This window comes from Arachis ipaensis, chromosome B9 (assembly GCF_059453495.1).
Source record: "Arachis ipaensis isolate K30076 ecotype BB chromosome B9, ASM5945349v1, whole genome shotgun sequence".
NCBI lineage: Eukaryota > Viridiplantae > Streptophyta > Magnoliopsida > Fabales > Fabaceae > Arachis > Arachis ipaensis.
In genome coordinates, this window is record NC_142444.1 from 21,571,617 (window position 1) to 21,643,705 (window position 72,089).

General features: G+C 31.5%; 2 protein-coding genes across 5 annotated transcripts; one reads left to right on the top strand and one right to left on the bottom strand.

Moving 5' to 3' along the window:
- Positions 1–5,739: 5,739 nt before the first annotated feature.
- On the bottom strand, positions 5,740–16,089 carry LOC107615163 (phosphoinositide phosphatase SAC2). Of its 4 annotated transcripts, none has more exons than XM_021112299.2 (17): positions 15,460–16,077; positions 13,666–13,870; positions 13,380–13,545; positions 12,439–12,664; positions 11,998–12,074; positions 11,525–11,712; positions 11,333–11,430; positions 11,091–11,224; positions 10,880–11,008; positions 10,307–10,670; positions 8,999–9,120; positions 8,498–8,611; positions 8,066–8,230; positions 7,590–7,733; positions 7,235–7,333; positions 6,838–6,925; positions 5,740–6,213 (listed from the first exon to the last, which is right to left on the bottom strand). In XM_021112299.2, the coding sequence occupies exons 1-17, from the start codon at positions 15,565–15,567 to the stop codon at positions 6,121–6,123; spliced, it is 2,520 nt and encodes an 839-aa protein (XP_020967958.2). In that variant the 5' UTR covers positions 15,568–16,077; the 3' UTR covers positions 5,740–6,120. The 4 variants fall into 4 exon arrangements, with proteins under 4 accessions (XP_020967958.2, XP_020967957.2, XP_088354438.1 ...); XM_021112298.2 differs by having other exon boundaries at positions 10,880–11,011; XM_088498312.1 differs by lacking the exon at positions 7,235–7,333 and having other exon boundaries at positions 10,880–11,011; positions 15,460–16,089.
- A 15,896-nt stretch (positions 16,090–31,985) lies between these two features.
- Positions 31,986–32,800, top strand: LOC107615162 (uncharacterized). The gene is made up of 3 exons (XM_016317267.1): positions 31,986–32,211; positions 32,263–32,519; positions 32,582–32,800. The coding sequence occupies exons 1-3, from the start codon at positions 31,986–31,988 to the stop codon at positions 32,798–32,800; spliced, it is 702 nt and encodes a 233-aa protein (XP_016172753.1).
- Positions 32,801–72,089: the final 39,289 nt, after the last annotated feature.

Genomic DNA, 72,089 nt, shown 5'->3' on the forward strand with positions numbered 1-72,089 from the left:
ATGAGAGAGTGACGTGTGACACATTTTAACTGTAAAATTAGTAGAAAAAAAGGTAAAATTTTTTAATTTAAAAAAAAATAATTTTAATTATAATAAAAAAAATAATATAAGATATATTTTGGTTATAAAATTAATAATATATAATATAGATAATAATAGATTTCTATCTGACACTGCATCTTGGCCGCCGTAAGAAACTCAACAATCGCTAAGCTCATCCTGGATGTGGTATACTGATAAATTGTATTTGTGATTTTGGATGCATATACAAAACTAATGAAGTTGGACGTTGGAAATTAAGTAGTCAAAAATAGAGATTTAAATGTTCAAATCAAATCATCCACCATCAACTCCTTCTTTCTGAATACCGAGCTCTAACATTTGCGCAGAAAGAGATTATGTGAATTCAGCAATGGTTGAAAGAGTTACAAGTTCCTCAAAATATTCCGCTAACGACTTATTGTGATAATCTGAGCACATGCCACTTGGCTGCCATTCCAGTGCTTCACAGTCGCTGCAAACACTTGGAAACGGACTTATATTTCTTTTTTTTTTTTTGTGACTAGACTTATATTTCATTTGGAACTAACTACACCACTTTCCATCACTTTATTTGATAAAAAATATTATTTGTATATTAAAATTAGTTACTAAAATTAGTCACTAATATATTTGTGTATAAATATTAGTATTTATTTATTTTAATATATATTTATAATTTAATATATATTTTATATTAGTAACTAATTTTAGTAATTAATTTTAATATACACCTAGTTATTATTTGATAGATTTACATCCAAGTTTAGGTCGGGAATAAAAACCCACCAACGCGAGGGGGTATTTAGGACAATGAGCAAAGCAGTGTTTAGGATGGTTAGTTAGGAAGTGAAAGTGTGAAACTATAAGGCACGGACTCAGTAACAACAATGAGAGACTACTTGTTCCCAATGTGTTTTTAACCTTTTCTTTTTTTTTAAATATATATAATATGTCTTTATTTTAAATTTTAAATGACTCTATTATAAATAAATTAAATTTAATTGACCAAAATTTTAAATTTATTTTTTTTTATTTTTTTATTGTTTTAACTATTATTTAAGATAATCAAATTTAGTTTTTGTTCTATCACTCTTTTATTCTTTTAAATTCTCTTTTTATTTTTATATTTTCAACATTCTTTTGGCATTTCTTTTTCTAATAGTCATCTTATCTTCATTAAAAGATAAATTTTAAATTCTCCATATTTTTTTTTATATAATTCTCTATAACTCTATTTATCTTTTAATTTTATTATTTTTCTTTTTGATATTTTTAATTACAAATTTTAACAATTATAATTTAAGTATTAATCTAATATTTTATTCTCTTCATTTATGATTTTATATATTTTATTTTATTCTTAATTTATTCATCTTTATTACTTTATTTTTTATCTTTTGTTCTATTATATATACCTATGTTGTGTATAAAATTTTTAAATAAATTAATTAATTTACTAATTTAAAATATTTTTTATTTTTAAAAGTAATAATAAAAAATATTTTAATTTCAATACATAATTAAACAAATATATAAAATTTCTTATCTAATATTATATCAAAATTAAATTTAAAAATATATAACAAATTTAATTATTTAAAAAAATTATAAATTAAGTTTTATTATTTTATATAAATATATTTTTTATATACAAATTTAAATTTTTTAATATTTATATATAATTTTAATTTTAAATTATAAATATTAATATATCATTAGACATTAATATATCAACTATTTAATTTTTTATTATTAAATATATATAAAAAAATAATAAAATAATAAATTATTTATAATTTAATTAAAATATTTTAAATTTAAATTTTAAAAATAAAAAAATAATTTTTTTATAAATTATATATAATAAATAATATATTTTAAGAATAAAAGTATTCATTAAGTCGAGCTCTAGTCTTGAGTCACTGTGTGGATGTATATTGGCGTGTGGCTCTGGTCTGGATACTGTGATTTCATTCAGTCAAGGATAAGTGTTTTTTCATCAATTCATACTTTCTAGTCTCCGTTTTGTACTTACCTTGCTGCGACTCTGTCCAAGAGCTTTGAGCTCTTTCTAGCTTTGTTCAGTAAACCTCACAAACAGAAAGATCTCATCGTAGGAAAAAAATATTGCTAAGTTCAATCCAACGACCCACATTTTTAAATTTTGAATTCTTTTTAAATTATAAAAGTTATAAAAGTTATAAAAGTTATAAATTATTTTAAATTATTCAATTTTTCTGACCAATCTCGTCAACAGCAATAGATTAATTTTTTTATTTTTTCAACAAAATTGTTTTGAACTTTTCTTTTTTGGATATACACACTCAGAGATTTTTTATTTTAATAAATAAAATAAATGTAATATTTACCGAAATAAATATTTTTACGAGAATTTATCGATTTAAATTTTTTTGTCATATCTCGTTTACAGATGAATTTTCAAACGAGATACGTAAAAAATCATTTCATTTACAGATATGACAAAAAAAAATTAAATTGACAAATTCAAGTTGAAAGTTGAAACCCATTTTAGCTCTTAAAATTTTTGATGGGCTTCAATTTCGACCCCTAAATTTATAGTTACTCAATTAACACCCTCAAATATTAGATTGTGTCCCACGTTTGCCCTTGTAACTAGGGGTGTGCATGGCTCGGTCTGGCCCGAAGACCCGACCCGACCCCGAACACTTTAGGAACTATTTTGGTGTGATTTCACCGGGTCTAGGGTCGGGTAAGGGTCTTAAAAATAGACCCTATCATTATTTCGGGTCGGGTCCGGACCATGGCTCGGGTCACCCGAAATCGGCCCAGTGGCCCGGTCATCATACACAATTAATATCTTGTGTTATTAGTTGATGAATGATGGCTATTTTTACGTGGAATTTAAGTATAGTAAACCTTAATATTTTGTGTTATTAGTTATTATAAGACTATAAGTTAATGTTTTATGTTTAAAATGCATAAGATTTTAGACTAATGCATAATATTGTGTTATTTGTATTGATTTAAATATTTGGAGTTATTAGACAATATTAATATTGATTATGGTTATGCTTTAATTTTAGAGAAGAGTTGGTTCTTGTTATATTTTTCTAAGTGAATTTTACCATGTCAAATAATGGTTGGAGTTTTGGAAATTTGGATATTTTCACATGCTAGCTTATAAGAAGGTATCAAGGTAATGTAATGTTAACAACTCGACTTTCACCCGGTTTTCACCCGATTTTTACCCGGTATAATTGTGGCCCGAAAGTGTATAGGTTTCATCGGGTCTAGGGCCGGGTTCGGGTCTAATAAATAGGCCCCGTATATATTTCGGACCGGGTCTGGGTCACATCAAATCCAGTTTCACCCGGCCCATGCACACCCCTTACCTGTAACTATCTCCGTTAATGGAAATCTGATGTGACATGTTAAATTGATAGAGTGTGTATCCACGTGGCACCCAACTTGCCAGAATGGATGTGTGATGAATGAATGATGTGGCAAAAGTTGAATGAACTCAAGTCTCGAACATATTAGAAAAAGAGAGCTGCAAATTGAGTTGGGTGCCACGTGGATACACACTGTCTAACGTGCTTCATCAGATCTCCATTAACAGAGATAGCTACAGGGACAAGCGTGAGACACAATCAAATATTTGGAGGTGTTAATTAGGTAATTATAAATTTAGGGGTCGAAATTGAAGCCGGTCAAAAATTTCAAGAGTTAAAATGAATTTCAACTCAATAAATTCTCATAAAAATATTTATTTCGGTAAATATTACATTTATTTTATTTATTAAAATAAAAAATTCACACACTCAAACACACTAAGGCTTGGTTTGGTAAAGCTTTTACTTTTCAAAAGTAGCTTATAAAAGTTAACTTTTAAAAGATGGCTTTTTAAAAGTTGTAGCATTTATGTTTGGTAAATTAAATTAAAAATAGCTTTTAATAAATACAAGCAACAACAATTGCGTTTGGTAAAATAGCTTTTAAAATTTAAAAATACTATAATAGACATAAATGCAAACATTAAATTTGAAAATTAGTTAACATATGAGGTTATATTAGACTTTTAAATTTTCAAAAGCACAAGCCAACTTTGAAAAGCTCTACCTTAGGTGCTTTCAAAAGTACCCCGATCTTTTAAAAACTGTAAGCACAAGTACATGATCTTTTTAATTTACCAAAAACAAAACGAGGAGTTTGAACTTTTAAAAAATACAAACACCTTTTCAAAAAGTTTTACCAAACCAAACCTAAATCAGCTAGTGCTAGGCTAGGAGTGGGAATCGCAAACTAATTTGCCACTCCTGCCTCAGCCACGTTTCAGTTATTTTATTATCAAAAAAATCATGTAATGAGTTCATTTTTTTTGTACTGGGCCAAAGAAAAATGTACCAATTGTAAACTTGGGCTAAAACTATAAAAGAAACATATGAAATATCTAGTATTAAAAATCCAAAACTCCAATACGAAACATTCCCATAAAACTATAAAAGAAACATATGAAATATCTAGTATAAAAAATCTAAAACTCCAATAAATGAAACATTCTGATAAAACTATAAAAGAAACATTCGAAAGTCATGCAAGCAGTCTTTTAACGTGATCCAAAAGCTCTACCTTAGGTGCTTTCAAAAGTACCCCGATCTTTTAAAAACTGTAAGCACAAGTACATGATCTTTTTAATTTACCAAAAACAAAACGAGGAGTTTGAACTTTTAAAAAATACAAACACCTTTTCAAAAAGTTTTACCAAACCAAACCTAAATCAGCTAGTGCTAGGCTAGGAGTGGGAATCGCAAACTAATTTGCCACTCCTGCCTCAGCCACGTTTCAGTTATTTTATTATCAAAAAAATCATGTAATGAGTTCATTTTTTTTTGTACTGGGCCAAAGAAAAATGTACCAATTGTAAACTTGGGCTAAAACTATAAAAGAAACATATGAAATATCTAGTATTAAAAATCCAAAACTCCAATACGAAACATTCCCATAAAACTATAAAAGAAACATATGAAATATCTAGTATAAAAAATCTAAAACTCCAATAAATGAAACATTCTGATAAAACTATAAAAGAAACATTCGAAAGTCATGCAAGCAGTCTTTTAACGTGATGATCATAGTGAAATGGTTATGTGAATAATAATTGATTATTTTAATTTAAGAAATGATCCAAATTCAATTGGTTTGATTATTGATACCGTTGAAATGATTCATGAAGAGTGTTTTTTGTTTTTATTTTATAATTTACATTACTAGGAAAAAAAAATCTGAAAAACAAAATTCAAAGAAAGACATGTATTTCAAAATTATTGAGCAAGCACAAAAATTTTATAACTAATTGATTGAGATCCCATATGAAAATTTGGCTGATGTTTGATATCAAAATATTGTTCCTATAGTGGGATTATAATTTTGTTAAAAAAGAGTCTAGGAAGCAAACTACATCATTAACAAACTCAAGCTAATCTTTTGAATTTTTAATTTTAAAATTCGAATTGAAGGAAAATAGTATCCTTTGAGGACATGTTACGCTGCAAGAGTCGCCAGTGCATCTACTAATATTTCTGAAAGTACTTTAAAGATTTAATGATTTTATTTCTACAAATATTCAGAAAATTAGTTAGTTCACCAAAAATATTTTCTTATAATCATCTTGTTTCTACTGAAATAAAGAAAATTCACCCGTAAAACCACTGATAATAATCCGAGCATAATCTATCATGTTTCTCTCTTTAATTTTGAAAAATGAAAATTTATATACACGGTTCCATGATTATCCCAGGAATAATGCACCTAACAGGACTTAATGGAAGGTAGAAAAATGAATTTACCTATTGACATCTACATTTACCTCCCACATAGACGCTCCATTTTAGGTAAAAAACTAAAAATTATAGAAATTGCTACCAAAGTGCCCTTTCAAAAAAATCAGCTTCTCTCAGCTGTTGTCACTTCTATATTATATATTATTCTTTAGGATGATATCTTACCCTTTATTTTTTTTTTTCTGTACAGCAAAGTCAAGAACCCACATCCTTCGGATGGGGATGATGGAGGTCATGACTAATGACATCAATGGTCTCAAACAAAAAGCATCTCTCCATAATTTACCCATCGTTCAAAGCTTTCAGAATATTTGCCTTGTTTATGGAGCTCTTCCACACTCTGCCTCCCCTGAAACACGTTAAAAACATAATTTAATTCCCATTTTCAGTGTCAACTTTATGCACATGAATCAGGTTCTCACATCGTTAGAAGAATTTTACTTTGATATTAATAACAAAATACTTCATAGGTTACAGTCCAAGAAAAAAAAAAAACCGAGAGGTCAAACTTGGGTTGGTGGTTAAAATGGGGTGAAACTTTTTATAGATGAGCTTGGTTGGTGTATATTTTACACATAAAAACCTGTCAATGAAATTTTTTTTCTCTATTATCATCCCCAGCAAACCCTTGATGTTATAAACCATGGCTAGATTATGAGAAGCGAGTTTAACACAGATGGTGGATGAAGATCAAATAAAGCTAGCAAAAAAGATGAATATACAACAAAACAAAGACCTTGAACTTTCTTAGTCCAGCACAAACTGTGATAATAAATGTGCACTATCTAGTTAATGTTCGAACTACAATTTTAGGAAAAACTCATTGGTGAGTATTAATAACTAGGGAATGAAATGCTATGAAAATTATTTCTTCTTCTTTTAATCGACAACAACTCGTTAATATAAATATTTCATAAATTAAAGGAAATTATGATATTGTGTGATAAATCTCGACATAACAATGCATGCTAACCTTCATGCTGGATCCAGAGTCACTAGCAGATGTATTTATCTCAGTTCTTAGCTCATTAACAATATTCTCTGATGAGATGCTGGTTGACCTGTAGTCATAATAAAAAAAAATGTAGTTGGTCAATCATCACAATCAAACAAATTATTATTCGAAGATAGGGTCAAATTTAATGACGATCCACTATAACCGCGTCAATTGACACTAGACATGGAAAGTCCAAACCAATCCCCAAATTCAGTTATAGAAAAATAAATAAATAAATCAATATCCTCCTGAGAATTCCTCCAGCATAAAGCTGAAAGATAATAAACTAGAATTCAGTAACTTTCTCATGACAAATAAATTTGTTTCATTAAAATGCTAATAGCAGGAGATGAGTGAAGTTTTCTATATATACCACTGGCTGGAAACCTTAACGTTTGCTAATAAATGTCTTCCCTCCCTCTTTATTTTCTCTTCCAAAGTCAAAATATTCCTCCCCATAATTGCATGAGATCTGAGTATTGCATAAACAAAAAGCTGACAGGACTTTAGTTCCTCACTGGTTATTTATTTTATTTTCAATTCATAGATGAACCTCCCAAAGGAATTGAAATTTAGTTATGCTATGACAAAAGTATCTCCTCGTTCTCAGAACCCCTCTATGATCGATCAAGATTTGATGACCACATTTTGAATCGTTAAGTGAAAGAAAAGTGGCAAGAATATGACATATGTATATCAGCAAGCACTGATCAAAGTTTTAGAACTACCTTTCAAGTAATTCCTCTTCACAAGAGTTTCCAGAAGATGAAAGCCAGTCCAAATCTACGAAGTTGGAGCAGTCTCCGTGTTCATCATAACAAATGTGATCAGTGTCGCAATACTGGTCCTTGACCATTCCCCCATATATAAGCCTGTATAATATTGATAAACACAACAGTTAGAAGATTTTGATGTCTTGCATAAATCACAATAGGATCAATCAATGACTGCATTAGACAACCTTATCAATATTATATGGGAAATCCTGAAAAGCTTCTCAATAATTTTCAGTTTTTCACCAAACAATCAAGAAGGAAGATAATTGTTTAAATGCAATTTGAACTAAAGAAGTTACAAATGGAAACTTCTATTAGAATTTAGAAACTCAAATATTTGGCAAACAGACAGCTATTCAGTATAAACCCCCAGTGTCTAAACATGGCTATGAGATTTTTTGCATTATGAAAAAGGTCAATTATGATACCTGCAATGACATATAGCACTTCCACAGGTAAAGATGTCTGGGGTGGACTCTGAATGCCGATGCTTGTCAGGTATGTTAGACGACTGCTGACAATTTGTGACATTCAAGTCCCTAATTGTGCTGTCCTTAATGTTACCATCGGAAAGTGATCGTCTAATAGTTGGCCTACCATAATAAAAGAATAGCATTATAGACCCCCTGCCAAGGCAAGGTTTAATATATTTTTATTTAATAAATCCGTGAGGGACAGATAAAGTGTATTCTCATGTACTTGGGTAACTTCTTTGGAATGAAATATTTACAAGGTCATGTGAAATCCTTCACCTCTAATGGGATGAAAAAAATACAGATGAAACACACTTCTCCTTCAGATGCTTCCCTAATCATGATAACACCAAAAAAAATCGTGTAACTAAACAACCCATTATATACCTGACATTTTCATCTTCCGGGAATGCACCACGCTTTCCAACAGTGAGATGTTGATCTGAATCTAACTCCCACAATGCCGGTTTTCCCTGGTGTGGCTGAAAATGCCCCAAAAATCTGACAAGAAAAACAGTATCAAATACAACATAAGTTAATTCATCCCAATGAAAATAGCATGCATATCGATATAACAATCAATTTGGTCCTGTAGTTTTCGCCTGCTAATCAATTTGATCGCAAAGTTTGAAAACTTATCAATTTGTTTCCAAGTTTTATAACTGAGAATCAAGTTAGCGGGATTGACCATCAAGTTCCGTGTGGCATATTGACGTGGTATACTAACGATTATAAAACTCATGAATCAAATTGATTAGCAGGTGAAAACTTAAGGACCAAATTGATTGTTTTCTCCATAAATATATAAATAACTAATGTTACACCAAATTTATTAAGGAAATGGTTATGTAAATATACTTTTAAAAAATGGGCTCTAATTTGACTCACATGTTGATTGCTTTTTGTTTATCACCATCGGCATATGTGTTGTTGTAATAGCGCTGCAGAGTTCGAAGAAATTCTTGGGATTGTGTTGCCGCCTTCCATTGACCTCTTCTCTCAGAAAATATCTGTACAGAAAGATCAAGAGAAAATAGGAAGAGTAAGAGGCAAGTTCATTACATAAGGTGCAGATCGCTACAACTGTCATGCATTGCATCAAGCGCTAGGAACAATCCTAGAGTCAAGCTAATGAGGTCATTTTCCACCTAACCCCCTCCTACACAATTCGAGACAGTGCGAATACGAATAGGTCGTTTAGATGTAGTGGAAACCTTGCAGAAATACCAATAATTAAGATCTCCACTTCTTGAATCAGAGAAATGCTAAGAAGAAAGGCCATACATTGAGAAGACAGGATGTACTATGCACAACATTAGTGGCTACTTAAGAGTGAAGCACCAAATACCATGCACCACTATGCATTGCATCGACTAAAAGGTGGCCCCAACCAAATGCTACAAGGCCCACAACAATCAAATGACAATTAAACAGGACCCATGACCATCACCAACTCTACTCGAAAGTTATTATTATTATTAGGGGTCTTATTGCCAATAACTCATTTTCCTAAGATATGAAATAAGATTTTGACACTGAATACTTGCATTTTCAAATTTATTATGGTAAAAAAAGGGTTAGGGATATATGTTTTTATATCTTGATGAAAAAGATGCATGAGAAATTCTACTAATTGTGAGAGCAATAACTACATCCATAAACTACCAAGACATGCAACAAATAAAACCCTACATCAGAAGCTTGTGAATGAAATACATGCCCTAGTAAGATAAGGCATGCTTTCATCAGAACATGGACCCTGCCTAGGAACATAATAAAAGCAACATGCTTTCAACAATAGGTTAACATATGTCATTTTAAATTTATGTAAAAAGTAAGATGTAGATGTTAGATAGAGAAGTCATTCATGAACCTTCACCTAAAAACTTAAGCCTTTGGAAAGTTGGTCTTTATGAACAGATGGTCGTGACTCATGAATTTGGTTGTCCTCACCCCTATATAAAAGTTAGATTTCAGCACAAGGAAGGTGATCCTGTGCATTGTCCATGCTTCAGGGCCATTTGGCTCTTGCATGAAGCAGAATGTTAGATTTAAGAATCATTCGCAGGTCTTCACTTAACAGCTTAAGCTTTTCGAATAGTTGATCCTTGACAGTAGATCCTGTCATCATGCACACGACTTTTGATCCCATACTGGACTTCATAATTCATGAAGCCCAAAGGTTGGAAAGGTTACCTTATTATGCGCTGCAGAGCCCCCATATTGAAAAGCTAATGTGTCACCCATGGACTCATAGACTGCCATTAATTCCTTCGCCAAAGAGTTATCAAGATCAATATATGGGGATTCACTGAATTCTAAAACTTGCAGCTGGCGTCCAAGTGCAGTTAGTCCATAAGCATATTGAGCAACATTAGTACGATCCAAGCAGTCTATGCAATTCGTTCTTAAGACCCCAGCTTGAAGCATCTCGGGTCTGACACTGTACTCTTTGTTCTCATCACCACTATAGTAACAATTATTAACTTCTGCTTCCCTATCAACATCCTTGTCCATGCTAGCTTGTTTTGTCAGAGAGTTACCAATGGAATTCTTATTCCTGCATTATATTAAATAAAATCACCAATAAAATTATTAACTAGTACTTCAAACAAAAAGCAATTATTAACTGCTGCAGAGACAAGCAGAAAAATTCCTGGTTATTGCTTAATATAAAAATCATCTAATAAATCATCAAAATATATAAAAAGTAATTCAATGGGAAAATACATCAGCAAACAGCATTCAAAGTGCTGTTATAGAACATACCCTGTGAAGGAATATTGGAACAGTCCCTCTGGTGTCAAGTTTGGTGTCAGGGAACAGTAGAAGACGCCAGTCAGCTTCAACGCATATGCAGCCACTTTCCCCAGTTGGGTCAACACATTAGTAGCTTTGCTGCTGAAGTAATTGATCCAATAAAGTCAAAATAACACCCAAGAATAAAAAACTGAAACGGTTGGAGGGAAGAGCAAGTTACCGTCTCGAGTGTCGATGCAAATCCCAATGGAGGAACCTCAGTCGATTTTCCCCTTTCATATTTTTGTTGATAGACCTAACAGCATTAGCAAACTCGGCTCGCAGAATAGTTTCTCGTGGCTTCTTCTCATGTGTCTTGAACAAAAAAAAAATGAAAATCAGAAAACATTCTAGTTTAGAGGTTAGACACAACCGAGAAATTCAATATTCCTAACTGTTCATTAGAAATGGGAAGCTGCCTACCTTAATCAAGTTCAATATGATAATTGGATTTCCATATCTCTTAACAAGATTTTCAAAATGAAGCCTTGTGGCTTCAAAGGTGTTGTCCTTCTTTGATACTAGAAAAAGAAAAAAGAAGCAAAAAAGCTCTCAGAAAAAATTACACAACAAGCAAGCCATAACAAGCAGAGAATAGTTGCTTCCATATCATACATATAATGTCAGGTTTTATGTTCAATGGAGAGGCTTCCTGAGACCAGAACAGAGGGATTGAACCCCGGATCTGCACCACAGAACTTATTTTCATCGGGCTTCCATCACGAGCATCTGCAAAGACTATCTGCTCTGTCTCAACATCATTAGCTACTCTTCCCTTTTCATTCACTCCTCGTTTCAGATATCTGCATCACAAGATACAGCAAGCAAGGAATATGTCAAGAAATAAGTAAGATAAAAATGCCAAAATTTGCAGGAAAATGCCAAGTTTCTGGGTGATAAATCACCCGTTTACATGAATTTCATGGATTGAAGTACTTGGCAGAAACCAGTAAAAAACCTCAATTAGAAAAATTAAAATGAAAACAAAAGCAGATGTATATCTTCAAGGACTGCAAGTGTAAGGAATTGAAACAGAATGTAGCTTTATCATGTGACAAACTCATATAAAGGATTGGAAAAGTACAAACCTTGTCCCAGCATAGTGCCGCGAGCGCCTAGCAATGATAGTCAAGTGAAAATCCCTGCCAGAAATAGAAAGTTTGACCTACACAGCATGCCATAAATGAACAACTGTCAACAAGAAAATGCATAACCTTTTATAAGGAATAGATATTTCTAGCATTTCTTTCTAGCACTTATAGGAGAGGCTTGATGACACCAATACAGCGATAAAAAATACTGCCTACATTAAATTAGCATTTTGTGTGAATACTACTAATCCATGGTTTCATGATTGCAGCATTAACTCTATCACATAAAATGCTAGCAATAGCATATACAAAGTTACATATGGTAAAAACTAGACATTTCAAATGAAATTAATATTGCTGATAAAGTACAACGAAATTAATATATAGAAGATAAAAACTAAACATATCCATTAGCCAAAAGGGGAGTCTGTTATGTACCTGTTTAAAAAAGCCATAAACTAAGGCAACTGTCCAGGAAGCATTCTGGAGATTATTCCTGACTCCACGAGTCAAAAACTCATTCCAAACAAACAGTGTTTCGTAAAGTGACTGTCCTGTTGTATTATGATCGGTTAAGTTCCTTTGAAGACTAAACATGACATTGTATGAGTAGCTGAAAAAGAAGTCCTTCGTAAGATCCACACTGCACAGAAGCTTCTTGTATCTAAGTCACAAGAGAAGAAAAGTAAAGCCCATTAATAAGATGGATTATTATATGACTAAATAAAAATGAAAACAAATAGTTATAAAATAAAATTGTTAAGCAATTAACTATAACCAACAGTATTGAAAAAAGATACAAAAGGAAACGAAAGCCATCTCCTGAGTGAAACCCTGGCAATACCTTGTCTCACTCAAAAAGTTACATTTACATCATAACAGCAATGAAGATTGCCCCTGTACATTTGCAGGAAATGAACTGACAATAAATGTATAACATGAAACGGATGATGGAGGTATACACTAAACGTACTACACAACTTGGAAATCTTGAAGAAGTATTATCATTTCTACTTCAAAAGAGACAATTAGAGAGTACCACAGAAAGATGATAGGGTTGACCTGAGGAAGCCCACATTGTGCATACACACTGAAGAGAGACAATCAACATATATGGTACAATAAAAAAATAAAACAAAAACAAAAACTAAGGAACAGAAAAAGGAAACCAAACTGTAGAATTCAACAAAGCTAAAATATGATGTTCTAACAGAATGTTTTCACTACACAACATAATGAACACAAATGAAAACCCACAATTTATAACATAACTCTCAACTATGTACAAACCACAGGGTATAGTTCTCAATGCTACACTCAGATGTCTCTTTATATGTGCTATAGACGTATTACAATTACATGCAAAATTGACTAAAGACCTGTTTTCATCCTTAGAATATGCCATTTTGGATCGCACAGTAGGATGTGGGATTGGAACCATTTCGCTCTTTGCGATACCATATATAGTGTGCCCACATATTGTGCCAATTTTCCTTCGCTTTGTTATGAGAAGCATGTAGTATGGCTCAAGAAACTTGACAAATCCTGGATAAAAAAAATATAATAAGATGACGGAACCCTTAATTACTATAGCCAGTATTTTGGGAAACAAGACCATAATAACAATTTTGTTCATATGAAGAAGATGATAGAAGATTCAATTACCAATGATTCCATAACAAGTTGTAACAAACTTCAGTCCCCCTATTGACTTGTTTCCTTCGTGTATGCGCCTTAGAAGGTCACAACACTCAATTTCTGAGTACACTGTCAAATCTTCAGTGATGTTTAGTTCCGTTGGATCCAATCTGTCAATCTTCAAGACCCTCCATGAGGTTCTGCTTTTGTCTCTTCCGATCATATAAAAGTTCTGCATGTAAAAAAGAATAATAATAAGAACACTGCAACATTGCACTATACATGTATAATGTGCATAGAGTCATAGACAAATTAAGAAGGATGATATTCTTAACAGGTAAAAGTACATCACAGCTATTAATGTATTAAAGAAATGGAAAGATGTAGCTTTGCTATAAATATCACTCCATATTAACGCAAAACTTTAGATTACAAGTGGTTTTTCTAATGTGAATGAATAGCGTTAAAAGTAACAGTAAAAAAGTTGAAACAAACTTTAGATTACAACAATAATTGTTGCAGTCCACCAACTTTTCTAAGAATTTAAACATATAAGTACAAAAATTATACCAGATGATTTTGTAAAGTAGCTACAATTGCTTGTCTTGCAAGAAACAAACCAACAACTTATCATTATGTTAGCTGATGAGAGAAAGAATGCTTGATATCTATCTAGAACACTATGAATTCTGTCCCTAAGCATAGAATACATGAGGAAAAAACAAACATAAAAAGTGAGAGAGATAGATGAAGGTGACAAATGCTGAAGATTAAGGTAAAGTCAAATTTAAGGATGTGACTATCAATTTTTGCCTTTTAGGTTTCACTTTCTAAAGAAGGAATGATGTGTGGGTTTAATTCAACTGTTTTGGGCCTTCTTTTGGATTTTGCCCCAACTTCATCAAAATTTCCAGATAATATTCGCATGACTACTCAATTTTTTTCCTGAAAAGGACAAGTAGTGGCAATCCTTCTAATAACAAAGGTCAGCAATATCAAATTCCAAAATTAGCAAAAATTACTATTTTGATTAGCAAGAAAACATTACTATATATGACCAGATTCATGCAATTGATGAAAGAACAGAGAGAAAGAACCCTAGTTTCCCTTTTAAGAAGAGCATAGTAAAAAAGTCAAGTATTGGCATAAACACAATCACTAGATATCACAGGCAGCTTTCACTGCTAAGCCAATCGAATTTAGTGCTAATAAAATCAAAGTGACAATTATGTTAATATATTTAATCATCCATCACACAAAATTGAAAAGGACATATTCAGCGAAAATGAACACGAAGCTAGCGAACAAGGTCAAATAGAATACACGAATTCACAAGCCATAAGCTATTTGCTACAGAATCATATGACAATCATATAGCATCAATGACATACATCATGAAAATCATAAATGAAAAAACAAATCACAATTATGGAAACCAATCAGAAGCATAAAAATCCAGATCAATGTCATCTTGTGAAAATTCTCAGATTTCACATACACAACAACTCATGAATCACACCTTAATAAACAGGAAACATCAAAATCCCAATTCAAAAAACACAAAAACAAAACTGCTCATAGAGAAAGAAAATACAAACCCATTTGATTATGAAAACATGAATTTGAAGAGAGAGAGAGAGAGAGAGAGAGAGAGAGAGAGAGATTACAGCATCTTTAAGAAACAAACAGAGAGAAACACGGTTATAGAAAAGAAAAGAAAAAGAAAAACAACGCCATAGGCAGATCATGGTCAAAAGACGAAGTAAGAAAAATGCATATATGAATTGAAATATTGAAAGGTTATAGAGAATCATCATATACCGAGCGAGTTTCATAGAGCCTGAACTTCTGCATGTAGCTGCACTTCAACTCAACTGCATCGTCAACAACAACAACACGGTTTTGAATCTTCTCCTTTTCTTCCTCCATCACAATTCAGATCCAGAGCTTCAACCTAAGCTCCTTGTTTTTTTTTTTTCTCTTAAATTACTCTCCGAAGAGAGATCAACACAAACAAAATACAAAAATAAAATTAAAAACACAACAAAAGAGCTTCTGTTTAATCAAATTAAACAGAAGCTCTTTAACAAAAGCGCAGCCAAAAGAGAAAACGAAAGGAAATTACAAAGCTCAAAATTTTACATCAATGGGAGAATAACATGAAGTTCTGTTTAGATACACAATGAGACAGAGAAGAAAAGAAAACAAAATAAAAAAGGGGAAAGGGAAGCAGGGAAAGAAATAGAAAAGCTGATGAATCAAGAAGGTGTTTGGTTTTGGGGAATGGAGAAGCGGAAAGAGAATCAGAAGCAGCTTTTTGGGTTGCAGAGGGCGCAGAGAAGAAAAGAAAGTGAAAAATGAATGAATGAATGAGATTGTCAGCGAAGAAAACAGAAGAAAAGGTCACAGCTTTGCCACAACAATGCATCCACACGATGTGAAAGAGAAAAATAGAAATTTCAAATAATAATAATATTAATTTATCGTCACACACCTGAAAAAATTTTAATTTTCATAAAATAGATTTTAGTTTTTTGTTTTTGTCAAAATAAATTCTCAAATATTAGTCTTATTTGATAAAATGACCTAACATCTATAGTAATATATTAATAATTTAGCCATTTTATCAAACGAAGATGAGAATTTATTTTGTCAAATAAGACTAATAATATTTTTACTAATAATAACCTTAACATGTATTTTAAAGATATATAATAGTTAAACTCTAATAATAATAATATATAAGAAATCATTATTCTCACTCTCATTTTAATATTTAGGATACAATAAATAAAAAATCAGTTAAAATAGTCTAAATTTATATTATTTAATATTTATAAATAAATACTAAATAAAATAAATTTAAATTATTTCTTGTCTTTATAATATTATTACTTTAATAATATTATCTTTTTATTAATTTATATAAATATACAATGCAAGAGTCATGTATAAATTGATATTATAAAAAAGAGAATGACATTATTATTTTTCTTTACATAGAATAGTTGGATTAGTATTCATTTTAGTATTCACAAGTATATATAAATTATTTTGAAAGATATTATTGTCACTCTTATTTTTTATAATATTGTTCTACATACAATTATACTTGATTTTTTCAGATTGTATATTTGCATAAATTAAAAAAAAAAGACATCACATAAATAAAAATGGCTATATTTATTCTTACGTTACATCGCTAACAAAATTTATTATTTTAATAAATATTTGATTAATATTTTAAATTTTAAATATTAAATTTTAAATTTTGAATATTAAAATTTAACGGTATAAAAATAAAAAATAGTTAAATATTGATTAATAATTTAATATCGTTCCCCTAATATTTGTAAGAAATAAATATGAAATTAAAAGGACAGCACAATTTGGGCTCCCTTTAAGATGGGTACCCACATTCTCTCTCTGTATGTGGTAGCAGTTTTTTGTCAGCATGCCGTAATAGTATCTTAATTTCCATATTAGCAATCAGTTACCAAATTACCATGCTTGATTTCGCTCATGTCACGTGAATTACCACGTTTCAATGTGTTCTAAAATTTGAATCCCCTGGTATTGGGGTTCCGTAGTCGTGTAATAATAATTGTTATTTTGTGTACCATCTCACACTTCATTAATTTTATTCCCCTCGAAGAACGTGATCTTTCATCTCGATTCTAAATCACTATTTTATTTACAATCATATTTGAAAGATAATAAAAAAATAATTTACATAATCTAAAATTATTTTATTTGATGATTATTAATTATTACTAAAATACCTATGTAATTTTAAAGAGTAATTCTTGGCATACAAGCGATTAAGGCTTGTAAGTCTTACAAGTTCAATTAAAACTAACGCTCAAAACACGCTTCGAACCATTCTAATTTCCTCTTCGTCTTCTCCTTCTTCTTTTCTTTCGTTTCTTGCCTTCTCTTTCTCCTTCTTCTTCTTCTTGCTGCACGTTCTTCTTCCTCTTACTCTTCTTCTTCTCCTTTTCTTTCGTTTCTGCACGTTCTTCTTCATCGTCTTCCTCTTCTTCTTCATTTACGTTCTTTTTCTTTGTTTTATCTTTTTTTTTTCGATTTTTCATGGTGAAATCGTTTTTGAAAAAGAAGAAGCAGTAGAAGATGAGGAGGAGAAAGAGAAAGAGTTCTGAATTATGCATAAGATGTATTTTAACAAATTTTGGGTGTATTTCTTTAAATCCTTTGGGTGTATTTTCTGTAATCCTTTGGGTGTATTTCTATAATCGTTTGGGTAAATTCCTGTAACCGTTTGGGTGTATTTCTGTAATCATTTTGGGTGTATTTCTGTAATCGTTTGGGTGTATTTCTGAAGTTCCATTATTTTCAAAAGGATTACAGAAATACACCCAAAAGATTACGAAAAATACACCCAAAGTATTTAAGAAATACACCCAAAATTCGTTGCATAATTCAGACTCTTTCTCTTTTTCCTCATCTTCTGCTGCTTCTTCGTCTTCAAAACGATTTCAAAGCTTGATTTCAGAAACTATGAAAATCGAAAAAAAAAAACGAAGAGGAAGAGGAAGAGGAAGAGAAGAAGAAGAAGAGGAAGAGGAAGAGGAAGAAGAAGAAGAAGAACCGTTCTGAGTGTAGCGCTTTGAAAATAGGAAACGTTGAATAACGCATTAAAAGGCCTAGTAACTTGTAAGACTTATAAGTCAAAAAGACTTGTATGTGTAGCACTCCTCAATTTTAAAATATTACCTTTCTAATGTTACTGTTAAATTATCACTGCATTATTACTTATACATAAAATATTTATCATTACGTTACTTATACATAAAAAAATAAATCGCTAAACTAGTTACTAATTTAAAATATATATATTAAAATATAAAATATATATTTATAAATTTAATTTTAATATATTAATTGTATAAAATAATTTTATATATGTATTTTATTATATAATATTATGTCAGCAAAAAAAATTACTTTGTATATTAATGGTATAAATGATCAATAAAATATTTTATATTATTAATACATTAAAATTAAATTCTATATATACATAAATATATAAGAATTAATTTTTTGTGTACATAATTTTTTGATTTATTTATATAAATTTATTTGTTCAAAAATTAGAGTTTCTATTGTTAGCCGCTCAAATTTAGGATTGGCAATGAGTAGAGTAGGATAGATCATTCTCTAATTCTATCTGCAAGTTAAAAACTTCATTAAAATTTTACTATATTTTATTTGTGGGTTGAGAATCTCTCAACCCTAAGACTGCGTTTGTTTCTAAGAATAGGATAGGATAAAACACTGAGAACAGGACATGACAGTGATTAATAGAGACACAAAATTTTGTGTTCTTGTATTCTGTTTGGTAATAAACTAGAACAAATTATGAAAATTCAATTTATTCTTATTTTTTTATTCAAAAAATTTGAGATGAAAAATATAACAATAAAAAATATAATTATGAAAAATTAACAAGAATAATGAAAGAAAAAATAAAAAATAAGTTGTGTCCCTTGTTAATGTCTATGTGTCTTTCCTGTCAGGATGGATACAAAATACACTAATTCAATGTCTTTGGACTAGGGGTGGCAAGCAGGGAAGCCCGCCCCGCCCCGCCAGAAGCCTGCCCTTTGGTGGACTGGCCCGCCCCGCTCCACCTAATGAGGCGGTCCCAAAATCCCAGCCCGCCCCGCCTAACAGCGGGTCGACGGGCTAAACCCACTAAATATCCTTTTTTTTTTACTTTTAACTATTAAATAATATATATAAAGATATAAAAAAAATCTCTTGTTTTTTACTTTGAACTATTATAATTTCTAAAAGTATAAACAAATTATAATTTTTATATTCACAAACACTAAAGTCTTTGTAATTATAAATATCTAATAAACATAATTATAAACCAAGTTTTCATCTAAAACATAATTATAAATATTGTTCCCAAAGCAAAATAAACATAATCCAAAACATAATTAACAATATTGTCTCTAAAACAAAATAAACATAATCTAAAACACTTAATTTTCATCTTCATTTTCTTGTAAGTTGGGTTGGGGAAAGTTGGGTTTTGGTAAAAAAAATTGTAAAAATACCCCTTGCCAAAAAAATATTAAACCCGGCGGGAAAGCCCACCCCGCCCCGCCAAAACTCGCGGTTTAAGCGGTGCGGGTTAAGCGGGTTTTTGCTATTTGGTGGTCCCAATTTTCCAACCCGACCCGTCTTTTTTGGCGGGTTACGCGGGCCGGGCCTGCGGGTTTAGGCCCGTTTGCCACCCCTACTTTGGACACATTGTCTCTGTCCAAGTCTTCTCTGCCAAACACAATTTTGTGTCTCAGTGTCTCTGTCTCAATGTCCTGTTCCTATAAACAAACGCAGCATAAGTTCTTAACCCTACTCACACCCTAAAATTCTAAATTCTATTCTACCTGTAGAAAATATTAAATTTTATTTTAAGTTAATTTTATAAATATACAAATATTTTAAATTACTAAATTAACTACTAAACTTACTTTATAAATATATAAATATCTAAATTACTAAATTAACTAATTAGTTTAGTAATTACTTATTTATTGTAAGTCTCTCACTTCCTTCCATATTGTCTATGCAAAATGAATCTTATACATTTTGATTCAACTTTAAATCATACGTATTTTTAAAAAAAAAATTAATATTATTTAGATAAAAAAAAAGCCAACAATTTTGATTTTCAATTCAGACACTAAAGCTTAAAACATTTTAGCTTAAGTTTAATGTCAATTTTAGTTTTAATACCATGATACGAAATTATTAATCCGATAATTAAATTATCAACCTTCAAGAATTCAATGGACAATAATTTTTTAAAACAACATGAGAAATGTAAACACTAATAGAAGAAGAGCATGTATGTGTCTTATATTTTTAATATAAATTATGCTAGATAACTAATTCTTTCAATCATTATTAATTAATATTTTAAAAATTATTTTGCTTATTTTAGGTACTAGAATCTAAATCATAAATTCTTAATTTTTTATTTTAAATTATATATTTTAAATCCTAAAATTAGCAAATATTAATTGACTAAAAATTAATTTTCTATCTTTTTTCTTTTATACATTATTTGGATTGAGAAAATTTGAAGAGAAAAAAAAAAGAAAATAGATGAAAAAGTAAATTTTTTGTTGTTTGGATACAAAGAGAAAATAGAATGAAAAGAAAAAAATAGTATGGACTTACTAAAATATTTTTTCCCTACAAATGAGATGAAAATGAAAAAAAAATGTAGTAAATATGAATAAAATTATACATTTATCTTTTGTTATTAATAAATTATAATTTACATATAATATAGATAAGGATATTAATGTAATTTTATATTATTACGATTTTTTTCTCACTTTTTTTCTATCCAAACAAAAGAAACTTTTCTCTCTATTTTTTTTCCATCCATTTTCTCTTCATCCAAATAACATACAAATAATTCTACCTTTTTTTTTCTTTCCTCTTATTTTTTTTCTTTCATTTTTTTTTTCTATATCCAAACAAAGCCTTAGTAATAATATAGCTAAGTTAATGCCAGTAATATTGCATTAGTTCAGAAAAAACTAAGGATGACAACGGATCCCATGGGGCGGGGACATGCCCACCACCCCACCTCCATTATCTGTCCCTGTCTCCGCCCTATCCCCGCGACAGGTAACAGGGACTCCATATCCGCTGGGAATCTGGGTATCCGCGGACCGTGAATTTAAAAAAAAAAGAAAAAAGATTGAAAAAATAGAAAAAAATTGAGAAATATAATTAAAATCATAGCCATCAGAATTAGAAATATAATTAGGGTTAACAGAATCAGAATCACAGCAAATAATTAACATAATCAGTATCACAACAATCAGAATTAGAAATATAAATTAGGGTTAACAGAATCAAAATCACAGCAAATAATTAACAAAATAAGTACCACAGCAATCAGAACATAATCAAAATCACTTTAAGGAGACTCTGACGCGAAGTCAGTGAAGAAACTGACAATCTTGCTGGACGACGAACAGGCTCTGACGGCAAAGAGGCCCTGATGCAAAGACGACAAAACGCAAAGATGGTGAAAACGCTCTGACGCGACGCTGCTGCCTCGGTGACCAGTGACCTCGAGAGTAAGAGGGGGAGGATTTTGGCGGTGAGGGGTAGGAGGTGGCAGACGACGAGAAGACGCAGCGAGGCTCCAACGCGAAGAGGCTCTCACGCGAAGACGCACTCCTTGCTGCGGTGACCGACGAGGAGAAGAAGACGAGGTGAGCTTGACGGTGAGCGTGATGGACTGACAGTGAGCTCGAGAGGGGGTGGGAGCGTGACGGACTGACGGTGCGGTGAGCGACTGAGCCACTGAGGGGGTGGGAGGTGGCGGTCGGTGGTCGACGGTCGGCAGTGTTTAGGAGAGGAGAGGCTGAGGGTTTGACAAGGAGAGGAGAGGCTGAGGGTTTGACAAGGAGAGGAGAGGAAACTCTCTGAAGCAATTAAGCTGAAGCACTGAAGGTATAAATTTTTTACGGCTAGGGTTCTTATGAGTCATATATATTATATATATACTGGGGGTATTTTGGTCTTTTTATATAAACGAGGTTAAATGGGTCTCCACGGGGCGGGGACCTCTACCTCCACTCCGTTTATTATACAAGTCCCCGTCTCTCGGATAGAAAATACCCCATACTTGCCCCCAGCGAGTAAATTTTTGCGGGTATCCGCCCTGCTGAAAATTTTTGTTATGCCTAGAAAAAACACGTTAGATATAGGGACGGAGACTTGGCCTCTTAAATTATAGTTTTTTGTTAATAAAAAATAATTTTTTATAGAGATAGTCTCTTAAATTATATTATACTGACCTCTTTTCAAAAAAAAAAAATCAGTTTCATTTTTAAATTATAAATACAATCCATTACTAATATAGTGTAAATCCATAAAAAATATTTAAATATCTTTATTTTGTGTTAAAAAATATTGTAATCTAATTTATTTAAAAATTAAAATATAAATTTATTTTCTTTTCAATGTACTCATCTACTCAAAAAAATACTTTTACTTTTGTGGCACAGCATAAGTAACTTTTTTTTTATCTCTTTAATTTTTTTTATCTTTTACTCTTTGAGGCTTTAACTCTTTTTTTTTTGTAGATTAAAAAAAATTCTAATTTAACAAGTGGTCCTCCATTTTTTTTTACAAAAAAAAATTCTATTTTTATTCTTCTTTCTATTATAAAAGAACTATTAAACTAACAGCTAAGACACATAGTCATATATATATTGTATATAGATAAAAATAATAGAATAGATAAAATATATTTTAATTTAAATAAATTAATTTTATTTTTCTACTGGTCTTGTTTGATTTTTTTATATTTTTATATATTTGATTATTTACTTAATTTATTATTTTTTTTACTTTTTATATATTTGCATGTAATTATATGTTATTTTGTTTATGTAGTTCTTTTTATTATTTAACTATTTAATTATAATTTTGTATTATTAATATTACAATATTTGTATTATTGTTCTAAATTTTAAATATTTTATTTTAAATAAAAATATAATTTTTATATTTCATAAAGATTATAGATTGTAATTTGTACTTTTTACTAAACACATTTTTAATAATAGAAATTTATTGGGCCACTTGAATTATTATCTTTTTAAATAATTAGTCTAGTTCTGCCACTGGTTGGATTTATTAAATTTATTCGATTAGCCTTACATAATATTTGGAGAGCATGTGAAAATTGAATATAGAACTTTAAATTCGATTTTAAATGAAGTGTATAAGAGACAATTAAAAGGCGATAAACTTTTGAATAAAAATTACAGACTTGGGATTTTAGCCTTAGCAATCCAACGACGATTTGGACCTCAAGCCGAATTCGTCTTCCTTGACCCAAGTACCCGAAATTTTCTGGATCACCTCAAATCCCTCGCCAGCATTTAAATTCGGATGCGAATTGCATCTTTTTATTTAGAAGATCGGAAAAAGAAAAAACACTTACAAAAAGGGAGCTCAAACTCCCCCGAGTATGACATACACAAATCCTAAGACTATGTTTATTTACAGGAACATGATACTGAAATAGAAATACTGAGACATAAAATCGTGTTTGACAGATGAAACATGTATAGAGACATTGTGTCTAGAGACACTGAATTAGTATATTTTGTGTCTATTTTGATAGGAAAGATACAAAAACATTAACAAATTAAAGGACACAACTTATTTTTTATTTTTTTCATTATTCTTGTTAATTTTTTATAATTATATATATATTTTAAATTTTTTAAATGAAAAAAATAAGAATAAATTTTTTTAATTTATTCTATTTTATTACTAAACAAAATGTAAAAACACTAAATTTTATATTTATATCTTTTATATTTTATTCTCAATATGTTATCTTATTTTATTCTCAAAATCTTACTTTTAAAATTCATTTTAACTTGAATATTAAAGTATCTTCGCAGATCTTCACTGTTCACTCAAAAGGACTAAAAATCGTGAAGCTCGTCAACTTCGTCAGGTCGCAAATTCTATCATTCTAGGTTACCTCTAAACAGATTCTAAGTATTATTGGCGACAATTATATATTGATATTCACCGAGAGAAATTTAAGGACTTGCATGTAATTATTGATAAATTCTTAAATAATGTATACCTCTGTTAACTAGAAAACTAATAGTATAAATTTATTTATAAGTTAATAATACATAAAAATAATTCCTTTTGTAAAATATAATATTTATTAAATATGGTAGGATAATAATTATTTTAAATATGCAAGTACAATTTTTTATACACAAACAAATATGTAAAAAATTTAATTTGTTTATATAAACTATAAGTTTGGTTTTCAAGCTTATAATCAATATTATTTTGTCAAAGTGATCTCAGCCTAATAAGGTCAGCATGCTACTTAATTAGAGGAAAATATAATTCTAAAATTTGAAGTTTGAATCTGAATAATATATATATAATCAAAATTACCATTTTGGGTACATCAGAGTCAGGGATGGCAAGTGGAGAAGTTTGTCCTGTCCCGTCCTGTCTCACCAGAAGCCCGTTCTTTGGCGGGTTGGCAGATTAAGTCCGTTAAAGTTCTTTTTTTTTTTTTTTTAACTATTAACTAGTAAATAATATTTATAATTTCACAAATATTAAAGTCTTTATAATTATAAATATCTAATAAACATAATTATAAACTAAATTTTCATCCAACATATAATTATAAATATTTTTTTCAAGACAAAATAAACAAAATCCAAAACATAATTATAAATATTGTTTCTAAAAAAATATAAATATAATCCAAAACACTCAATTTTCATTTTTATATTCTTGTAAGTTGGTTTGGGAATGTTGGATTTTGACAAAAAAATTACAAAAATACTTCCTTACAAAAAAAAAAAAAACTAAGCTCAGCGAAAAAACCTGCCCCGCCCCGTCCCGCCAAAGGCCGCGATTTAAGCAAGCTTTTACAATTTGGCAGCCTCAATTTTTCAATCCGACCCGTCTTTTTTGTGGATTATGCAGACCGACCCAACGAATTTAGACCCGTTTGTCACCTCTAATCAAAGAAGAAAGAAGAATCACAACTATCCTATTGGAGTTATAATAATAACATATAAAATTTTGAAAAATAACGCAAGTACGTAACAGTTTAAATCTTTTTAATTTTGAAATTTATAGCAGCTATCATAATCAATATATATCATAGTAGTATTAGTTTAATAAAAAATATTTGATAATTAAAAGAAATTAGTTAATAATATCTAAAATTTGTCTTATTTATAAAATAAATTTTAACTATTTTTTATTTCTCTAATATTATCGTAATTTAATTTATAACTATGTTGATCATTTGTATTAAGTATAAAGATGAGTGATTTATTAGACAATTTTAATCAATGTTTATGATTTTCTCATGAATGAAAATATATAAAAGTAGTGTCACAAGAATAATTAAAAAACATTCATTTTTTAGTAAATAAAAAATAATTTTTATATTTAACAAATGATTTATGTGTTAGATATAAATTTCTGTGAAACATTTAAATAATTATTTAAAAAGTGCAAGAAAAACGTTAGTATAAAATTTAATGTCTAGACCTCTTTTATTATTTCTTTTAAGAAAAATTAGCTATTCGCAAAAATACAAAAATCAGTTAGCATAAAATTATCAAATTTTAAATTTAAAAAATCTCATTTTTTAATTATAATTATAAAAAATTATATCAAAATTTAATCTCTATAATTTTTTTGAATATATATCTATTATTTTTATCATTTTTAAAATTTTAAACTTATTATTCGTAATTTTTAAAATTATTATTTTTGTTAGCAATATAAAAATATTCGTATACTAGCTATAGGTAGTTTACATCTGAAATTAATTATTACTTTTACCTCTCATTATTGAACGTTAAAGCTCCATACAAATGACATGATGAATTCAATATGAACATTCTTTTACAAAATAAAAAATAAATAAATGATGTAAAAGTAAAATATTTGTGTTTAATATTATAAGTGACTATGATGAATGATGCTTCTTTCTCAATGTATGCTTCCTTGAAAATAGATGGTAACAAAAATTGTTATTTAAAACACCCACTAAAACTATTATTGTCAATAAACAAAGCGTTTACTTCAATAATAGAAAGGAATATTAAAATAATTATTGTAAGAGAGAAAAGCCATCCACGCAAGAAGGAGGAATTAGGAATATTCTATTGTTCTCTTCGGATGGCTTACAAGTTATTAGAACCCACCCAACCAACCATCAATAATTTGGCATGTTGCCAAGTCTGCCCTCAATTTCTCACACTCTTTTTATTCCAGTGACTTTGTAGGATATTTTTACATATTTCTTTTACAAAAAATTGCATTAAAAATACATTTCAATATGAAATTCATGGTATAGAACGTTAGAAATATAAAATCTATTGGATTAAAACATCCCAAGCTCAACTCTTAAAGTGTTAAAATTTAAGTTTAATTACTTAGTTTTTATAGTTTTACTAAATTTTTAATTAAATATTTATATATTTTTTAATTAAATTTTTATATTTTTTTAATTAGATTTTTTTTATATTAAAAATATTTAAATTAACAGAATATTTCTCTCAAAATACATGCAGTTATAGATTTAGTTAAGTTTTTAATTATTAATACCTTTAATTTACAAAAAAAATATTCATTTAATTCTAATATTTTTTATATTAAAAATAACCTAACTATAAAATTAAAAGTAGTACAGAGATCTAATTAAAAAAAATAAAAATTTAATTGAAAATTTAATAAAACTATAAAGACTAATAGAATAATTAAATCTAAAATTTATTGTAATGTTTATTTATTTATTGAATAACATACACGAACTTCTTATAAGATTTAATTTTTACAAGATAATTTACTGAGATGTTTATAGACAAAATTTTACAATGAGATACTAATATCATGTTTCTTAAATTTAAAGAATGGTCAATATATCTTTCTAAATATAATGTAAAATGATATATATAATTTGTCCCCATTTTTATAATACAAATAAATTAATCTATTATTAATTGATTTATTTTTGTATTCATATTTTTTATTCTTAATCCAACATACATGTTTAATTTTTATATTTTAAAGTAAAGCTAAGTAAAGGAAAAACAAAAAATCTGTTAGAGATAGTTGATGGGTAATTTTTGTGAAATTTTTTATTTATTATATGTATTTAATTGATCATGTATACATATTAATTTAAATATCAATGGAACATAAAATTTATTACATTAAAAAATTTAGAGATACCAAAAGGTATCTATTAAAATTGGATATAGAAGGATATTTTTAATTTGGAATTTAGCAAAATCTGGTGTAACGTGTAAATGACAATTTTTTGTTCCAGTCTTTATTGTAGTAAAATACCAGTAAATTACTAGACATTAATGTGTGTGTTAATCTACTTTTTATTTACATTAGAAAAAATTAAAGTTTGAGGACCATCAATTTTAATTTATGTTCGTCATCAGTAGTTTTAATCAACAATTCAATACATTTACTCCAATAATTTAATATTGTAATTTTTGCTAATATTTTTAAATATTATTGATTAATTGTTGATAAAAAAATATTAAAATTGTGTTATCATCTAGCATTGCTCTTTATATTGTTGTTAATGTTTAAAATAATGATCAACGAAGATATTAGGAATTTAAGACTAGTCAAGGTGATTAGTTCTTTTATTTCGGTAGTTTTGAATTCAAATAAAAAGAAGAGTAGAATTTGTGATAAAAAAGATAATTGGACCATTCTTGCTAACTATATTTTGTTAAAATATGTGAAATACTCTTAAAATATTCATTTTTGTATTTGATGTAGGAATAATATAACTTAAGATTTAATTATAAATTTTAAACATTAAGACTCTAGTTAAAAATTTAATGAAGCTATAGCATCAACAATTAATTAAACCTTTCAAGTCTCATCTCTAAATAATAATTTAAATACTTTTCGGGAAAAAATAAATTAAGAAACTTAACACGGTTTTTATGTCGAGGTCTAAACACGCTAGTGACGTATTTTCCTTTGTCTTTGGAAACTAAACATGAAAAAAAAAAAAAAAATAGGAAAAGAAAAAGACAAGAAAAGAATAGCGGTTTGGTTCGTTTGTTTCCCGAATGAAGGTCCCATTGGAATGTTTACTGTACCGGTCAGAAAAGTGTGAACGATTGAAGTTATTATAAGCGAAGCTAAATTATTTCTCATTTTTCACACGTAGTTAATTAATTGGCATATGGTTGGGTAAAATATAATTTATTAGAATGCAAATCCAACTTTGTAGCCAGGGACGGACTTAGAGGGGGCGAGTAGTGGCCTCGGCCCCCCCCAAAATTTTTAGAAACTATATTTATATATGAAATATATATTTAAAAAATAAAAAATATTATATAATTTAGTATTTTTATATGTATTATTTTTCATTATGTGATAGATTTATGTCTTAATTGTTTAATTCACTAATATTTTTCACTTAACTAATTTAATATCATACCCTTAAGTCTTTGTAACTTTCAAATTAGTTTTTATATAATGATCTCTATATTTATTTAAAAAATCATTTATTTATTTTATATTAACATATTTAAAATTTATATTATTATATTAATAATAACTTACGTAGTTATATTTTGGTAATCACATTATGTACTTTAGATATTCTTTTCTTATAAAAAGTACTTATTTTTATTCTAAATTTACGTTGTTGAAAGAAAAACTTATAAAAATATCTTATATCTTATATTCTATAAAGGTATTGTGTCTTTTAAATAATTAATAATTTATTTTCAATTTTTTTAAAATTTTTTAAAAAATTAATTTTAATTAATAAGATATGTGATAATTTTTAACTAAACACGCTATAAAGTATTGGCACTTTATAATTTTATAATGTACTATTGATATTGTTATATTTCTTTTATGTAACTATCATATTAAAAATAAAATTATGAAAAAATTTATAATTATATATATATATTGATAAATCTTTTAAAAAATTAACTCTAATAATTATATGTTAATTATTTTTATAGAATAAAAAAAATTATCTAAAATTCGGCCCCTCCATATTAAACTTTCTGGATCCGTCCCTGTTTGTAGCTATCAATTTTTTAACTATTAATTATTTTTCATATCTATACTTATATTATAACTAATTATTATTTTTAAATAATTTTAAAATAGCTATAATATGAAATCGAACTCATTAGTTTTAGACTTCTAAAATTATTTTATGTACAATCTTCAACTATTATACTATAGTTAATTTTAGGATTTTTATAATATATATACAACTATGTTGCGTGTAAAGTAAAATTAGTTATCAAATTTAGCCATATAAAAAAAATATATAAAGATTAATAGAATTTAATTTTTTTTACTAATATTTTTAACTATTAATCTAATATTTTTAGTCTAACAATATATTTTTAGTCCATAATTTTAAATATTATTAGTTAATTATCAGTTAAAAATAATAAATTCTGTTAATTATTTAATATTTTTTATTATAAAATATATATTAAAATATATTAAAAATAAATTAAATAACACATAATAGTTAATTTTAGTAATTGAATTTAGTGTGCAAAGAACCATTTTTTATATACATATAACTTGATGAGGTCAGTGTGTTCAACCAAGAGGCTAATAATAATAATAAGCATGCCAAACGTGACTAATAAATGTGTCCCATAATTTATCTATTTCTTAGAACATTCAACTAACATTTCAAATCTATGCTTTTTCTTTTCTTTTTTTTCCCTTTTATCTGAAGAAAAAAAAAACTCTTCCTTAAGCTGGAGCTTCTTGTCTTGATGGTACTAGTAAAATATTTTCAGGACATGACCTATATATATAAATATTCAGGGGAAAATTGTGTTGAAATTTCGGATAACCCTTACTTGCCTTATTTATTAGGCAGTTCTCACTTCTGAGGTACATCCTTTTTCCCCTCAATGCAAGTTATTTTGACTATATTATTCAAAATTATTATTATTATTATTATTATTATTATTATTATTATTATTATTATTATTAACAATCTGATTAACTTAACTCAAATAAGGTATATTAAGGTTAATAAAATGAATAGTAATCTCGGACATCTCAATAAGAATGTTTTAGTCCGGATGTTCAAATTGGAAATATCTAAATAGATGATCAAAGCACTTACTATTGCTTAATCTCCCTATTGATAGCATCAAACCTAGTTTAACCTAGCTAGTTATTACTTTCAAATATCATGCACTCTTATAATTTATCCAGTAATATCACAATCTAGTATACTATTTATGCTACCTATAGTATTCTTAATGATTTTTAACAAATTCATGAGGTAATTTTTCTTATGGGCAATTTACCAGTTTAAATAAACTGCCAACCAATTTTACCAAAATACACATTATACAAATTGGATACTGAAATGCATTTTTTCTGTAAATTATGTAAATCGCAACAGGAGTATCGCGGTTTATAAAATAGACGTAATCTGCTACAGGAATGTCGCGGATTACGTTGGCGAAGAACCATCACATAAACTGCTACAGGAGTGTAGCAGTTTATACTTTGTAAACTTTGCCTATAAATACCAAGCAAGATAGGGAGTGAGTTATTTGAAGAGAGTCATTTTCACACTTTCAGAAATGGATAGTGAAGAAAGCTTGATGGTTCTAGTCCACTGTTCTGGTAAAATAAAAAAAGTAACAGGCATGGTGTTAAGTTCATGGTGCCAAGTTGGAAGACCGTGTGGAGAGTTTCGGGGCTTTAGCGCCAAATTCCTCAGTCGACGACGGTGGGGGGTGCTTCTACTTCGATGCCTGTCGTTGCACCTGGTTGTCTCCTGCCTGCACCTCCACCTGTTCTAGCACTGGCAGATAGGTCACCCGGTTTGATTACTGGTCTTGTTGGTGGTAGTGAGCCGGATCACGTTAAGGACGCGATGCGAGACTATGATTCGGACGATGAGCCCGATCACATATCAGGGGATAGTGAGGAGGAGAATCCAGTGCCCCCACCTGCACCTCAGGGGCCATCCAGTTCTGGGTCCACCAACAACCGCTGCATTTCTCGATGCTTAATCTGGAAGCAATGAGTCAACAACCAAATGATGCACACACCTTCGGATACCAAGGATTACACGAGGGCAATGCTTCTGGAGAATTTCAGATTGGTCAATCTTTCCAAACTAAGGAGAAAGCTGTGATGAGCATTAAGGATTATAGCATTCGTCATGGAGTTCAGTATCGGGTTATGGAATCTGATAATCTGAAGTATGTTGGGAGATGCAAGGAGTTTGGAAATGGCTGCAACTGGATCATCCGCGTGGCTCTTCAGCAGCGCAAGGGTAACTGGGAGGTTAGAAGGTACAATAGAGCCCACACATGCCTGGCCACATCGATTTTGAGCGACCACCGACAGCTCGATTACCACGTATTTGTGTGAGGATCTATCCGTTGGTTAGGGTGGATGCAGCAGTTACCATAAAGGTGTTGCAAGAAGCTACTGAGTCAACCTATGAATTCAAGCCTAGTTACAAGAAGGTGTGGAAGGCAAAGCAGAAGGCAGTTGCCCAGATTTACGGAAATTGGAAAGAGTCATATGCGGAGTTGCCCCGGTGGATCCTTGGGATGCAAGCAACGATAGACGAAACCGTAGCTTTGTTGAAGACTTCTCCAGTGTGTGTTGGTGGTGGTTAATAAGTCTACGGTCGACTTTTCTTGACGTTCCCTCCATGCGTTGAGGCTTTTAAACATTGCAAGCCACTAATAAGCATTGACGGAATGCATCTATATGGGAAGTATGGCAGGACTTTGCTTCTGGATATTGCGCAAGATGGAAACTCGAATATATTGCTAGTTGCGTTTGCACTTGTTGAGGGGGAGAATGCTGAGTCGTGGGCTTTTTTCTTATCCCACTTGCGTCAACATGTGACTCCACAGGAAGGGATTCTAGTGATTTCTAACAGACACAACGGAATTAAGGCTGCACTGGAGGCACCAGACAGTGGTTGAAAACTGCCTCATGCATATCGAGCGTATTGCATTCGACACGTTGCAGCCAATTTTGCTCTCAGTTTCAAGGGTCAGGATGCAAGGCGAATGCTCGTGAATGCGGCGTATGTGAAGACTAAGGCTGAGTTTGACTACTGGTTTGATATTATGAGGACTGAGAATCCGGCCATGTGTGATTGGGCCAACCGGCTGGAGTACGATAAGTGGACCCAACACCAGGATGGAGGCAAACGGTTCGACCACATGACGACGAATATATCCGAGTGTGTTAACTCTGTACTGAAGGGGACACGGAATCTTCCGGTAACTGCACTTGTCAAATCCACATATGGGAGGTTATAGAGTTTTTTGTCGTCCGAGGGCAGACAGCAGAGGCGCAGTTGGAATCAGGCCAACGGTTTTGCCAGGCCTTGGTCAAGGCGATAGAGCGCAACCTGAAAGATGCGAGGTGCTTCACGGTTACTTTGTTCGACAGACATCAGTCTGAGTATACCGTGGCTAAGACGACTCCTACTGGTAACTTCTCGCTTGGGACGTATCGGGTTTCCCTCAGAGATCGCAATTGTGACTGCGGGTACTTTTAAGCTCTCCATTACCCTTGCTGCCATGCGATTGCATGCTGTGCTCAGTCCCGATTAGACTGAGCTACGTACGTCCATGAGGTTTATACCATGAGTAAGGTGTTCAGCGTATACCGGATGGAATTTTTGCCCCCTATTCCAGAGGGTCTCTGGCCACCGTACGCCGGTCCTACTATCATCCCTGATCCTAACATGAGACGTGCCAGAGAAGGGCGACCGAGGTCAACAAGAATCTGTAACACCATGGATGAGGCCGATACTGGTCGGTTGAAGCGATGTGGGCTATGCAAACAGACAGGACACACTCGCAGGACTTGCCCTCAGCGTGGATCCGCCCCCAGTGCCGAGGCATAGGTGTCATTAGGTCGTCACGATTAGCTTGCATTTTTCTTTCCTTGTTTGTGTTCTTGTTTTATTTTATCCTGCTTACTGTTAAGTGACGTTGTATTTGCTGATCGATTCTCTATGTACTAGTGATTCTCTCTGGTTAATGTGGTCTAATTTTGTTGATAATTCTATGAGTACAACAGACTAATTTCAATTAAATCAAAGCAGCAACCTACGTGCGCTATACACAAGTTAAACTTTAATCCAAAAACTCATCCTCCATGAAAAAATGAACTAAGTCCACACTAAAGCATAAACTGCTACACCCCTAGCGGTTTATGTGATGGTTCTTCGCCAACGTAATCCGCGACACCCCTGTAGCGGATTACGTCCATTTTGTAAACCGCAAAACCCCTGTTGTGGTTTACCTAGTTTATGGAAAAAATACATTTCGGTATCCAGTTTGTATAATGTGTATTCTGGTAAAATTGATTGGCTGTTTATTTAAAATGGTAAATTGCTCTTTTCTTATATTCGAGTAAATAGAGCTAAAATTATTACCATATTTGGTAATGTTAGAAAGACAAAAAAAATCAAAACTTATTTTATTTAACATTCATTAATTATTATAACAATTAATAAATATTAAATATATTAAGTTCTAGCTATTTTTAACTAATTATTTTTTGTTATCAGAGATTTTTGGTTATGATAATATACATTTAGATAACAGAAAATGCTAGCAAGCTAAGCTATATACACTACTGGAATATTTTGCATTGCGATGGATTTTTTCGATGAATTTTCATGCATTAGTAATAGATATTATTATATTGTTATTGATGGAATTAATGACAAATAATATCCAACAATAAAAATGGCGTCGTTAACAATTAGCAATGAGATTTTATATTTGATCCTAAGTAATGACCAAATTTTACAACAAACATAATATCTGTCGCTAATTCTAATTATAAAAAAAATTAAGATAATAGTGACAGATTTATTCTGTCAATAACTGCATTCATTTTTATTTTCAAATTTTGTGGTAATAGTTAAAATTTATAACCTTTTTTCTCTTGTTTCTTGGGACAGACTCCATAAAATCCAAATAAAAGACCGAATTATACAATAATTTTAATATAATTTACAGTTAATAACTTCAATTCATAAAAAATATATAAAGTTTAATATATCTAAATTAAAATGATGCCCACAGGCCACAAGGAAAAGGTATGGGGTTTAGGAGAAGGGGGTGAAGTTTTTTTTGTTCTTAATATTTGAATAAGTGATGTGGATATTGTAATTTATTTCGAATTAGTAACAGATTATTAGAGACAAAAATTTGAAAATTCATTGCTAATGTATAGTAAAATGCATCGTTTGATATTAATTTGATAAGTATAGTCCCAGATTTTTAATAGAACACTATATCAGTATATCCATCTCAAAAGATTTGGAGAAATTTGTTCACCAATTCTTCTGTCGCTAATTTGATTACATCCATCGGTAACTATGAGTAGGAAAATTTCGTTAAAGAAATCTGTTGCTAATGCGAATGATTATAGTATTAATGTATATTTAGGCTGCGTTTGCATTGTTTATATTATAGGTACGAAATACTAAGACAGGTAAAGATGGTAAATGAAAAATTCTGTTCCGCCCTGCTCTGCACCGTCAAAAGTACGCCATCTGACGGGTTGGTCTGCCCTCCCCTGCACCGCCTAATAACGGCAGACTGGCGGGTTGGGCGCCTGCCAAATTTCTTTTTTGTTTTTTAATATAAACCATTAAATATTAAACAATATATATAATTTCACAACAATTTCAATAATAAATTTATAATTTTTAAAGACATATAAAAATATAATTTATAAATTAACAAATATTAAAGTCTTTATAATTATAAATATGTAATAAATATAATCATAAACTAAGTTTTTTGAAACAAAATAATAAAACCAACATTGTCCAAAGCAAAACAAACATTGACCAAAACATATAGGGATAAGTATTGTTTTGGTCCCTAACATTGATGGTCAGAATCGAAATCGTCCCTGGTGTAATTTTGGATTTAAAATCATCCTTAATGTTACATTTCATTTTAAAATCGTCCTTTCTAATAATTTTTTTTATAAATGACAAAACTACCCTTTTTTTATAAATAGTTTTTTAAATAAAAAATATATAAAATTTAAAAAAAGAAAAGAAAAGGCACGGGGAGGGGAGACACGAGGGGGAAAGGACGCAGGGGTGGGGGTTGGGGGAGGAAGAAAGGAAAAGGAGAAAGGGAGAGGGGGAAGGAGAAGGGGGAGGGGAACGGCGCCGGCGAAGCTTGGAGCTGCCGTCGCCGTCGCTGTCGCGAGCCAGGGAGAGAGTCTCGGCTTCTGCACCGCTGCTCCTCACCGCCGCGTTCTCGTCACTGCTCCTCGCCGCCTCGCCGCTACTCCTCGCCGCTTCGCCACCGCTCATCGCCGCCTCCTCGCCGCTTCTGCTTCTTACTTCGATCTCTGTTTCTGCTTCGTCTTCTGCTTCTTCTGGGTCTGCTTGAGTGCTTCTGCTTCTGCATCTTCTTCTTCGTCTTCTACTTTTTGCTTCTGCTTCTGCATCTTCTGCTTCTGGGTCTGCATCTTCTGATTTAAATTTGTTATTTTCTGATTTTATCATTATTGTGTTTTGATTTGTTGAATCTGGATTTGAATAATGGATTTGTTTATCATAATCCTTAATTTCCTAATTTTTATTGTTGGTTTTGTTGTTGTTTTGATTTCTGAATTGCTATTGCTTTTTGTTGTTTTTGGTTTTGTTATTGTTTTTTATTTCTGAATTATGGGGCCCTTTAACTTAGAACATGCAGATTGCAGAGTAAAAGTGAGATACCAAGAATGAATCTGAGTGTGATTGAAACAAAATGAATGAATGAAGTGCGATACCAAGAGGAGGAAGGTTGAATTGCTGAATCTTGAGTGTGTTAATGGCAACAAGAATTTGTTAATGGAAGAAGAGAATTTCTTCTCCTGGAAGAAGAAGAATGAAATGTTGAAAAAAAAGGGTATTTTTGTCATTTAGAAAAAAAATTTATTAGAAAGGACGATTTTAAAATGAAATGTAACATTAAGGATGATTTTAAATCCAAAATTACACTAGGGACGATTTCGATTCTGACCCTCAACGTTAGGGACCAAAACAATACTTATCCCAAACATATAATTAAACATCTTCAAGTTTATAATCAATCAAACATAAAACATAATCCAAAATATAATTTAGAACATATTCAATTATCATCTTCATCCTCTTGTAAATCAATAACATTATAAAAATTTATAAAAAAAAGGCCTGACAAAAAAAAAAAAAAAAAACAGCTTGACCCGTCGAGGAAGTCCACCCGTCCCCGGCGATGCCTGCCAAAGCCCACAGATTAGGCAGTGCAGGTTAGGCGGGCTTTTTAAATTTGGCGATTTCAAATTTTCAGCCTAACCCGTCTTTTTTGGCAGGTTACATGGGCCGGACCAGCAAGTTTTGGCCTTTTGTCATCCCTAGAGACAGAGACACAGAAACATAAAATCGTGTTTGACAGATAAGACATAGATAAAGACATTGTGTCCAGAGACACTAAACTAATATATTTTGTGTCTATCCTGATAAGAAAGATACAGAGATACTAATAAGAGGCACAACTTATTTTTTTTCTTTTATTATTATTGTTAATTTTTTATAATTATATCTTTTATTTATATATATATATATTTTAAATTTTTGAATGAAAAAAATAAAAATAAATTAAACTTTTATAATTTGTTCTAGTTTATTATCAAACAAAATATTAGAACACTAATTTTTGTATTTTTATTTTTTATGTTTTGTTTTTACTGTCTTATTTTGTCCTATTTTTAGAATCAAATACAGTCTTAAGCAGGGACAGACCTACATAGGACAGGAGGGGGCATTTACCCCACTCTCATTTTATTTTATTTTTTTAAAAAATACATATATAATATTTTTCATTTTAAATTTTAAATGATCCCACTACAAATAAACTAAGCCCAATTATTTAAAATCCCGAATTTGCTTTATCTTTTTATCATTTTGACTATTAGTTAACCTAATCAAATTTAATCTTCTCCCATTCTCAAATCCCAACCGTCACCACTTCTTTATTCTCTTAAACTTTTTTCTCAATTTCATATTTTCAACCTTTTTTTTCTATTCTTTGTTTAGTGGTTATCTTCTCTTCATGAGTTATCTTCTCTTAAATTCTCTATTTTTTTATATACTTCTTTATGACTCTATGTATCTTTCAGTTTCATTGTTTCTCTTTTTAATATTTTGAATTGTAAACTTTAATTCAAGCAATTATAGTTTAGGTATTAATCTAATTTTTTATTCTCTTCCTGAATTTATATATTTTATTATATTCTCAATTTAGTGATCCTTATTATTTATTTGTTTATCTTTCGTTCTATATGTAATTATATTGCATATAAATTTCTAAAGTCAATTGATTAATTTATTAATTTAGAATATATATTTTTTTTGTTTTTAAAAGTAGTAATGAAAAAATATTTTAAAATAATAATACTTGTTTGATTACATATATAGGGAGAGATATTCAATCAAGTGGATAATGAAATAATTATTTAACATTTTTAAAATATGAAAACAAAAAGAGAAGTACCTTCAAGATTTGAAGAAAAAAAATTAGCGATTAATATAATTTTTGATTTTTTTTGTATTCAAAATAATTAATGTGTATTTTTATTTTATTAAATTTAAATTAATATATTTTTTTATAATAATGTGTATTATTTTTGCCCCCTTAACACAAATTTTTTGGTCCATCATTGATCTTAAGAATATTGAAAACTAAAAATAAATATAAATAGAATAAGTTTAATAGATACAATTCAGATTTAATTCTTCACGTAAGTAGGGACGAATTTATGCAAGGGGAGGCCGAGGAGGCCTTGGTCTCCGATTTAAAAAATAATAATAATAATAATAAATTATTAAGTACATAAAATTATTATATATTATATAATTTTATATTTTATTTAAAAATATATTTAGTATTTAGTCTATTATAAATAAAAGTTCAGTTTAAATATTAATATTTTTAATATTTGAAAAATAAGTAAAATAATAGAATGATTTCATTCAAATAAGTTCAGTGACAAAAAAAAAATTCACATTAAAATGTAAGTTTAATATTATAAATTTAATGTTTTTAATTATGTTAAATTAAGTAATTTGTGCACAATTTATGAGTTATCTCAAGGGTTAACAAAGATAAAAAAGTCTTGAATATATCATTTAATTTATTTGATATTAATTCTTTCTATTTTAACTGCTATAATTAAGAGATCTTTTTCAATTATAAATATTATATAAAATAGACTCAAAAATAAAATAAAAAATAAATTTTTTATTAATTATCTTTTAATTTATATTAAAAAATTATTAAAAAATTTGATATAAATTTTATTATCAATAAATTTTATAATATAAAAAATTAACATATACCATTTTATTAATAAAAAATATATACATATTTTTTATACTTCAAAATATATATTACTATTAATATATTTTTATAATATATTTTACATCACATAATTTATTTACATAAATTTTATTTTAATATTATATATATTATTAACCTCTATAATAATATTTTTGAATCTGTCTTTGTATATAAGTATGTGTAAACTGTAAAGGTTCTGCATCAAACGTAATTTAGTAAGCGATGAACGATGTATGTAGAAGGAAGACTTCAGAGAAGTGAATGCTAAAAATTATGTGAAATTATCATGCTATTGATTGATTAATCTTCGTCACAATGAATAAAACATATTATATTTTGCAGTCAAAACACAAATTTGTGTCTCCATTTATCTGTCTAGTATCCATACAAACTTAACCCAATAATTACGTATACTTTTATTTAGAGTAATAATAAGAATACTTCTCCCAACAATAAAAAAAGTAATAAAGGGACCTGGTCAAAAATTAGAGAATAGTGGAGCGAAGGTGACATAAGCACATGAAGTTATTTAAGACGATAACATGATTTGTCCAGCGAAAGAGTCTTCCCCTCCAATCATCACAAAAGAAAAAAGAGACCCAATAATATATTATTTTAATTTAAAAAACAAAACGAAGTAAAACGTTGTTATTGATGACTTAATTATTGAGATCAAATAAATACAAAAATAATTGTTAAGACGAAATTGATGGATGTGGTGGGGTGCAAGATGGTGATCGAACGGCTTAAGAAGAGAGTGGCAAGTCGCAAGAGTCTCGTGGCGTTAAGAGTGACCTTTTAAGTTTTAAACGTGACCTGATGGTTTCGGACAGCTGGCATGATGACGTGGACATCCCATCCCAACCACGTGATGTTGCATTCATCCGCCATTCACGCCACGTGTCTTTTTCTCTCTCTGTCAAATCCGAATGAAAAAACATCATTAAACAAATTTATAAAACAAAATCGCTACGTCAATAAACCAAATAAGCAAAAGAAAACATTAGGAATTTGGTTTGCGTGTATCCAGATATATAAAAATATACAGTTTCGCTATGTGTATATATTTTTTTTATAGTAGATATTGTTCTGATATTAATATTTTTAAATAATAATATATATTTTATTTTTATAATTAAAAAATTAAATACAAAATTAATTTTTAAAAATCTATTTTTATATAAATTTAAAAATATTTAGTATATAAATAATATTATTAAAAATATAAAAATATATAGTTACTTTAAGAGGTTACAATTAAAATATTATAAATTATTTTATTAATAAGTATTTTAAAATTATTTATTAAAATTTTTATCATATTTTTTTTTGGCAAAATATAAAACTTTAAATTAATAATGTATTTAATGTATTATTTTAGAGCCATCATAAGGGCAACAAAGGTTACCCCACAACCCAACATGTACGGCTTATAGGCGTCAAATTATACTCAAATCATATTTTATCCAAATTCCCTTAAGATGGGTCAAGTGAAATTAGATTTGCTTGATCCGAATTTGGTTATTCATCGAATTTATTTTTGAAAATTTTATCCGATGAAATTATGTTATTTTTGGATAATAATAAAATTAAATTTAAACCGGATACAAATCGAATTTGAATGAAGTTTTAAATTAAAATTCTATTTTTTTTATGAGTAAAATATATTTTTTTGCTTTGAAATTTAGTAAAAATTTTAAAATATTCTTAAATTTTATTTTATTTCAATTTTGTAACAGAAATTTTTAATTTGCATTAAATATACTCTCGATGGCTAAATTTTCAAAATATTTAAGATCAATCTAACAATAATGCATAAAAATTATGCTTGATTTGCTTGTGTTGAGGGATGTTCTTATGAAATTGTTGTTGAATTGGTCTTAAACTTTTTGAAAAATTAGCCGTTAAATATATATTTGATGCAAATCGAAAACTTTCGAAACAAAATTCAAACAAAATAAAATTTAAAGATATTTTTAAAATTTTTGTCAAATTTCAGGAACAAAAAATAAATTTTATCCTTTTTATATATATTATGTAAGTTTGTATGGCAATAGACAATATATATATATATATAACTTTTTAAATTTAGTTCGTTACATTGAAAAACCAAACATACTAATTAAAAATCTACATTTTCACAAAAACACTTATTAATAAATACATAAAAATCAACTTATCAAAATATACACTATGTGATTGGATAGACATAAAAAAATAAAGGTAATTATTTTTGCTAATATAACATTACATAATTGGATAAATATGTAAAAAAAATTTATACTAACAATGCATCAAAATTAAATTCTAAATAATATCCATAAATTTATTAAGAACGAGAAGAATTCAATAAAAAAATAAATATCAGTTAAAAAAATAAATTGTAAGAATAGAAAGAGAAATTCATCGTAAGTAATGACATAATGTGATAGAATAGAAATAGAATTGATGAGAGAAAGAGAGATAGTGAAATATGATTTTGAACTAAAGGAAAAGAAGAAGAAAGACATAGTAGTGAGCTAATATTTAGGTTTAGTTTGTGAAAAGGAGCAAAATTCTTCTTTTTGGTTTAAAGTCAACAAAAATAACTAGAGGCTACAAGTGATTCAAGTGGAGCATAATGAAGTTTCAAGAAAATAAAAAAATATTATAGAACTTAAGTTTGGTTTAGAATCAAGTATGTTCTTATTAAGTTAGAAGACTCATAAAACTACTTGGCAAGTTGTCCAACTTCCATAGTCAAAAGTTCTAGTCAAAGATTGCAGTTTAATAAAGATAAATGTAAAAAAAGACTCTTGTACACACTTGTACAATTTGTGCACAACTTGATCAACTTGTAAACTAAATGCACCTCCACAAAATACTTATATAGGTGGTTAGGGTATTTACTAATGTATACCATGTTTTGCATAGAATTAGTGAGTGAAACTTAGAGAGAAAACTAGTAAGGTCTCTCATATGTGTAATTTCTTTATATGAATTTTCATAATATGTAAGAGAGTATTATAGACTTCTCTATATATTGTGAGAGATTGTAATTTCATCACTTTATCATATTATTTTTACTATTGTCTAAATTCTTGTTCAGTTCCATCTATTTCTCGTTCATAAATTTTAGTTGCATTATTTTGTCCCTATTAACTCTGGTATGAAATAGTGGTATCAGAGTTTTAGGTTCTTAATCTTTCTCTATAAAAGGGACAAGTTAGTATTAGAACCATGACAACAAAATTTAAGATTGAAAAATTCAATGGAAATAATTTTTTTCTTTGAAAACTGAAGATTAAGGCAATTTTGAGAAAGGAGAATTGCTTAGAAGTAATAGAAGACAGGTCTACCGACATTTCTAATGACAAGTGAAAAGAGATGGACAGAAATGTCATAGCTAATTTACACTTGGCTGTAGCAGATTCTGTATTATCAAGCATCTTGGAGAAATAGATAGCAAAAGAGATTTGAGAGGCACTCACTAAGTTGTACAAGGCAAAGTTACTTCACAACAAGATCTTCATGAAAAGGAGGCTTTATACTCTTTATATGAGTGAATCCACATCGATGATGGATCACATCAACAATCTTCATACTATATTTTCACAACTAACAGCCATGAAATGTCAGATTGTAGAGAATAAATGTGCTGAATTTCTTCTCTAAAGTTTATCAGACTCGTATGATTAATTCATCATCAACATCACAAATAAAAACATTGTTGATCAACTCCGATTTGACGATGTTTCTGCTGCTATTATTGAAGAAGGAAGTAGGCACAAAAATAAAGATGATCGAACAGAGAGTTCAAAGCAAGTAGAAGCTTTGTCAGTGATGAGAGACAGATCAATAGAATGTGACTCTAGTGGGAGTCAAAGTCGTAGTAGATCAAAGTTTCGGAAGAAGAACCTTACTTGTTATAATTGTGGCAAGAAATGACACTTGAAGAAAGATTGTTGGTTCAACAATAAGAACACAGAAAAAACTGTTGATGCAACTACCTCACATGATTGTATTGCAAACATCTCTGATAATGGAGATGTCTTGTGTATCGAGGCTGCAATTGGTCATGAAGACAATAAACCACTAGTTGATATCTGATTATTGGATTGTGCAGCAACATATCACATGACTCCACATCATGGGTGGTTTAGTACCTATGAACCTGTTTCAAAAGGATCCGTACTCATGGGAGATGATCATGCCTTAGAAACTGTGAAATTAGTACCATCAAAATAAAGATGTTTGATGGTTCCATCCATATAATTCAAGGTGTAAAACATGTCAACGGCTTGAGGAAAAATTTGTTATCTGTTGGACTGTTGGATTCTCAAGGGTACAAAATTAATATTAAAAGTGGATCGTTGAAGGTGACTAATAGTGTTTGTGCGATCATGAAGGCAAAATAGCTAACAACCAATCTATACATGCTTTCTGGAGATAGAGTTCGAGTCACAGAGGCATCAATTACATCTCCAGACCAAGAAGACACAACGATATTGTGACATCGTAAATTAGGCTGCATGTTAGAACGTGGTCTACAGGTTCTTGCAGAACGTAATCTCTTTCTAGGACTCAAAATGATGAACCTACCTTTCTAAGCACTGTATAACAAGAAAGTAGCATAAATTAAAGTTTGAAAGATCAACCGCTAGAAGCAAGCACGTACTAGACTTGATTCATATTGATGTGCGAAAATCACAAGAATTATCACTAGGAGGAGCAAAATATTGTCTCCTTCTTATATGATTACTCACGAAGAGTGTGGGTATTCCCTATCAAGAAGAAGTCAGATGTGTTTTTTGTATTCAAAGAGTTTAAAGCACGAATAAAGCTTAAAACTGGAAAGAAAATAAAGTGCTTGAAGACAGACAATGGAAGAGATTACGAGGGTATTTAGAGACAATTTACAGTTGCATATACACCTTAGCAAAATGGTATTACAGAGAAGATGAACAAAATTCTGCTAGAAAGAACTTGAGCTATGATGCAGAGTGCAGGATTAGCCAAGTCTTTCTAGGCAGAAGTAGTAAAAATAGTCTGCTATGTGAGTAATAGATCGCCATCAATAGTAATTGGGTCGAAAACACCAATGGAGATGTGACAAGGTAAACCACCCGATTATTCTTGTCTACATATATTTGGATGTCTTGTTTATGTGATGTTCAATACTGAAGAAAGAACAAAGTTTGATCCTAAATTAAAAAAATGTATCTTCTTAGGCTATGTTCACGATGTAAAGAGGTATCGTTTGTGGGACTCCACTTTCCACAAAGTTATTGTCAGTAGAGATGTTATATTTGCTGAAAATGAGTTGCAAAGAAAGCAAAAAAATAATAGCAGCACTGAAAAAATTACTACAACATACATAGATGATAAGTCTGGAGAAAAAGACCCTTCTGAAGCAAAACCTGAGCAAGTTGTATAAGAACTAGCTGAAGCTCGAAGAACAACACGTGAACTAAGAAGTCCATCATGACATGCCAACTATGTCATGACTTGTCATGATGTATATTATTTTGTTACTGAAGATGGAGAACTATCAACCTTTCAAGAGGCTGTTGAAAGTTCAGATTCTTCTTTATGGATGATAGCTATGCAAGAAAAAATGAAAGTACTACGTAGAAATAAGACGTGGGAGCTTATCCCACTCCCGGACGGAAGGAAAGCCATTAGTAACAAATGAGTTTACAAAATCAAGCATGACAATCACGACCAGATAGAACATTATCGTGCAAGACTGGTGGTAAAGGGATTTGCTCAGAAAGAAGGTATTGATTTTAATGAAATATTTTCTCTAGTAGTTAGAATTTCTACAATAAGATTAGTTCTTGCTATATGTGCTCTGTATGATTTACATCTAGACCAACTAGATGTAAAGACTATTTTTCTTCATGGTGAATTTGAAGAAGAAATATATATGTCCCAACCAGAAGGCTTTGAAGAACCAGAAAAAAAACTTAGTTTGCAGGTTAACCAAATTTCTGTATGGCTTAAAGCAGGCACCGGGAAGTTGGTACAAGAGCTTTGATTCTTTTATTATTAGCCTTGATTATAACAGACTTCAATCAGACCATTGTACTTATTATATGAGGTCTAATATTGGTGATTTTATCATTCTGCTATTGTACGTGGATGACATATTGGTGATAGGCCCCAACAAAAATAGTGTCTAAGAATTAAAGGCTCAATTGGCTAGGGAGTTTGATATGAAGGATTTGGGACTAACAAACAAGATTTTGGGATGCAGATTTTTTGAGACAAAAAAGATAGAAAAATTTGACTATCCTAAGAAAATAACTTGAGGAAAGTCTTGTGGCGCTTTGAAATACAAGAGTGTAAGCCAATATCTACCCCACTTCCTATCAATTTTAAATTATCTTCTGAGATGTGTCCTAATAGTGCAAAGAAGAAAGAAATATCTCGAGTACTATATGCAGCTGCAGTATGAAGCCTTATGTACGCCATGATTTACACCAGACCAGATATCACTCAATCTATTAGGATCGTCAGCAGATTCATGGCAAATCTAAGAAAAAAGCACCAGAGTACTGTGAAGAGGATCTTGAGATATATCAAAGGAACCTCTAATGTTACTTTATGTTTTGGAGGATCTGAATTTACTATCAAAGGTTATGTTAGCTTTGATTTCGCAGAAGATCTTGACAAAAGAAAGTCCATTAAAGATTATGTGTTTACACTTGCAGAAGGTGCAATAAGCTGGTTATCAAAATTACAAGCAGTTGTAGCACTATCAATTACAGAATCTGAATATATGGCAGCTACACAATCTTGTAAGGAAGCAATTTGGTTACAAATGTTAATGGAGGAACTCAGATACAATCAGGATATGATTCTAATATTTTGTGACAGTTAGAGTGTATTATACATCACAAAGAATCCAGCCTTTCACTAAAAAATGAATCACAAAAGCGTTTAATATCATTTTGTCCGTGAAGTAGTGGAGGAAGGAAAAGTGGATATGCAGAAAATTCACACCAACGGCAATCTTGCAGATATCAAGATAAAACCAATTAATACAGATAAATTTGATTAGTGCAGATCTTTTCTTGGCCTAATTAAAATATGAGCAGCATGAATATTTCAAAAGAATAATTTTGAGTGGAAGATTGTGAAAAGAAGAAGCAAAATTATTCTTTTTAATTTGAAGTCAACAAAAATGGCTAGAGGTTACAAGTGATACAAGTGAAGCATAATGAAATTTCAAGAAAATTAAAGAACATTATAAAACTTAAGTTTGGTCTAGAATCAAGTATGTTCTTATCAAGTTGGAAGACTCATGAAACTACTTGGTAAGTTGTCCAACTTATTGCGTAGTTAAAAATTCTAGTCAAAGATTGCAACTTGATAAAGATGAATGTGAAAGAAGACTCTAGTATACATACTTGTGCAATTTGTGCACAACTTGTAAACCAAATACACATCCACAAAGTACTATATATAGGTGGTTAGGGTATTTGTTAATGCATGCCATATTTTGCATAGAATTAGTAAGTAAAACTTAGGGAAAAAATTAGTAAGATCTCTCATATGTGTAATCTCTTTGAATGAATTTCTATAATATGTAAGAGAGTATTATTATAGATTTCTCTATGTATTGTGAGAGATTGTAATTTTATTATTTTATAATATTATTTCTACTATTATCTAAATTCTTGTTCAGTTTCATCTATTTATTGTATGCAAATTTTAATTACATTATTTTATCTTTATTAATTCTGGTACCTAACAGTGATATCAGAATTTTAGATTCTTAATCTTAACTTTCACTACAAAAGAGATAAATTGGTGTTAAAACCATAGCAACAAAATTTAAAATAAAAAAATTTAATAGAAATATATTTTTTTAAATTGAAAATCAAGATACTTTGAAAAAAGAAAATTGTTTAGAAACAATAGAAACCATACCTACTTTTGTTTTCTATAAAGTAATTATATTTGTTTTACTTTTAAAATTTTAATGAACGTGGTTGTTTTATATTCCAAGTTTATAGTAAAAATTAGTAAAGATATATATGTAGATTAAATTTAATTATTTTATAGTTTCTTATAATTTTATTAAATTTTTATTAAATATAACTTAAAAACGTTTTCAATCAAGTCTTTATTGTGTAAAAAATTTTCAATTAAGTTCAGAAGTTAATAATTTCGTCCACCGTCACAAAAACGTCACAATAGATAAAATAATTCATGAAAAGATCTTGCTAATAAAAATATCCCTGGATAGTTAGTACAATAATCCATATAAGGTGAGATTTGGCACTTGCTGGTCAATTGAAGTGGTATATGACTAGGACTGTATGAGAGTAGTTGGATACAAAATATTCATACAGTCTCTTAGTTTTAGAAAGTTTTGGTTACATTTTGATCCACAAAATGGAGAGATCAAAGCTATCAAAGATAACTAGGCAAGTGTTCCGCAAAATCCAAGCCCCTTCCGACCAAGGATCAGAAGAGCAACCAACTCTATATATAGACCCAAACAATTCAAACCAAATCCCTTGAATCTAGCTAACGACACCTACTTTGTTCCACTTGATCTTCTACCATCCTTACCCAATACAAACTCTTCCCATTACTTTCAAAAATTCAAAATACTTCTTGTGACTATGGATGAAAATAAAGACTTAATGTTTGAGTTTTTTATAAATAAATATTTTATTTTATTTCCTAATATGCATACTTTCTAAAATATTTATCAATTTAAATTTTGAAGTACATCACTCGAAGTAGACACAAGATAAATATATATGTATTTGGGATACATTATAACCGAAAAGAATTTTAATACGTTGATATGGAATGTACTCGAAAACTGACTCGTTTAACAAATTGACCATATTCACTACCAAAAAAAAAAAAAAAAAAACACTGAATACCGTCAGATTTAGTGTTTTAAATTACTGTTGGTTTAACCAACAATTTTATAGAGAATTTTGTTATAAAATTCGTTACGTCAAATTATTACCGGCAGATTCACTTATCCGATGGTAAATTTGTAGGTAATATTTGGAGGAAAAAGGTATGGAATAGGCGCGAACTTTTTTTGTTGGATTTTTCGACGGTAACACGCAGTGGGTTACTATCGGATGAATCTACAGTAATCAGGTCTGAAATTGAGAGCGCGAACCTTCTCCCTCTTCATTTCAAAAACCTTCTCTCTCTCTCTCTCTCTCTCTCTCTCTCTCAAACCCTTTTCTCCATTTCTCTCTCTACCCATCCCAGTCCCCTTCGTTGCTGCTCCAACACCGCCCCCGGTCCAGACACTGGCGCCACTCCAGTCCTGCTCTCTTGCCGCTTTTCCGTTTCTCTCTTTACCCAGCCCCTTCGCCGCCGCTCCAGATTCAAGTATATCCTCACTCTCCCTCTCCATGACATCCATTTCAAAATTAGAAACAGAAATTCTTTAATTGTTAGTGTGTTACCTGCTAGTTTGTTATTTTATTAGTTTAGAAATTTGATTAGTAAGAATTGTGGCTGTTGAATGATTCTGAGTTAGTTGAAGTATTATACATTTTTTTTAGGTATCATGATGTCTGAGAATGTTGGTTCAAAAATCATGTTTGGTTTGTATGTTTGTACGTGTTAATTGTTAATATTAGAATATTAGAACATACAATGCTTAATTATAATTTATGATTTAGGGTCATATTAATTTAGGGTTAAGTTCATTTAGGATTTGTGTCTTGGTTATCATATAATAATTTAGGATTTATTCTTACTTGTTTAATTATTATTTGTGTTTTGTTTTTACTTGTTTTTGTTAGATTGAAAAATCATAGGCTTTTTTTAATTTAATTTTTGACGTAAATTTCATTAGTTTGAATAATTGGTTTGTTTGGTGGGTTTGTTTGAATAAGTTAGGGTTTAGGATTTTATAACTTTTATTCAACCTTTGTACGTTAGTTTGGATAGATATTTGGTTTGGATAAAATCCTTGAAGGGTGGAGAAATCCGAATTTTAGGAGAGACTCAGTCGAAATTTTTATAAGATTTTGAGCGAAATTGAAAAATTAAAATTATATTTAGAATTGATAGATATTTGTGTTAATTGTGACATGAATTGGTTCTTCCTTAAAATTCTTATTTTAAGTGTTTTGCATTATTTGTTATAATTATTTATTATTCATACATTTTTCATCATATTTGTTATTTCATGAGTTTTTTCTTATGTTATTATTTATTCGTGTTTGTTATGTTATTAACATGTTTACTATATTGAGTGTATTGATATGTTTAGAATTGGCGAATTTAATTGTGTTTTGATTAGTGTTAGTAATATATTCGCTGTGCAAACATGACGACAGGTAGCAGGGCTAGGTCGAGTGGGTCACATGGTCGTGGTAGAAGGCAGGCTCCGAGATCCAGCAATCTCAACCGCCTAGTGGGAACGACGAAGCTGGCTCCAAGACCTCAGTGGTAGATCCTGCTAGGATTTGGCACGAGACCCCCTCTGAGCCCCACAAGAATCGCCGCTTCGGGGTGGAGTCGTTCTTCATCATTGGCCTCCGCTCCTCCGCGTTGGCGGCTTCCTCTTCCTCTGCCTCTGCCACCAGCCCTACCGATCCCCAAGAAGTTGTCGACTTGAGGAAGGAGGTGTAGAAGCTGACACATGAGCTTCACCAGCAAGCGGAGCAGCATGAGCATAGGTACAACGACCTTCTTGCACGCGTGGAAGGAGCTGTTGCCATCAGCTCGGATCTGACGGAGAAGCTGGAGCAGCTCGATCGGTTGCGAGAGAAGATGGGGGAGTACAACCAGCAGATGCGTGCTGGAGGTAGCGGCACTGCTGGTTCCAGTGGCAACGTTGTTAGTGGGGTATCGACGTGAGCATCTACTCTGCTGTCTTAGTAGGGGGACCACGACGATGATGACGACGATGATTACCGGGATCTGTACGGATTTTATTTTTTTGTTTTTCTGCTTCATTGTATTCTACTTTTGTGATATTTTATTGTATTCAGACTATTTATTTTTAATAAAATAATTTGTTGATTTCTACTAATTTTAGATTTCTACTAACAATTTTGTTAACAAGAGTTTTAATTTAACTACTAATTGTGGCTTAACTGTGCAAGAAAAAATATTACCGTAGGATTTACCGTCGAATAACTCCGACGGTAACTTGGTGCCTAAACACGTGAAATGGCGCCAAAGTTACCGTCGGATTAATCCCACGGTAATCATCAACTCAGTCTTGACCAATCTTTTGAAAAAACCGACAGAAAATCTTCCGTTAATAAGCGTCAGACGAAAAAATTCGCCGGTAAACAATTTTTGGCGACATTTATATCGTCAACTCTAGGACGATAGTAAATTTGATGGTAACTTTATTATCGGCGGATTTATTTAATGAATCTGATAGTAAATTCAATGATACTCACCGTTTTTTTTATAGTGATCTAAAATGTATATATAACGGTTGAAATGTATATTAAGTTATCTAAGAGTCACGTATTTTAGATAGAAAAAATAAAAAATAAAAGGTGCATTAATCTTTATTTTTTTAAAAAAAGAATTAAGACAAATAAATCTGTTCATCAAACTATATTTTTTTTCAAAATATATTTGAGATGACTTTATATTACAATCTAATAGATTTACATATGATAAGACAAGATTCATATATATATATATATATATATATATATATATATATATATATATAATAATAATAATAATAATAATAAAATTTTATATCCACATAAAATATTTAATTAATAGTCTAACTAATTGTTATAACAACTTTTCAAATCACGCGCCTCTTTCTTTTTCTCCTTCTCCTTCTCCTTTTCTGTTTCCTTCTTTTTCTCCTTCTTCTTCCAAATTCATGCACGCAGGTTCTTCTTATTCTCTTCTTCTTCTTCTTCTTCTTCTTCTTCTTCTTCTTCTTCTTCTTCTTCTTCCTCCTCCTCCTCCTCCTCCTCCTCCTCCTCCTCCTCCTCCTTCTTCTTCCAAATTCGCGCACGCATGTTCTTCTCCCTCAATGTTGCATCTTCTTCTTTTTCTTTTCCCTTTTTGTTATCATCATCACCAATAACACCAATATTTTACAACCATCTTTATTAGTTCTGATTTTCTCTAATGGCATCATTAAATAATTTCGGTTCATTTCTTAATTTATTTCGATTTATTTGTGTGTTAGTTGAGGTTCACTTGATGCTGCTGATAAGTATTGACCAAATTTTTTATTCCTTAAGTAATTTCAGTTTATTTCTTAGTTTAATTGAGGTTTATTTGGATCCAGAAATGAATTCAATGTATTTTTGTTAATGATTGAGTCTTTTTGACTGTTTGTTCAAATCTGAACTAATTTCGGTTCATTTGTGTGCAAATTGAGGTATACTTGATGCTGCTGATAAGTATTGACAAGTTTTTTATTCCTTAAGTAATTTCGGTTCATTTCTTAGTTTGATTGAGGTTTATTTGGATCCAAAAATAAATTTGATATATTTTTGTTGATGATTGAGTTTTTTTTACTGCTTGTTCAAATCTGAACTAATTGAATGGAATGGAGTGGAATCTAATGCAATTGAATAAAGTGATAATGAATAATTTCATTCTTCTTTGCTAAAAAATTTGGTCAATACTTATCAGTAGTATTAAGTGAACCTCAATTAACACAAACACATCGAATTCATTTTTGGATTCAAATGAACTTCAAATAAACGAAGAAATGAACCGAAATTACTTAAAGAATAAAAAATTTGGTCAATACTTATCAGTAGCATCATGTGAACCTCAATTAACACACAAATGAACCGAAATTAGTTTAGATTTGAACAAGCAGTCAAAAAGATTCAATCATCAACAAAAACACATACAATTTATTTCTGGATCAAAATGAACCTCAATTAAACTAAGAAATAAGCTGAAATTACTTAAGGCACTACAACATTTTGGGTCTATGGCCACGGTCTTTTTAGTCACGGTAAAAAACCGTGACCATAGACCCTCTATGGTCACGGTTTTTTAGGGTGACAAAAAAAGCTATGGTCACGATTTTTTTGGAAAGGGTGACCATAGAGTACCTATGGTCACGGTTTTTTAAAAAAGAGTGGCCTAAAAGGGTCTATGGTCACGGTTTTGAGGGGTGACCTAAAGGGGTCTATGATCACGGTTTTTTACAGTGACCAAAAAGGGCTATGGTCATGGTTTTTCAAAGAAAGGTGACCTAAAAGGGTCTATGGTCACGGTTTTAGGGGGTGACCTAAAGGGGTCTATGGTCACGGTTTTGGGGGGGTGGCCTAAAAGGGTCTATGGTCACGGTTTTGGGGGTGACCTAAAAGGGTCTATAGTTACAGTTTTTTACAGTGATAAAAAAGGGGCTATGGTCACGGTTTTTCAAAAAAGAGTGACCTCAAAGGATCTATGGTCACAGTTTTGGAGAGTGACCTAAAGGGGCTTATGGTCATGGTTTTTCGGAAGGGTGACCTAAAAGGGTCAATAGTCACGGTTTTGGAGGGTGACCTAAAGGGGTCTATGGTCACGGTTGTGGGGATGACCTAAAAGAATCTATGGTCACAGTTTTAGGGGGTGACCTAAAGGGGTCTATAGTCACGGTTTTTTACAGTGACAAAAAAGAGTCTATGGTCACGGTTTTTCAGAAGGGTGACCTAGGAGGGTCTATGTTCACGGTTTTGGGGGGTGGCTTAAAAGGGTCTATGGTCACGGTTTTTCACCGTGACCAAACGACATCTATGGTAATGGTTTTGAGGGGTGACCTAAGAGAGTCTATGGTCACAGGTTTAGGGTTTATGGTTTATGGTCTCGATTTTGGAGAGTGACCTAAAAGTATCTATAGTCACGGTTTTAGGAGGTCCTCCAACCGGTCGTCAACCCCTTCGTACACTCACGAATTACAAGCTTCTCTGCATCATTCGTCGCACATTGTGGGTCGTCGTGCTCGTCTCTCGTCGCCCGTCGCGTCCTCGTTGCTCAGAAAGTTGTCTTTACTGAAAAGTAAATAAATCAAAGTTATGAGATTTTGAATTTTAAATTAATTTGAATTTATATAATTTTTAATTACAATTAAATATTTTTGTTTATTTGAAATTAATAATTTAGACTTTTGCTTAATTAAAATTTTAAATTTTAGTAATTAGAAATAAAAAATAATTTTATAAATAAAAAAATTATTTAATTACCTCAACTTTTAAATTAAAATACTTATTTAAAAAATCAATTGACAAATTAATTAAATAAAATGATATTTTTAAAATAATTTTATTGAGATAGAATTTAATTTTTAATAACTACTCTATTCCCTAATGTTTATTAAAATTACTCAAATCCTTATTTCCAAATTAAAACCCACAAATCCTAATCCTAACTCTCCTTACTGCCCTTCAGCCGCCACCCCTCTCCCTCACCCTTCACACCCACGCATACGCCCCTCACTCACCTTCCCCCGCGCACACTCCCTCTTCACACAACACACACGCGCAACTTTTCCCCTCACCCGCGAGGCACTTACCCACGTCGAGAGAGAAGAGAAGAACGGAAGAGGGAGAAGCTGCCCAGCCACCGTCGCCGTCCATGGAGCTGTGAGGAGCGCCGCTGCTATCGCGCGCCAGAGGAGAGGAAGAGAGATCGGGAAGAGAGAGAAGAACATGGGGAGAAGGAAGCACGCGACGGAGAAGGGGGCGTTTCTTGCGCCGCTACACCTCGTTGTCGTTGCTGTTGGGACTACTGCGGGGTGTGCCATCACCGTCGAACTTGGTGGAGAAGAGAGGAACACGATGGTCAGAGAGGAGAAGGAGTGTTCTGCGAGGAGAAGGAGGCGCTGCCCGCACCACCGTTCATACCTGTCATTTCTCGAGCTCGCCGTCGCTGCGTCTTCAAGGAAATGGTCTCTCTAGAAGAACTTTCTTCCGCCATTTCCTCCTTGACTCACCTCACTGACATTGCCAACCTCTGTAATCTTCAAGGCAGGTTGCTAACTTTTTACTATTTTGCTTCTTGTTCATTGCATACTTATCACATCTCAGATCCTACAATAAAATGGAGTTTTACAATTAATATCAAATTCGTCAAAGTACTGAATATTTTATTCACTTAACAGTGATTTTGGATTTAAGTTCTGAGAATGAAAAAATTTGGTGGTCCAATTTTGACAATAAGACAAGAGTTATTGATTTTGTTATCATTTAGCTATTTTATTATTGATTTTGTTGAATTATTGCCTTCAATTTATGGATTACTGATGTAACTAATGAAGATGTGGCTCCTATTTTTCATGTACATGAATTAATAATGATTTGGATTGAAAAATTATAGTTGAGTTTGTTGTTAAAAATAATCAATGAGCATAATTTGTTGGTAGAAGTAGAATTTGTTGCTGTAAATTGAATTTGATGCTGAACATATCACTAAGTATTTTTTTTTCAATTTTGTTTATGTAAATCATTAGTACACAATTACACATGAAGTAGGTTTCGTGCATGAAATTTTGATTAAGTGAAGTGACTGAAAATTAATATTCTATTGCAATCCAAATTCAATAGGCAAAGTTTATTTATTTAATTGACACAATCCCTAAAGTTTGTTGAATAATTTTGTATGTTTAAGTATGCCATGTTTAGTTTCTTAAGTTAAATACTGCACATATATTTTAATTTCAGTCTGTAAATTCTTTCTTTTTCAATATTATTTGCTGCTTTGGATTGAAAAATTATAGTTGAGTTTGTTGTTAAAAATGATCAATGAACAGAATTTGTTGGTAGAAGTAAAATTTGTTGACTACTATCTTAGTCGGTGCTTATTTTTTCAGTATGTAGATGTGGGGTAAAGATCTTTTGATTGCTTTATTGTTTTAGCATGTGTCATTGATGCTTGATCTCGGTAAGAAGTTAAGAGATTAGGAATTCATCACTTGTCGCTTAATACTGATTATTAATTAACTAATTAATTAATTGGATGTTTCTTTAGTTGAGGATGAGAATTGAGGAGTATTATGGTTTGTTGAGAAAGAATGTTGTTAATGTGTAGTTACAAACTTTTTTTATTATTGTCTGCATAATCACATAATTTTGATTGTTGTACTTATTTTAGTATTCTTTTGTTGTAATTGTATGGATTTAATTGAAGAAGAAAGTGATTAAAATTATCACTGTGAAATACAAAAGCCTACTTATACCTAACTATTATGGTGCTTATATAGGTACTCTAATTGTTAATAACTCTTATAACTAATTAATTAATCTCCATTTCAATGTGATTCTCGTTTCATAAATTAATTAATTGAACATCATTGATATCATATGGTTTATATAATTGTTTATTATTTTGTGTTGATTAAATAATCTACTACCATATTTTTTATTTATATTTATTTATTACTATGATTTATCTTAGAAAACAAAGTTCAATAATGAAGAGAATGTGAATGGATCAAATGCAAGGAAAGAGAATCCTTGGATTATATGAAAAATGTTCCTAATTTTGTTAGATATGAAGTCCCAAACCTTGATGATGGGGAAGAAGTAAGTGGGATTATTAAGAATGATGAAGTTGCTGTTGAGGTGGATTAGTCAATTAATCATTAAAATGTTATAATAAGTGCATAAAATTAAATTTTAAGTATTTTTTGATGTCTTTTGTACTTTTTTTTTAAGGGATTCTACTCGATATTATATGTAATGGATAAATTACATCCTATTTTGATTTGTGTTGTTTGAATTAAAAATATATCTAGTTTATAATGTAAATTTTATGATTTAGATTTTTTGAATTTTTTTTTGTAAATTGATTTTGTAATTATCAAAATTTTGGGATATGATTATGCTATAAAAAAATATAAAAAATATAAAAATTTTTTTATAATTATCTATGGTCACGGTTTTAAGATGGAGTGACCAAAGATGCAAAAAACCGTGACCATAGATAAGACTATGGTCATGGTTTTAGGGAGGGGTGACCATAGCCGTCACGGTGCAAATCGTTACCATAGTTAAGGCTATGGTTACGGTTTTAGGTGGGGTGACCATAGAGGCTATGGTCACGGCCAAAACTGTGACCATAGATATGGCTTTGGTCACGGTTTTAGGGAGGAGTGACCATAGAGGCTATGGTCACGGTTTTAAGGAGGGGTGACCATAGAGGCTATTGTCATAGTGAAAAAATGTGGCCTAAAGCGTCAGAATTTGAAAATTGAAATCGTGACCATAGAAACCGTGACCATAGATAAAAAAATTGTGACCATAGACCTATGGCCACGAGAGAATAGGCCACGGTAAAAAACCGTGACCATAGGTCCAAAACCGTGACCATAGATCTATGGTCACCCTTTTTACTAGCTATGGTCACGGTTTTAGGCCTTTTTTTTGTAGTGAGGAATAAAAATTTTGGTCAATACTTATCAGCAGCATCAAGTGAACCTCAATTAATTCACAAGTGAACCGAAATTAGTTTAATTTTGAACAAGAGGTCAAAAAGACTCAATCATCAACAAAAATTTATCGAATTCATTTTTGGATCCAAATGAACCTCAATTAAAAGGAGGAAAAGAAAAAACGCAGCAACAATCGCATCAATAAAAGAATGACGATCGAGAGAAAACGTGAAGAAGAAGAAGGAAGAACGCAAAGAAGAAGAAGAAGGAAAGCAAAGATGAAGAAGGAGGAAAGCGAAGAAGAAGGAACAACGCAGAGAAGAAAGAACGCGAAGATGAAGATGAAGAAGGATATGTTTTGCGCAATTGAAATGCGCGTATGTACATGCTAGTGTGATGAAAGTGATTTTTATTAAATTTGGGCCAACTTAATTGAATTTAATTGTCAAAAATACTTAAATGTGTAGCTGAACTGATATATATAATTAACCCTAAATTATTACGATCTAATAGATTTGCTTTTGTTTTAATTTGTTAGGTAATAACCATTAAGAGACAAAAGAAAAAGATGAAAATTTATGTACGACTATCTACTAATTTTTAATTATTAATTTCACATTTAAATTCTCAACCTTAAAAAAATCAACTTGAACATTGTTATTATAAATATAGAATCGACTATGTTATATGTACATTAAAATCAGTCACCAAAATTAGCTACCAGTATAAAATATATGTTAGAATATAAATATATATTAAAAATAAATTAAATTACACATATATTTATACACAAATAAATTAGTGACTGATTTTAATAACTAATTTTAATATACAAATAACATTTTTGATATACAATACGTTACTTGATTCATCGTAATCCTACTAAAATAATTACATACCCCTCCTCATGATTTTACATTATTTAGAAAGAGAACGGGGTTAGATTAGATCTTTGGAATTTGAGATGAGGCTCACGTTGCCATCATTGAGTCTTGGCATCTTTCAGCTTCAGGTGACTTTGTCCATGGTTGACATGACCCAATAACAACAACACACTGCAATAATTCATCACAAGGTGGAAACACAAACCCAAAGGAGGGCGAAAAATGTCAAAACAAAGCTTTTTAATAAGTCTTTCTCATACAATAATTTTTGCATTTGGGTGGGGAATTTTAGATGAGACTTGAGAATCGGGTGCATTAATAATTACTACATTAGTATCTGTTTATCAATAATTCATTAGGGCATGCCATGCAGCGATACAAATTCGTCTCTGCTTGTTCAATGGTTTATTTTGAGATTAAACTCCTAGTGTATAGAAAATCAGTGTGCAAAAAGAGACAACCGCAATGTCTTATCAAATTATTGAATACTTCAACATAAAAATATGATATTATAAATTATAGATAATTCAGTTAAATATAACAAATAGTTTGCAATAATATCTTTATATAAATATATTTTTATTAAAACATTTATCATAATAAAATATAGACATATATATTAATAATTTAATTTTAATATTAATAATATAAAATATTTTTATATAATTATTAAATTATATTTATTTTTTAAATAATTATTTATATAAATTAATATAAAAAATAATTATTTTTATTAATGTAACAAAATGTAATTAAATATACATATGAAATTATTTTACTTTGACAACACATTAAAATTAAATTTATAAACTAATGGTAAAGTAAGAAAAAAAAGAATACGAGCACCAATTCCTAAATTATTAATAATTCATCTTTATAGGCCGCAGCAGCACGTGATTTTGCGTTCCGATCAATGGTATACATTGTAAACATTAATTTTAATATGTTTATTGAACATAATTAAAATTCTTTCTTTTTATCCTTTTATTTTCTTTTAGTACTTGCATTGTATTAGGTATAAAATGAATGAAAATATTATTCATACGTTAAAATTAACTATATATATATATATATAGTTTAATTTTATTTTAGTGTGTAGTTGTATTTTAATATATATTTTATATTAATGGCTGATTTTAATATACACGTAACATTATCAAAAATGAATATACCAAAACATAAATAACGCTTAATAAAAGAGTATCAATTTTGAAATAAAATGATGAAACAAGAAATAATAATTAAGAAATCTTCTTATTTTCACAGTCTATTTTATTTTTTATCAAGTTTTTAAAAATAAAAAAACAAAAATTTTGAATAAACCAATTTTACATTTAAAAAGAGACGGAGATCGAATGACATAGATTGAGAAATAAAACCTGAGAGATTGAGACTAAATTAAAATTTGATATTATATTTAGTATAAAATATGAAAATTGAGTTATGTCTCAGTATCGTCTTAAAAAAAATTAGAGTTAAATTTAAAAAGTTAAATAAATTTTAAAACTAAATATTATTAAAGTTTTAGTCTTTATCTCAAAAAATTTCAATTTTCTATATCTCCACTTTTTAAAAATATTAAAAGGACTAAAATTTTATACTTTAAGACTAAAATTTTCTCTAACTATCAAATATAATATTAAATTTCAATCTTTCAATCTCGATTTTAGACCATACTTTTCAAAAATTGACAAATCTAATTTCTTTATCACTAATGATGTATGAAAACACACACAACCAGAGGTAAACAAAATTGAATTTTATATTTCTGGGAAAATATATATATATATATAATTTGAGCATAAAAAATATAGTTTGAAATTAATTAGAGCTATATATATATATATATATATATATATATCAATTATGTAAACCCTAGAAAATTAAATTTTATAGTTTAGGAAAATAGAAATATAAAAAATACGAATTTTGACACTAATTTTAAAGATTTTGGCCCAAAAATAGACCAATAGGTCGAACTGATTAAACTGAGCCCAAACCGGGCCCAAGGCCCACCCTATAAAACAAGCAACAAGCTTTTTTTTTTCTTCATTTCACTCTTGGGTACGCTGAAGAAGAGATAATCACATTTAAAAACCCTAACCCTAATTCACCGAAAAAAAAAACCCTAACCCTCCCTTCCAAAAATCCTATCGTCCAAAACTTTCAATTTGGAATTCCGATTGACGAGCCGTTTACTGCTACGTGTTCATCTCAAAATTCTCTTCAATTTCATCCGAACAAAGTGGTAAAAAATTGTATTTCTTGCTCAATTCTTCCCCTCAATTTCGTGAATTTTGAGTTGGATATTGAGAAATTGAATGATTTTGATGGTTTAGGTGATGAACTCTAGCAGCGAATAATCACTGGGTTTTGTCCAATTGATCCGTCGATAAGGTAAGGAACTCTTGAACTCCTGTGAATCATTGAATTAGTAAACCCTATGATGATTATAGTGATATTGTGTGAATTAGATTGTGTTCTTGTTGATTTGGAGTTTAATTGGGCAATTTGGAACGAAATCCGAGTGATTAAGCTTGTGAAATTGGTAATTGGGAGGCTTGGAGCTCGTGGAAGAGTGCATTTTTGAGGTGTTGCGAGCTTAGGGAGGAATCGGCCAAGGTATGGTTTTGGTTTCTTGTAGTTAATGTTTAATGTCACGTAAAAACTTATGCTAGAAGACCTTAAGATAGCAAAGAACTGAATGAATTATTAATGGATTGTGTAATGGCTTATGATGTGTGTATAAAAGATGAATGAATTTGTATGTCTTGGATTATGACTTTGATAAGTATAAAATAATGATGATTGTTGATGTGTTGAGGGTTGCTGGTGGATTTGTGAAATTGAATTGAATAGATTGGTTGAGAGATGTGTGATTCGATTTTATAAACGGTTTGCTATTGAAGTTGGTTAGTTTTTGGGAAAGATTTTATATTGAATTTGGTTTGATTTTGAAATAATTTGATATTCAAAATGATTTAAACGACTGAGAGGTATTTGGTTTGGTGGTTGGGACCCTTAAAGGGTGGTAGAAGTTTGAGTTTTAGAGGAGATGCTGCCGAAATCTCTATAAAAATTAAAGATTTGATCTGAAGTGTTATTTTAAAAAGAAAAGAGATTATTATGTGGCTTGTATATTTTGAGACTAATTGTTGACTCTCTGTCGCAAGATGTGACCGGGGACTTTAATTCCCAGGGTTCCCCCATATATATATATATAAATTGAGCTTGGAGTTTTTCTCATGGAATATTATATTATTGAGTTTGGAGTTTGACTCCAGGAATATTATTGATCTTGGAGTTTGACTCCATGAAATATTAATATTGAGCTTGGAGTTTGACTCCATGGATATTATTTTTGAGTTTGGAAATGCGTACATAGAGGGACTGTCCAATAGTTAGCTACCAGAACATGTTGGGTTGGCTATATAACCGACATATGTGACCCATCAGCTATAGGATAGGCATACATCATATGCATTTGTTTGTTTTTCTTGAGTGTGCATTGTTTTGGTTTGCTTAACTGCTTAACTCTGCTTATCTGCTACATGTTCTACTTGCTATAATTGTACCTCTATCTGTGTTTTTCTTACTTGAATTGTATGTGTATATTTTCTGAGAGACCCCTGTTGGCAGAGATGCAAGGGGGGTTGTTCCACTGGTGATTCGGAGGATTAAAAGAGACAGAAAGTGGAATGTTAGGTTAAAGTTAGATTCAGAACTTGAATATCTTAGATAACTTACTTAATTTATGGTTTACTTGGATATTGAAGCTGAAATATGAGTGTCAGAGTTCTAGGAATGCTTCTGTCTTTTCTGGGACCTTTTTAATTAACTATGCGGGCACTTTTACTATACTGAGAACTCCCGGTTCTCATTTCATACTAAGGGTATTTGCGGTGCGGTTTGGTTCGATTTTTTTTTATCAAAAAGCCATCTGATCCAATCGTTTAATTTAACTGCGGTTCGATTTGGTTCGATTTTTTAATCAAAACCATCCGAAATAAACCAAACCAATTGAAATTACTTTGGTTTGGTTCGGTTTGTTCAATTTTTTCAATCAATTCAAAGAAAAACATGTCATGCCATTTCACATAGTCATAACGTTGAAATCATAGAACACAAATACGCAATAACTAACAAAGGTCTTGATGCAATGTTTCACAGTTATAGATCAAATAACTACATATTCTACTGTTTAAAGTGACTAATGTGTTAACAATTCAGCAAATCACAAATGCATATAAGAAAATGAATTCCTTATTTATTAAAAGACCATATATATATATATATACCCAGGCACAACAGGGTTCTCTGGATTCTTTGAGGTCCATAATCCAACTCACTTTGCTCTTGCTTGTTTTTCCCACTAGAATAAGAGCAATATAAAGTTTAGATATATAGCTTTGGGACAAAGAAATGAAGGAAACCAGAAAAAGTAGTATATCACTTACTATTTCTAGTTCTGGTCTTTTGTCATAAGCTTAGTAGTGCCATGCCAAACCCTTCTTCTCAAAATCAATCCTATATTATATAGAGCTAAATTGAACTAACATGTATTTCGTTATTATTTAATTGTATCTAGATACATTGATTCAAGAATGTTCCAATAACAAGTAAAACAATAAAACAAACAAAATAATATATTTCCCTAAACAATGAAAAACTCCTTAAACAGTGAACATTGAACCAGCAATAAAACAACAACCAGCATCCAACAACAATGAAATTAATGAATCAATAACAAGTAAAACAATAAAACAAACAAAACAATAAATTTTCCTAAACAATGAAAAACTCCCAAAACAGTGAACACTGAACCAGCAATAAAACAACAACTAGCATCTAGCAACAATGAAATCAATGAATCAATAACAAGTAAAATAATAAAACAATAAATTTTCCTACACTGAACCAGCAATAAAACAACAACCAGCAACAATGAATCAATGAATAATGATTATTGAACAGAAATTAGTCAAATTACTTAATTACATACTTGACTCAGAGGCTCGGGCTCCATATCACACTTGAATCAGAGGCTGGGTGGCTCGGTGGTCGGTGCTATGTTATGCTGTGTTGTGGGTGGCCAGAAACGCTGCTGTGAAGAAGGCTTCGACGCTGCTGGGCTGTGCTGTGCTGGGTGGCTCGGTGGGAACTGGGAAGAAGGCTTTAGTGCTGCTGGGAAGAATGCTGCTGGGTTCGTGCTCACTATCGCTAGGAAGAAGGCTTCAGCGCTGCTGGGTTGGTGCTCGTTGGGAAGAGCGCTGCTAGGAAGAGCGTTGCTGGGTCGGCGCTGCTGGCTCGGTGCTCGCTAGGAAGAAGGCTTCGGCGGCGCTGCCAGGTGGTGGGAGGAAGGGCTTCGAGCTCGAGGCTCCAGTGCAGAGAGCTTGCGAGACTGAGAAAAGAGAGCAGTTAGAGGCCTAGATCTAGGTTTACATTTGGGGGTGGGAGGGGGTTAGGTCACGAGTGAGTCAGAAGAGGAGAGTCACATTTGGGGGTGGGCAGTTGGGGGGGGGGTTTGGTTTTTTAGGGTTTTTAATATACCGGTTCGGTTCGGTTGGGGTTTTCATTGTCAGAACCAAAAAATGAACCGAACTGCAATAAAAACAGCAAAATATATTTTTTTTTGGTTTTTCTGTTTTCGCTTTGTTCGGTTGGTCGGTTTAGATCGGTCCGGATCAATTTTGAACACCCTATTCCATACATATTTCTGCTATTTTTCAGATGCAGGTTGAGAGGCACTTCGTTGAGCGTCTGGAGACCTTCCTTACAAGTGAAGAACTTTCTTTTGGGCTGTTATATTTTATTTTAGGGTATGTATATATGTATATAGAATCCCCGCATGTATATTTTGTATTTTGTCCCTCCTAGAGGTTGACTTGAAGAAATAGATGTTTATTCTGTAGTTTGAGTTTTATTTTGGGTTATATATATATATATATATATATATATATATATATATATATATAATTACATACTTTGGTCGGCCTTACCTTCGCAGGTCGAGTCTAGAGCTTAATATATGTATTTTGGAACTTTGATCTGTATATTATGTTTTTAGCCTTCTTTTGATCTTACCCATCCGTTTTACGATTATCTATGCGAGTGTGACACGATTTTCTATTTTCACTTTTTCTTAACTTCTTCTTCAAGGCTCCTAGTTATAAAATTCTTTCAACTATATTTATATACGTCTTTTCTTTTAAAGGTCGTAATACCTCGCCACCTCTGCTTTACGACTTAAGCATTAGGCTTTGTGTGGTAGGATATTACATTATGGTATCAGAGTAGTTCGTTCCTATAGAGCCTGAGGGATGGACTGACTATGCTTCTAGGCATACTCTGGGTGTATGTATATACTAATTAGGATATCTAATTGATATGTGTGGTATTTGAGACTTTAAAGCACTAGATTTGAGATATTTAGATTGATCACCTTAATATCATTTATTTGGTGTGAACAGGAACCAAATGATGACTCGTGGGCGCGGTCATGGTCGAGTACAGAAAGGTAATGAAGTAACTGTAATGGTAGGTAGTCTGACTAAGTTTGTAACTACGATGACGAACGTGGCTGTTGCCGTTAATGCTGCTGGTATTGCGACCAACCGAGTAGTGGATAGGATGAGACAAAAAGCTGGAGATGGAAATGAAGGTAATAATGGACATGATGGGGGAGATAATATTCCAAGTGCAGTGATACCAATGGAGATAGTGAGTTTTACAGAGTTAGTTAACATGGGTTAAGTAATGAAGAATGCTCGAGAAGGACTGTGGTGACAAGGAGGGCCGCCAGAAATTCTACAAAAGGGAGAAAGAGAAGAAGATTACACCAAGGATTTATATTTTTAAAAGAGATAGTTATGTTGCTTCACGTCCTCAATGCTAGAACAATGACCGAAGGAATGACAACTATCGGGAGCATGGTGCAGAAGAGCATACTGGTACTCAGTTAGATGATTTGACTTGCTTGAGATGCGAAAGGTATCATCCGGACAGACCATGCAGGATCGAGCTAGGTGTATGTTATAAGTGCGGGGAACTAGGACATATGTCTTGGAATTGTCCATATAGGAAAGGCCGGGATGCAGCCAGATCTGATTCTCAGACCCGAGGTAATTGTGAATTAGTAGCTGAATTTTCAACCGTCTTGCATAATAATGGTATGTAGCATTCATTTGTAACACATGATTAAGTTGTGTGAACCATGATTCCCAAATGAACGATCGACTTATGATTTCCAGTTATTGAGACAAAGCGATATTTGGTGAATATAGAGGAGTGGCTAGGTTCTTGAAGGATAATAATTAGAGTGACATAGCGAAAGCAGGTTGAACTATTTTGAGCGTTCAGTTTGAGTTACATCTAAGGGATCAAGAGTGCTGATAATTACGCAAAATTGTTATTCGAATTCAGTAATGGTGAAATGTAGTGAAGAGCAATGACAAGGGTTTATCTTTTAATTGCTAATTGGTCAGGTGGCGAGCAAGGTTTTGATCGAATCCCAAATACGAGAGAGTTTCTTGAAGTGTTCCCTGAGGATGCACCAGAATTTCTACCGCAAGAAGAGGTGGAACTTGTAAGAAACTTAGTGCCAAGAGCTGGACTAGTTTTGATTGCATCGTATAAGTTAACACCGTTAGAATCGGCAGAACTTAGGATTTAGTTGAAGGAGGCTACTGGAAGAGAAATCTATTCGGCCAAGTATTTCCCTGTGGTGAGTACCGGTTATGTTAGTAGAAAAAAAAAAGACGATGACAAGAAGTTTTATGTGAGAAAGAGTGTGTGCCAACAAATCTTCACGACTTGATCTAGTCTTTCTTTTGTAACCTGCATTGAAATTCTATCCCAGAGTTTTTCTTAAATGATTCGATCACCTTTCCAATTTTATTCCTTACGTGCTTGAATCTTGTCCCTTTTGAGATAAGTCTGAGCTTGTTTTGGAAAAATCAAATGATACTTGAGTCTTGGGAACTTGCTGAGAGTTGAGTGCTCTCTTTTGCAACCTTATATTCTTTAAAAATCAATTGAGACTTACTTGATTCATCATGCCTTGTTCTTTCAATCAAAGTTTTTAATTTGAATTTCTTTCTTGATATGCACCTTAATTCTTCTTCTTATGCATTTCGTTATTCTTCTACCACTTTTGTGCGATCGCAATACAAGACATTCTCCTGATTTCTCATGAACATCGATGGTGCAGTTCGTTTTGTCTTTTGAGCATAGTGTTCTTTTGATAATCAACTCGTGCCTAGTTTAGCATCATGTACAATCCCTAGATATAACCATCAAGACATTAGTTCCTACAAGCAAGACTTCTAGACGCGAAAGATGAAGCATGTAAGTGCGCGACATCAAGAGGAGTTTTTGGAACTTTAATTCTTGCCGATCGTATTACCTGTGATTAAGTTGACGCACTAGGATGCCCCGTTTGTATGGATATCTGAATGCATAGTAATCTTTCGAACGTTGAGAGAAAAGATTAACCTCAGTACCAGTGTTCGTGATAACCGAACCTAATGAACTATTCAGAATTACTGCGATGCATCATCGAAGGGCTTAGGATGCGAGCGGATAAACATCATGATGTGGTGACGAATGCCTTAACAGAAAGACTCCGAGTATTATTTGGAGGACTATTAAGGGGAAGGAATCATTAAGTAAGGTTGTATTCTTAAGCTGGGTACTGAGGAAGTAGCTGGAAGTATCAGACTGAACCGATTGCAAATTTCAAAGAATTTCAAGGCTAGATTTCGGGGAGCGCAGTAGGATGACAAAGAGCTACAAAAGATGTTGAAGTCTATTGAACCAGAAGATCGAGAAGAGATCGAGAGGCATAGGGAAAGAATTTGGAGGAAATAAAGAGAGGATTTTGTGCCGACTGTCGGAAGTTAAGGTCAAAACTATTGCCTGAAACTCACACGAGCGGATTTTCAAATTCACCCTGAAGTTATTAGGACGCATCATGTTCCAAAGAAGATATTTTGAGTAGTCAGAAATGAAGAATGATGTGGCGATGCATGTGACTGAGTGTTTGAGGCATTAGAAAGTGAATGTTGAGCACCAAAAGCTATTCGGAACGATGCGATCTCTGGGGGTTCCACAATAAAAATGGAAGGGTATTACTACAGAAATTGTAATGGATTTTCCAAGATTTAGGACGGGATTTGATGCCGATGAGTAATCATGTATCGAGTGACCAAGTCCACTTACTTTTTGCCTGTTGGAGCGAACTATTCCTTAAAGAAAATTGGCGAGGCTATACATCAAGAAGACAATAAGGTTGCACAAGTGTTAACCGCTTCTATGTTTGTGTTGACCCAGAAAAATCAAGCATCTTATGTCTTGAATTGGATAGCCGAAATAATAGAGAGGAGATTGAAGCGAATTCGAGTTAAGCATCTTACGTCCTGAATTGGATAGCCGAAACAACGGAGAGGAGATTTAAGCGAATTCGAGTTAAGATCCTAACTGTGTAAGGTCGACAGAAGAGTTATACGAATAAAAGAGAAGAAAACATAGATAATTTGAAGAAGGAAGTTATGTATTCTTAGAGATTACTTCAACAGACTGGAATCGATGGGCAATCAAGACAAAAGGGATGAAACTGAGGAGTATTGGGCCGTTTGAAGTACTAAGGTGGATTAGTGACCGGTGGCATATCAAATAATTTTACCGCCGTATCTTTTGAACCTGCACGATGCACTCCAGATTTCACAGCTTCGGTAGTATACTTTTGAGGTAAGCCATGTTTTAAAACATGAATTAGTTCAATTGAGGGAGAATTTGACGTTTCAAATAAATTCGGTTAGAATTGACGATACCTGTGTTAAGTAACTACACAGAAGAGTAGTGCCATTAGTAAAGGTTGCTTGGAGTCGAGCTGGAATTGACGAACCTGCCTGGGAACTTGAAATCCAAAATGAGAAGAGACTACCGGCACCTATTTTCAGGCAATTGAACCTGAATTTTGGGTACAAAATTCTTAATTAGGTGGGTAGGATGTAAATCCCGAAAAATTAATAAATAATTAGTCAATAAATTAATTATTATTCAAAGAAATTAGGAAATTAAATTTTATAGTTTAGGGAAGTAGAAATATTAAAAATACAAATTTTGATACTAATTTTAAAGATTTTGGCCCCAAAACGGGCCAATGGGTTGAACTAGTTAAACTGAGCCCAAATCGGGCCCAAGGCCCACCCTATAAAACAAGCAACAAGCTTTCTTTTCTTTATTTCACTCTTGGGTATGCTGAAGAAGAGAGAATCACGTTTAAAAACCCTAACCCTCCCTTCCAAAAATCCTATCGTCCAAAACTTTTAATCTTGAGCTCCGATTGACGAGCCGTTTGCTGCTATGTGTTCATCTCAAAATTCTCTTCAATTCTATCCGAAAAAAGTGGTAAAAAGATTGTATTTATTTCCCAGTTCTTCTCCTCCTCAATTTCATGAATTTTGAGTTTTATTATTGAGAAATTGAATGATTTTGATGGTTTAGGTGAACTCTAGCAGCGGATAATCACTATATTTTGTCCAATTAATTCGTGGGTAAGGTAAGAAACTATTGAACCCTTGTGAATCATTGAATTAGTGATATTGTGTGAATTAGATTGTGTTCTTTTTTATTTTGAGTTCAATTGTGCGGTTTGGAATGAAATCCGGGTGATTAAGCTTGCGGAATTGGTAATTGGGAGGTTTGGAGCTTGTGGAAGAGTGCATTTTTGAGGTTGATGGTAATTAGCGGCTAAGAGAAAGGGGGTTGAATCTTGGCCTCCTTTTAACTCGACTTGTAACTTTGCTTTCTTTTGAGTGAACACCAGAGATACTTAGATTTCGTCTCCTGACGCGGTAGGAGCCAAAACAGAGTTGCTTGTAAGAATTGCTATGGTGAGACGTGTCTGAGTAGATAAATCAGGAGACACTTTATTTTTGTCTCCTGTATTGCAGAGCCAGTAACAGAGAAGAGAGCAGAGAATGACACACAAATGTATCCTGGTTCGGCTACCTAATGCAATGTAGCCTATATCCAGTCTCCATCACAACAATGATAGAATTTTCACTATCTTTTTAACAGATTACAATCACCAATTATCCCTAGGATATATCTCAATCCTATCTGGGACAAGTCCAGATTCTAACCCAACTTGAACTTGACTAGGACTCACCCTAGCTTTCAACTGCAAAGTGCTAATCCAACTTGCAAGGAAATCCCCTCAGGATTATGACACAAAATAGAAATACTAACAAAAGATTTTTGAAATAACTTAGGCTTTTTCTCCAAGTCTACCTCTCTGCCTTTTTTCTCTCATTGACTTTTTCTTACAAACCTCACCATGTTTGTCTTTTTTCCAATGAAACTTAGACAGACTAAACTGAGAAAAAGAAATACAACATAAAAACCATAAAGGAGAAGAACAGGAACAGCTTGGGGAGCTATGGAAACCTAAATCAGCGGCGTGGTCAGAGGAGAGAGAGAGAGAACCGAGGCAATGACATGCAACCTTACCTTTCTCTTTCATCATTTTTCTTCAAGCTTCTTGAATTTGGGCCATTGATCTTTGCTTTGCCCCAATTTTGTTTTTTGGCCGTTGATGATCCACTTAGCACCTTTAACTTCACTATCTTTATAGTTTCTTGAACGGTGCTTGAGACTCAGAGGATTTCTTCATGATTTTTTGGTGAACCACAAATAAGGAAATCAGCTTTTTGTGACCCCCTGTCACATTGAGATCTTCCTTCGTTTGTAGCCCTTTTACTTTCTCTTCTTGCTTGAAAATAGAAGCTAGCTTATCATTCTTCTTTTTGTCCGAGCTCCAGATCTTTCCCTTTTTCTTTCTTTTCGGTGCAGAGTGTGATGTGATAAAAAAGAAAGAGAAGAGAGATAAGAGAGAGTTTTGGTTTAGTGAATTTGAAAGAGAATGAATTAAATGAATGGAAGTTCAAGTCCAAAAGTGTAAGTTTTGGTTATGGATCACCGAATTGGGCTTAGTTTGGATATTTGCCCAACTTGTTTTCTTTCATGGTTTAGCCGTTCACTCTTTGGATCAAGAATTGAATTGTTTTGATGAGGCTAACCTTGGTATCAGGCTCAATTTAGGCCAATTTATTTTTTTTCTTTCACATGGTTCAGCACTTGGCCTTTAGATCAAGATTTATAGTATAATATCTTTACTGAATTCATATTGGACCTTGTTTATGCTTCTTGAGCCAGGGTTATTTAATTATTTTTCTGCACACTTCAACAAACCCATCATACAAATAATTTAACTCAATTAAATTTTAATTCAATAATATTTAGTCATCATCTTAATCATAGTTTAGTTTACTAAACTCAACAGAGGTGTTTCGAGTTTAGGGAGGAATCAGTTAGGGTATGATTTTGGTTTCTCGTAGTTTATGTTTAATGTCATGTGAAAACTTAGGCTAGAAGATCTTAAGATAGGAATGAATTGAATGAATTATTGATGGATTGTGTATATGATTTATGATGTGTGTATAAAGGATGAATGAATTTGTATTTGTTAGATTATGACTTTGATGAGTATAAAATAATGATGATTGTTGATGTGTTGAGGGTTGGTGGTGGGTTTGTGAAATTGAATTGAATGGATTGGTTGAGAGATATGTGATTCGATTTTGTAAACAGTTTGCTATTGAAGTTGGTTGGTTTTTGGGAAATATTTTATATTGAAATTGATTTGATTTTGAAATAATTTGATATTGGAAATGATTTGAATGACTGAGAGGTGTTTGGTTTGGTGGTTGGACCCTTAAAGAGTAGCAGAAGTTTGAGTTTTAGAGGAGATGCTGCCGAAATTTCTATAAAAATTGAAGATTTGATCTGAAGTGTTATTTTAAAAGAAAAGAGATTATTATGTGGCTTGTATATTTTGAAACTAATTGTTGACCCTTTTTCGCAAGATATAACCGGACACTTTAACTTCCCGGGTTCCCCATGAGCATACATATATTGGGATTTTCCCTATGGAATATTATTTTATTGAGCTTGGAGTTTGACTGTATAGAATATTAATTTATTGAGCTTGTAGTTTGACTCCATGGAATATTATATTTGAGCTTGGAGTTTGACTCCATGGATATTAATTTTGATCTTGGAGATACGCACAAAGAGGGATTGTCCAATGGTTAGCTAACAGGACATGTCGAGTTGGCTATATAATCAACAGATGAGACTCATCAGCCATAGGACATGCATATATCATATGCATTTGTTTGTTTTGCTTGAGTGTGCATTGTTTTGGTTTGGTTAACTGCTTAACTCTGCTTATCTGCTACTTGTTCTACTTGCTGTAATTGCACCTCTATCTGTATTTTTTTTTTGCTTGAATTGTATGCGTGCATGTTTTCTGAGAGACCCCTCTTGGCGGAAGTGTAAGGGAGGGGGGTTGTTTCACTGGTGATTCAAAGGATTGGAGGAGACAAAAAGTGGAGTATTAGGTTAAAGTTAGATTCAAAACTTGATTACCTTAGATAACTTACTTAATTTCTGGTTTAGTTGGATATTTAAGCTGAAATTTGAGTATCAGAATTCTAGGAATGCCTCTGGTTTTCTCAGGACGTTTTTTATTAACTATGCTGGCACATTTACCAAGCTGAGAACCCCTGATTCTCATTCCATACATATTGTGGCTATTTTTCAGATATAGGTCGAGAGGCACCTCGTTGAGCGTCTGGAGTCCCTCCTTATAAGTGAAGAACTGTCTTTTGCGCTGTTATATTTTATTTTAGGCTATGTATATATGTATATAGAATCTCCGCATGTATATTTTGTATTTTATCCCTCTTAGAGGTTGATGAGTTTAGAAAACTCTAAATTAATATTTGTGATGACTAAACATTATTAATGTAATTAATTACAAAAATATTAATTCATATATGTTGAGTGAGTTAATTTTGGCAATGCAGGTTCTATTTGGGCCGAAAAATATTGGCTAGCCCAATTTGATGAAATATATTCAGCATTGATATAAACAGTTATCACTATGGTTGAATTGATTTGGGCCGAAATGAAAGAAAGTTGGCAAGCCCAAACTTGTTACTTGTAGCTCAGCCTTGAAACACAATGACCAAATTGATTTGGCTGAAGCAAGTTGTTATCTTGGGCCAAAATTGAATTATTATTGCTACAAGCCCAAGTTAACTATGTTTTGCTATAAGCCCCAATGCATGATCCGAAAATATTTCATCAGGAAAGCAAATGTTATTATTCGCCTTATGCCTTCCAACGGATCTAAGCTTATTACCATGTGATGGATCCCAAATTCATTCAATTATCATTTATTGCATGGGAACAATGAGAGAGAAAAAGGGACATCTGATTTGATTGCAGCATCTAATGCTACACGCTACTCAACAAGGGAAGAATCATTTCAATTAATTTCATTCTCTTTCCTAATTCAATGATGTTCAAATTTCTTTCTTCTCTCTCATCACTTTCTTTCTCTTCTTCGGTCCTTACACAGCAAACTATGGAGACTTTGAGCTATCAAAAAGAAGGAAAGGCAAGCTACAAGACCATCTCAATGATGGCAAGAAAACATAAAAAATGTAGTGGCTGAGATTCTTATCACTTGTAGTATGATTCTGTGATAAGATCTTGGCTTCTTCATACCAAAAATGGTTGAAGGAAGATCTCGGCCAGTAAAGAGAAGATCTTGGAGGAAATGGCTTGTCACTACTTTTGAGTTCACTCATCACAGAAGGTAGCTAGGATGGCTACGTGAGGAAGGAAGCAAAAGTGGAGCAGAAGAAGTCATCATCATCATGAAGCATCAAGGACCAGAAATCCATCTTGGAGAGCAAGCCAAGGATGGAGAGCTCGGATTGATGAAGAGTGATGACCAAGGAAGGACTAGAGGTAATTGCATGTTGGTTATTGCATGGATTATCTCTTCTCTCTCTTTGGCCGAACCGGTTGTTACTTGGAGAAGAAGAAGTTGGCTAGGTTTTTTGGTTTCAACCTTGGAGGCATCTCCCTATAAGTAAGGGTGAACAGTCAGGGTTTGATTCAAGGAGAAAGTTTGAGAGTGCAAGGCACAGTGTTTTCAGAGATACCTGAGATAACAGTTTTCTCTTCTCCTTCAATGTATTATGTTTTGTAATTTTTCTGTTTAATTTTGTCATGTCTTGAGTCTCATGGAAAAAGGTAAACAGTGAGGTTTGTATAAAAAAGCCATAGAGCGAAAAA

What these genes read in the sequence shown, in the direction of transcription:
- LOC107615163 (XM_021112298.2), bottom strand. Translation starts at nt 15,567, where the DNA reads ATGGAGGAAGAAAAGGAGAAGATTCAAAACCGTGTTGTTGTTGTTGAC. An exon ending in CCGGAAGATGAAAATGTCAG is followed by an intron (nt 8,231 to 8,497) that starts GTATATAATGGG and finishes TTATTATGGTAG; the next exon opens with GCCAACTATTAGACGATCAC. An exon ending in AGTGCTATATGTCATTGCAG is followed by an intron (nt 7,734 to 8,065) that starts GTATCATAATTG and finishes AATATTATACAG; the next exon opens with GCTTATATATGGGGGAATGG.
- LOC107615162 (XM_016317267.1), top strand. Translation starts at nt 31,986, where the DNA reads ATGCATCTATATGGGAAGTATGGCAGGACTTTGCTTCTGGATATTGCG. An exon ending in ACTGGAGGCACCAGACAGTG is followed by an intron (nt 32,212 to 32,262) that starts GTTGAAAACTGC and finishes GACACGTTGCAG; the next exon opens with CCAATTTTGCTCTCAGTTTC. An exon ending in AGGGGACACGGAATCTTCCG is followed by an intron (nt 32,520 to 32,581) that starts GTAACTGCACTT and finishes GTCCGAGGGCAG; the next exon opens with ACAGCAGAGGCGCAGTTGGA.